This window comes from Grampus griseus (genome assembly GCF_964374135.1).
Source record: "Grampus griseus genome assembly, chromosome: 4".
Taxonomy (NCBI): domain Eukaryota; kingdom Metazoa; phylum Chordata; class Mammalia; order Artiodactyla; family Delphinidae; genus Grampus; species Grampus griseus.
Genome location: NC_138997.1, coordinates 12,460,431 through 12,532,519, shown reverse-complemented (window position 1 = coordinate 12,532,519; position 72,089 = coordinate 12,460,431).

Here is a 72,089-nt window from a genome sequence, read left to right as displayed (position 1 = left end):
TGAGTCTCCTGGAGGCAGCATATAGTTGGGTCTTCTTTTTTGTGTTTTTTGATTGGTGGATTCTGTGTTTTTTGATTGGTGGATTCAATTCATTTACACTTAGGGTGATTATTAATAAATGAGGACTTAGTACTGTCTTTTATCTTTTGTTTTCTGGTCACTCTATATCTCCATTTTTTTCCCTTCTACTTCTGTCTGCTATTTTAGTTTGGTGGTTTTCCATGATATTTTTCTCAGTTTCCTCTTGTTTTATATTTCATGTCTCTGCTCTAATTTACATTTTGTGGTTACCATGAGGTTTTTATAAAAGGTCTCAGATAAAATAGTCCTTTTTCCTCTGATAGAATCGTATCTCCATTTGCCTATATGGGTTTCGTACTTTTCCTTTTCCCCTTTTATGTTTTTGTTATCTCAAGTTATCACTTTTTTATATTGTAAGTTTATTACCCAATTGAGGTAGCTATTGTTATTTTTCTTCTTTCCCTTTAACCTTTATGCTGTAATTAAGTGTTTAACAACCTATTCTAATACAGAGTTGCAGTTTTCTGATTCTGTCTGTCTATCACCTTACTCAAAGTTTTGTGTATTTTTGCCTTTTCATTTTAAGTAGAAGATCTCCTTTCAAGATTTCTTGTAAAGTGGGTCTAGTGGTGATGAACTCCCTCAGTTTTTGTCTCTCTGGTAAGGCCTTTATTTCTCCTTCATAACTTTGCCAGATAGAGTGTTCTTGGCCGACAATTTCTAAATTTTCAATATATCGAGTTTGTCATTCCACTCTCTCCTGGCCTGTTCAGTTTCTGCTGAGAAATCTGCTTATAGCCTAATGCAGGTTACTTTGTAGGCTGCTGACTTTTTCCTTGGCTGCCTTTAAGATTCTTTATCACTGACTTTTGACAGGTTTAACATAATGTGTCTTAGAGGAAGTCTTTTCGTGTTGAGGTAATTAGGCCTTCTTTTAGCTTTGTGAACATATGTATCCAGTTTCTCCTCCAGGTTTGGAAAGTTTTCCACTATTATTTCTTTACATAAACTTTCTGCTCCCTTATCCCTCTCTTCTCCTTCTGGGATAAATATTATCCTTGTGCTGCCTTTCTGAATTCAGTCAGATAGTTCTAGAAATTTTTCATTTTTAAAATACTTAGTTTTCTTTTCTCTTCTACCTGAATCATTTCTAGATTTCTGTCTTTGAGCCTGCTCTATTTTCAGTGCTTTCTAACACATTCTTCATATCATTTGTTGACTTCTTCTGTTTCAGAATTTCTGTTTGGTTCTTTTTTAGCTTCAATATCTTTGGTAAAGTATTTACTCTCTTCATTAATTTTATTCCTGAGCTCCTTGAACTGCTTTTCTGAGTTTTCTCGTAGCTCATTGAGTTTCTCCATGACAGCTATTTTGAATTCTTTATCAGAACACAATATTCTGTGACTTTAAGTTTGGTTTCTGGAAAATTGTCGTTTTATTTTTGTGATATCATGTTACCATGGTTTTTCATGATACTTGATGAGCTGTTCTTCTGCTGGCACATTTGAAGTAGTGAACACTTTTCTTATTTAGGTAGAGCTTTTTTAACTTTGATTCGGACAATTAACAAGTCAGTAGAGGCCTTTCTTTTTCCCAGTAGGTGGCGCTATATCACAGTTTCCCCCCCAACACACACCCTTCCTGAGCTGCCTCTGGCTATATTTGAGAATTGGCACTTCCTACCCACCACTGCCTCTGCTAGAGGTGTTGCAGGTGCCCTTGTTGGTGTGTGCCTCCAGGGTAGCATGTGCCTCCAGGGTAGCATGTGCCTTGCTGCTGCTGATGTTGCCACCTGGGGCACTAGGATGGCAGGTGCCTCTGTGACATCTGGGGTGGCCTGGGTCCTGGGCACTGCCATTGTGGTGGAGGGTGGTGGAGGGTAGGGTGGGAGCCAGGCTTGGGGCACCTCTGCCATGTCTGGGGTTTGTCACGTTTGTGGGCTGCAAGTGGGGGGAAGGGGCTGGAGTTGTGGATGCTACTGTGTCTGGAGGGATGAACCCTGCTACCACTGCTGCCTGGTTCCCTGTAGCCATGGGTGCTGCTTTGGCTGGGGTCACATGCACCACCTTTCCTGCTGCTGCTGTGTTCTTTCGGTCTGAGGGCTCAGCTACCACAGCCAGGGGATGGGATCACAGGCACCACCTCCCCTGTTCCCCCGTTTCCACCTCCTCTGTGTGTTCCAGCACCCATCCCCCTTCAGATATACAGATGTGTGGATCTCTCTGGTGTCCTGGTGTTTTAGACAGAGGAAACTTTGTTGAATTATGTATGTTTTACTAGTTGTAGATTGAAGGGGAGAGACAAGGGAGCATCTCATTCCATTATGATGCTGACGTCATCCCCTGAAATTTCCTAAATTTATGAATGGAAATCATGGTCAGGTATATGTAATGCCAGGCTGCATGATTGTGCATTTAAAAAAATGTGTAAATGTTGTGTGACTTCAGGTAAAGGACCAAGGAATTGTGAAGGCACATAACATAGAATTGTAAGTTGAGCTTTGTACTAGGACAGTGCTTTTCAGTGTGGTCTCCAGATCAGCATTATAAGAAACTTATTAGAAATTCAAATATTCCAGATATACTAAATAAGAAACTGTGGGCATGGGGTCTCCATATCTGTGTTTTAACAAGTCCTCTATGTAATTCTGGTGCTTGTTAAAGATGAGAACCCCTGGACTGAGGATGGTTAACTCGAATCATGTGAGAGATTCGATTTTACAAAATCTTGGGATTCGATTTTCTCATTTAAGATTAAGAAATACTCTCTACTTAATCTAGGGAGAAGAGCACCCTTTTGTCTTATTCTGCTTAGAACAAAGTACAGAATATGCCCCAGCTAGTTTCACGTGGTTTGTTGGTTATACCATTTGCCTAAGGAGATCTTATCATTTGCTTAAGAAGAATGGGAGCATGTCCGAGTGTTTATATATATTGCATATTCCCTAAGAGGCAATATGCAAGATGGATAAGCATGCAGGCTCTCTGGAAAGACAGCTGGTATCAAATCACCAGCTTCACCTTTTACTGTGTGCCCTTCATCAAGTTTTCAACTTCTCAGTGCCTCAGTTTCCTCATCTGTAAATTAAGATCATACTGTAATCCTCCCCACCTCATAGAGGTAGAATGAGATGACATTCAAGACTAACACTGGTTAGACACTTACAGCAGGGCCTAGCACTGGTTAGTGCCTAATAAATGTTAACAAGTTCTGGGTGGAGTGCAGGCTGTGCTCTGTTCTAAGGTCTAGAGCCAAAACGAACATCATCTCTGCACTGAAGGAGTTTATTACCTCAGTAGGAAGAACCAGACATGTAAATTTATAATCCCCAAAGGTATTAGAGACTCTATAATAGCACCTGGGAAAAATAAGGACACAATGATGGGACAAGGGGTCTTGAAAGAACAGTTCAAGTGGTGTGAGTAGATCCATTACCATGACATGTACGGTCAACAGAATGCTCTTCATATAATTGTAGTGAAAACACCAATAACTAATACTGTTTACACTTACTATTTATCAGGCCCTGTTAATTATCTCAGTTACTCTTTTCTGAAACTTAGGAGGCAAGTACTTAATGAAACAAAGTAACTTACTTAGGGAAACTTAACTACAAAGCTGGGAGTTCTGGCTCAGAGATCTATATTCCTTAGGATTTGCTTATCATTTAAATGAAACTCATGTAAATATTGATAGTTTTAATCTCTTTCAACAATTTAATTCTTTATGTTTGGCAAGTTTTAAATAAGAGTAAACAAATCTAAAGAAATGTAATGACTTGCCCTAGGAGAAAATGCCCCACGCATTTTTTTTTTTTTTTGCGGTAGGAGGGCCTCTCACTGTTGTGGCCTCTCCCGTTGCGGAGCACAGGCTCCGGACGCGCAGGCTCAGCAGCCATGGCTCACGGGCCCAGCCGCTCCGCGGCATGTGGGATCTTCCCGGACCGGGGCACGAACCCGTGTCCCCTGCATCGGCAGGCAGACTCTCAACCATCGGGCCACCAGGAAAGCCCTGCCCCACGTATTTTTAATAGAGAGGACTGCAATTTAAGACCCTAACTTTTCTTCCCTTTCATATCTGCTTCATTGAATTAAACAAACTGCCATCTTCTCACTCATTAAAAAAAAAAAAACAGAAGATGATACAGAAAAGAAGCCTGCTGTTTTGAACAAAGAGCTTTATAAAGTGACAAATATTTCAAAACTGATATAGAACTGGTACAGAGGGGTACCTAATATTGTGTGGCAGTACTGAGCCCCCAATCCAAGCAAGCCAGAGAACTCCCCTCCTCTGTCAGTATTCTTTGTCCCACTTCTGACAACTTCAACTCTCAGTTATTTAAAACGTCTCCCTGTTAATTCCACCTGAGTTTGAAGAGCTTATCAATCTCATCCAAAGAATCTCAATTTATTGAGAAAAGGACAAAAAATCAATTATTCGTCACTGTATAATAAATATTTTACAAATAATTTCAACTAAATAATTCCATTTGTACAGGAAATACACTTAAGAAGATGAAATAAAAAGAAAAACAAAAAAAGTATCTTCAGCAAGCAAAAAAAAGGCTTTATTTAGCTAATGTGTTTTTAGAGGGAATAAATCTTTCACCAGCCTTTCATAAAAGTCTGTAGTGGAGAGCATACAAGGCAAAAGAATCAGTCAAGATTTATAGCTCTTAAGGATGTACTGAAATGTATTAGAAAGTAGATGCCACCTTTAAAAGTGAAGACTAATGCCAATGGGCTTCCCTGTTGTGCCTTCAAATGAGAAATATGTAAACACTTTGTATATTTTCCCTTGGTTTTGAGACTGACACAATACATAGGTCAGTAAAGTCAACACATCTAAATTGTTAAAAGATTTTTTTCTGTGTCTTCTGGGAACGGTAAAACAGGATACAGTCTTTTATTCTCATTTCCCTTCATGAAATGTACTCTTTTCTTTTTGGAACACATGATAGTTTCTGTGCATACAGATAGGTCCTAACAATGCTTCTCTGACATTTAAGCATTTCACCTTCTATGCAGTACAGCCTGTTTGTCCTTTTAAACTTGGCTGCTGGGCCAAATGCAGAGGAACCACTGTGTGACTTTTTGCTTATCTTCTGTACCCAAGCCTACACAGTTAGTGCTTGAGTGTGTCAGGTATCACCTAGGGACTTAAGAACGAGGTTTTTTACAGTTAACCCAATCCCATGGCCTGTACTACACTGCCTTTGATTTGAAGGCAGTTTAGTTAACTACCAAGACTGCCTACTACATTAATCGGAATCAAGTTCACCTGAGATGTGGGCACACAATAATTCCTAGTTTTCTGCATAATGGCTTTAGGCATACTCCATTACATGCTGGAGTAAATTTGCCAGTGGGAAACAGAAATGTTTTTCTTCTTGTGTATGCTGCTTCTGCAGAGCTGGTTTTTTATTTTTAACTTTTTATTTGGAAGTAATTTCAACCTTTCAAAAAAGTTGCAAGAATAAGTATAGTTCAAGAGGGGTGGGAGGGAGACGCAAGAGGGAGGAGATATGGGGATATATGTATATGTACAGCTGATTCACTTTGTTATACAGCAGAAACTAGCACACCATTGTAAAGCAATTATACTCCAATAAAGATGTTAAAAAAAAGAATAAGTATAGTTCAAATAAAATCCTGATACTTGTTACAAAGATTCACTTCTTATTGTCATTTTACCTCATTTGATTAATCATTGGCTCAAGTTCTCTCTCACCCTCTTTCTGCATCTGCCTTAATACTTCTGTGGATATTTCTTAAGAATAGGGACATTCTCTTACATAACCACAGTTCAGTTAACAACTTCAGTAAATTTAAGAGCGATAGAATGCCTTTATCACACTTACCATCTTATAATCCACTCTAGGGTATGGTATTGCGTCTAGTTGTCATGTCTTTGTACTCTTTAAAAATCCAGAACATGTCTGTAATCTTGCTTTTTTAAAAATTTTCATCTTATATTGGAGCATAGTTGATTAACAATGTTGTATTAGTTTCAGGTGTACAGCAAAGTAATTCAGTTATACATATACATGTATCTGTTATTTTTCAAATTCTTTTCCCCTTTGGGTTATTACAGAATATTGAGCTGTGTGCCCTGTGCTATACAGTAGATCCTTGTTGGTTATCTGTTTTAAATAGAGCGGTGTGTACATGTCAATCCCAAACTCCCATCTATCCCTCTCCCTCACCCTTACCCGCTGGTAACCATAAGTTCCTTCTCTGAGTCCATGAGTCTGTTTCTGTTTTGTAAATAAGTTCATTTGTATCATTTTTTTTTTAGATTCCACATATAATGATAACATATAATATTTGTCTTTCTCTAACTTACTTCACTTAGTATGATAATCTCCAGGTCCATCCATTTTGCTGCAAATGGGCTCATTTCATTCTTTTTATTATTTATTTATTTATTTGGCCACACCACACAGCATGTGGGATCTTAGTTCCCCAACCAGGTATCGAACCTGTGCCCCCTGCATTGGAAGCGTGGAGTCTTAACCACTGGACCGCTGGGGAAGACCCTCATTCTTTTTAATGGCTGAGTAATATTCTATTGTATATATCTACACATCTTCTTTACCCATTCATCTGTTGATGGACATTTAGGTTGCTTCTATGTCTTGGCTATTGTAAACAGCACTGCAATGAACATTGAGATGCATGTATCCTTTCAAACAATGTTTTTCTCCAGATATATGCCCAGGAGTGGGATTGCTGGATCACATGGTAGCTCTGTTTTTATTTTTTAATGGAATCTCTATACTGTTCTCCATAGTGGCTGTACCAATTTACATTCCCACCAACAGTGTAGGAGGGTTCCCTTTTCTTCACACTCTCTGCAGCATTTATTGTTTGTAGATTTTTTGATCATGGCCATTTTGACTGATGTGAAGTGATATATCTCGTAGTTTTGATTGGCAGTCTTTTAAAATCCAGAACATTTCCATAACCTTGCTTTGTTTTTTTTTTACTGTTTACATTTTTGAAGACTACTATCTCCCATCTTTTATTTCTTAAAGAATGTTCCTCATTTGGCATTTATCTAATATTAACTTATGCTTATATTCTCTAAGCCTCTTTGCTCAGAATGCTACATAGATGACATATGGCCTTCTCAGAGTATCTTATCTGAAGGCATATGATGCCTATATACTCCTCATTGGTGATGTTAATTTTGATCACCCAGTAATGTATTGTCTAGCTTCTCCACTGTATAATTATCATTTTTCCCTTGGAACTATGGTGAGACCGTTTAAGACTATGCAAGTAATGTGCTCTTCATCAAAATTTCTCTCCCAGTATATTCTCCATTGATCATTCTTGTCTGATCCAGTCTTTACTGTGATGATTACACAATACTGATTTTCCATATCTTGCACTCCCTCCTCATTTACCAGTTGGCATTTAACATTTTAATGTAATCTAGAGTACTCCCTGCTCCCCTATTTATTTATTATTGATATGAACCATGATTTCCAATTTTTTGGAATTGCTTATAATTCATTAGTGTACTTAATTATTTTGTGTTCAAGTTGCTCTTGATTTGATGAGTGGAATACCTTCAAGCTTCTCCCTAGTCTTTGTAACATATTCCATTATTTATTTATTTTTAGCACTTCCTTACTTCTGGCCTAACAAGATGTTCTAGGCTGATCTTGTGTATTTCCTATGCCAGCTCTGGACTCAGCCATTTCTTCAAGGAGCCCTGGTTCCTTTTATTGCAAAGTGGTATTAGAGACCAAGATCTAGTGTGTGTGTATATATGTATATACTTTTTCATAGTCTTTTCCATTATGGTTTACTACAGAATAGAGGGCTATTTTTAACAGACTCATAAGATGGAAGATATCCTGAGATTTTACTTAACTGAGCTGTGAGATCACTAAATCATTTCAACTCGATTATTCTGAATGTTCAGGAAAGACATAAAGCTTAGATTTAAAAATATTGAAACAGGGACTTCCCTGGTGGTCCAGTGGCTAAGACTCTGCACTCCCAATGCAGGGGGCCTGGGTTTGATCCCTGGTCAGGAAATTAGATCCCACATGCCACAACTAAGAGTTCAAGTGCTGCAACTAAAGATCCTGCATGCTGCAACTGAAGATCCTGCATGCCACAACTAAGACCTGCTGCAGCCAAATAAATACATGAATACATAAATAAATAAATATTTAAAAAATATTGAAACAAAAAAAGTATAGCTAATTTATAATGCTTTTTTCTTTTTGATTATTTTGCTTAAAACTTTGTAAAGCAATATAAGAGGAAGAATTCAGCTCTCGCACCCTAGACTTATTTTATTGCTATGCTATAAGCACTACCACGAAGCTTGGTTTTCAAGTAGTATTGTGAAATTATTGACTTGGTTTATGGTAATACCCATTAATGGCAGCACACAGAAACATGACCACACTTAGAAGTAAAGACATCCTCATCACCCTCATCATATGCCTTGCATGGGTCATAGGAGTGGCATATCAGCAAGGCAGGACTCCTGGAGCCCATCCTATAATGTTGCAAATGCACAGAGGGTGAACAGGGTTCTTTCAGCATTATTTCACCCACTCCTTGGGTCCAAATACACACTGCCTTTTTTTCTGGCCAAATTTCTTAATTTGGTTCTCAAAAATGTCTGCTTCAGTAGTTGATTTTCTTCTCTGTAGAGACATTTCAGTAGTTTCCTCAGGGAACTTGGCTTCTTTTCAATTTGAATGTTTTATTAAGGAAAATTATAAGTAAAGAGGCTTTCAACCTTGAGTAATAAACCAGAGTTTCTATACCTGAATTATGGCAGTGCTTTGCATTGTATTAATGCTGTTGACCATTTAAGTAAACTCATACTAATTCATATTACAAGAAAATTATAAATGCCACCTTGAATTACTAAAACCACATAGAGATTGATTTTAACATAAAGTGTTATTTTATAGACACTATAACATGAATAGGGTAAAAAGAGCAATGAAAAACTTGCTGTACAATCATAATGCAAAGTTGATGACTTAAACTAAAACACCACAGATATACATTCACAAAACCATAATTGAATATTCATACCCATAATTTCCCCCCCAAATACAATTATTTAGCCTTCTACTATGTGGCCAGTTTTCTTATTTCCATAATAAATGGTTGAATTCCCCAAAGGACTATAAGCAGCTGGAAAAAAATATCAGGGCACATAATATACTATACTATGAAAGGGGTCTAGAAAATGAGGTGACATGTGCTTGGCCTACTTGTTCCTGTTGGGATTGATTTGGGGAACCTTCTCAAATTAGCCCGAGGATCAAGGATAATCTTAACTAAACACTATACAGAAGGGGTTTCCCTGGTAGCGCAGTGGTTGAGAGTCCACCTGCCGATGCAGGGGACACGGGTTCGTGCCCCGGTCCGGGAGGATCCCACATGCCACGGAGCGGCTGGGCCCGTGAGCCATGGCCGCTGAGCCTGCGCGTCCGGAGCCTGTGCTCCGCAACGGGAGAGGCCACAACAGTGAAAGGCCCGCGTACCGCAAAAAAAAAACCAAAAAACTGTACAGTTGCGTTAAACGTTAATGAGAAATACATGTCTAAGAAATAACTCGAAATTGTGTAAGTTTTAGAAGGAACAAAATTGAGACATCAAATGTTTTTAATTTGAAAAAGTAAATCCCCTTTAATAACTTTGAGATATGTTTTTTAAAATATTGATATTAGAAGTTGTTAGAATTCTTGCTTGCTCAATGTTTTTCATCACCACCCATTTAGTATATGAAAATAAAATCTTTGAGATAGGAGTAGGTTATTTTTGCTCAGTAACAATTTAAATCTGACTTCAATGCTGATATGTCCCCTAAACACGTTATGGCTGATTAGACATATTAGACATCTATCATAAATAATGGCAGAAAGTATTTTTCTACAATGACCACCAAAATATGGTCATTCCACTGCCCTCTGTACTACCTGCCACTCCACCATCAAGAGGTGGTGTCTATTTCTCTATCTCCTTAAATCTGGACAGTCTTCATGACTGTTTTGACCATTAGAAAATGATGCAGGGCCAGTTCCTGGTGTAGCCCTTAACTGGCCTGGCAGTTCTGCTTTCTACCTCTTAGAAACCATCCGCCGCGTGAGCAGTGTGACTATCGTGAGACCACCATGCTGTGGAAGCCCATATCTCATGGAGAGGCCCTGAAGGATAAGAACTTATGTGAAGAGAGAGGGAGGAAGGGAGGGAGAGAGAAAGAGAGAGAGAGGAGAACTAGTTGCTGCAAGTTACCTAAAATGTGAATGAAGAAGGCATCCCGAAAGAGAATAATCCAGCCTCAGCCACCATAGCTTTAGCTGAAGCTATGTGGATCAGAGATGAGCCACCCCACTGAGCCCTTTCCAAATTTCTGACCTATAAAATTGTGAGCATTGCTTTAAGCAACTAATTTTTTAGGTTAGTTTTTAAAGCAGCAATTGGTAAGGAAATTATAAATATTGAGCAAATTCAAATTTAATAGGGAGCCTCCAAACTGTATAGTATGTTTTGCCTCTTCCCTTATGTCATGGTGCAAGGCAATGTGCTGGGTGCTGGTGATAAAAATTGAAAAGATAATTGTTATCTGGTCCTTGCTATCCAGTAAGAAAGACATATAAACAACTATCTACAATAAATGTGACAAATGCAATAATAATGTAATGTGAGAACATAGAAAGAATAGTTAATTATTCTTCCATTAGAAATTAAACATTACAGTGTTTGCTTCGGCAGCACATAAGCAAAAAGATTTCGGATGCTGAAAAAAAAAAGGAAATTAGGCATTACAAGGGCAGGAGTTTTATCTGCTTGGCTCAGACCAAGTATAAAGAAGAGTGCCTGGAGCATAATAGATGCTCAAATAATATTTGTTGAATAAGCAAAAGGCTGAAGGGAGGGAGGTGATGGGCATGTGAATGGTAAGGTTTGGAAATGACTCCTGAAATAATTGAGAAAAGAAATTATATTTTATCCAGATCTTGAAGGATTCCTAGAATTTTGTTAGGAAGGGTAACAGGAGAAGAGAGTGGATAGAACATGGATGGTAAGTAGAATCTATCATATACCATCATATGCAGCTGTGTGGCTGGCACCTTAGGCTGTGGAAGGAGTAAGGGTAGTTGGGTATTTATTAGTTAGTCAGCACCTAATTTGAAAAATCCTGGCATCTCACCCAAAATTTTAAGAGATTAGTCTAATCTTGAGGAATATTGGGGGTTTAGGTGGGATTAATTCCCAGACTGAGGTCATCCTCTAACACATCCAGGATCCCAGATATCTCTCAGATACAAGCATAGTAAACCTAGAATTGGTTCTTTGAAGTCATTGGCCACATTTCACTTGTTTTAGGTCCTTGGACTTGTTTTTATCATGAACATCGTCTCTAGATTGGGGATAAATGGGAACCTCACCCTGCTTGTAAATTTCCATTGAGATATAAAGTAATATAATACTTACATTTTGTTTTGTATTTGAGAAGGCCGCAAAGACCATTGGTAACTAGAAATTCTTAGTTTGCATTAATTGGCTGTGATTTGTAGAAAGACCCTGGAACTCTTTTATCTGTCTTCATACATTAATTTATTGATTAACTTATTCATATTTGCTGGGCAATATGGGAGAATATACCAGAGTAGTATCAATTCTTTAGTAAAATGTTTTGATCCCTATTAAAATTTTTAAAAATAATAATAAAGTGTGAGAATTTGAACCACTCAGGCCGTTAAAGACATCTTGATCTTTTAATGGATCCTAGACAAACCTATCCTATCCTTTGTTATGTTCTTGAGTACATACTATATGCCATATTTAAGTGCTTTTGAAGAGCACTGTACCAAGTATGGAGGAAATAGGATAAAAAAGGTAGGAAATATAAATTCTGCCTACAGGGAATTTGAAGGAAAATAGCAGACTCAGAGTAAGGCCAAATAAATACATGTAATCACAAATAAAAGAAATGAATATATATTTAATGAACTATGAATGTACCTACCAAGATGGTGTTAACTTCAAATATTTCTGTGCCACTCATAGAATTTTCTTAGGGAGGGAAGAAGAGTGTTTCCTAAGATATGGCAGTCAACCAGAAAATAGTGAAAGGATGGTCTACTTTTGCCACTTTATAGGAAGTGGTTAAGGACAAAAAGGGGCATACCAGTTCAGCAGAAGCAATATTCCCAAATAAAACGCAAGCATAAATTTGGTCAATTAATAACAAATGTTGAAAGAAAATTAATAAAACCTTAATAATACATTTATTGTAATTTTTAATGTCAAGCCTCACTGTTAAAAGAGTATGATCTATTTTTAGAAAATTTCTGTTAAGCCAACTGCTATGAATTGTCTGTTTCTGACAATAGTCATATTCTCCTCTCTACCTTAATTAAAAATATTGATGAGCTAGATGCCATTGAATTGCAGTTTTTTTTTTTACAGGCCATGATTTAGTAAAAATAGATGGTGCTTCACTTCTATTACTGAAACAACCCTGAGTATCATTTCTAAAATGTTCTTTAAGCAAGTCTTGGAAAGCAATATACACATGATGTTATATCATAAGAGATAATCACTAACATTAAATTTTATATCACTCCTCTGAATGGCTGTTATAGTCAGCAGGTGACTTGGTTCAATTCTTAAACAGATCTAGACTATAGAACCAACTGCCTTATGACTGTGATAGCTATTTAGGGTGGTTACTCATTCATTGATACTTGGTATGAGTCCCACTACTGTTAGGCAGCAGGTGTTGGTCCTATAATCTCTGCACAAGAGTCAACATTCTTACATTCTTATTTTGTTTTATCACAGCCAGTAGGTTCCATAGTTGGGTAAACTTTGTAATACTCATGACGCTAATTGGAAGGTGTCAGAGCATTTCTGAACATATTTTTTCAATAAGAATAGCTAACATCTCATGAGGACATACTATATGCCATAGAGCTAGGCATTTTATAAGCAAAATCTGATTTTATCCTTATAGCAACCTATAAATATTACTGTTATCTCTGTTTATAGAAGAGAAATTGAGACACAATCACGTGACTATTAAGTAGTTGAGCAGAATTTCAAAGTCACGTTTGACTCCAGGGTATATATTCTTTTAACCACTGTGCTGACATCAGGCAGTGAACAAATATCAGTGTGGTTGTTTTTATAACATTGGAACTGCGTATGACATGAAGCTTCTTGTTGGACATTGGATCTTAGTGAGAGAATTGGTTGAATGGATGGGGGAAAAATGTGAATTCCTAGTTATTATTTCAGTGGACCAGGTCTGATGATTATAAACAAGCTAACAAGCTAAACCTGCCAACACATGTTGGGAACACATATCCTAATCACATCAATATGAAATATGAAAATTCTATCACACTCACACCAATTGTTTCAAATAATGGAACTCCAAAAACCTCACCAAGGGTATGTAATAACCGATGAAATTAATTTCTACTGCCTGGGCACAAGTATAACAAATATGGTTCAGAGTTTTGCCTTTAAATTCACAATATTAGTATGAAGAAGTTGGATGGACTTCTAAAAAAGAACATGCTTCAAAAAAGAAAAAGGGCAAAACAACTCAGATAGCTGAAAAGATTATCTGGTAATGGGCAATTTCAAATGAAATGGTTTTGACACAAAGGTCAATTGAAAAGAAATTTAGGAAGCTGGTTATAAAATTAAAAACATTATAAACATGAATTAAATATTTTCCAACACCAGACGTATAAGTATAAATCCATACATTATCTGATTTATTACAAAATCTTACAGTATGATGCCAATAAAACCGTGCTATATCAAAAGGGACAAACCCTAGTACTTTCCCATATGCCATGTGTTACAGGCAGTTTCGTGCACCTGCTGTGGGTGTGTTTTCAGTACTAAAATATTCATGTACTGAAAAGCCATTACAGATACAAATTATCCAGAATTTAAAGCCTTTTGCATATATATCTCTGGTATGAATCAAGATAACTTAAGCCAAAACAAAAATGCTAAACAAAAGGCAAAAATCTTTTGAAAGAATTGGAGAAGCAGTTCTATTAGCATCATATAGAAATTTATGACTTTATGTGTGCAAATGTCAGACATTAATAGATGAGGCGAAGTTTTGATGATACTCGGTTATTCCCTTTATCCTCATGGGAAACACAAATGCGTGGATTTAAAGTTTATAACAACAAAACCCATGCTCTACATATAGAAAAGTAACATCTCTTTATACATAGAAAAATAATACCTTATATCAATACTTTATTAAATGAAACACACTATTATATACATTAAAAATAGAAATGCATGTGGAAATAGTAAAATGCTGAGAAAATGCCTGAGAACTGCCAGCAATGAATAGTACTACTCCACAATAAATTCTGTTACCATTTTTGACATGACCTGGATAAGAAACTCAACCTGTCAAATGTTCATTTCAGTCATAAGAAGGCAGAATAAAATTGCTTACTTCTTTACTGGAGATGTTAAAGAGGATGTCTTACTAGTTTTCAAATATGTTATGATGAATATTGCTATTTTTAATGGAATTTGGAATCAATTTTATAAATATAAATAGTAGAAACTTACTATTATTTTATTTACTATTATTCCTCTAGATTCATATTTAAAGAATCTTATTGAAATTGAGAAGGAAAAGATCCAATACAGCCTTTTCAGCTTGGAAAAATTATTTGAAATGTTAAACCCCCAAAGAATAAAATTATTGTCATTTTTTCTCCCAGTCTCTTGCTCTTTGGGGACTGTTTCTCTTTTAATTTATTGCTCTGTGTTCTAAAAAGTGGAGAAAGATTACAAAACACATTTTAAAAGTGTATTAAATATAACTTATGGTAAATTAGTAATACCTCTTGAAAAACCGTGCTATGAGCTCTCCCATGGTGCTTCCTTTGGGGGAAGATAACCCAATTGTGTTGATTTAAAGGTTCTGTCTGGTTCTTTTAAACATTCCTTTGATGTTGTATTGCTCTGCTTGTAATAGACTGTTATTGCCCTATATTGAGTTTGCAGAGTGAAAGTAAATCTTTCGTGATGTGATTGTGCCGCCACAAACTCAATATTGTTCATAGGGCCTTTATAACTCTCAGCCACATTGCAGCGGAATAGCACACATTTTCATTTTTACCTTTTTAGATTTTTATTCTTTGTTCTGAGACTGAAAGTATGTATGCTTACCTACACTCTACACTGCTTGTTCTGTGAAGCGGTAACTGTAAGCCAAGAGAACATTGTCAGGTGGTTTTTTTCTTTTTCTGAAATTGTTGATTTTATTGTTGATCTTTTTCATTATGTTCCATTAGCTACTCTGCTATCTTATTGAAAAAGCACCACTATTGGGAAAAGCCCAATTCAAATATCTATCCAAGTTTCTAGTCTGAAATGTTTTCTGAGTACATAACGACACTATTAAAAGAGATTCTCCTGAGGAGTTCTCTCCTCCTTGAAATTCAGATAAATGTGATTTCCCCTGGTGGCAGATCACACACAGAAGACTTATGTGATCAGAAGTATTAACATAGTTAATTCAATATTAACATTGGCCTGTTTGATTGAAAGTAGAAACTTTATGTAATGGCTTACGATATTATTTGCGTCTTTTGTTAAATTTCTTACAAAACGTAGATCGATTTTTCACTGGTACAGCATTCAACTCAGTTTGAAACTGCTTGTAAAGCAAGACAGCACTAAGGCTACTTTTTAGGCATTTTTTTTTTACTTCTTGACCTATGCCCTGTTATTACTATCCTTTTTTTTGTTATGTATGATGGTATGATCACACAGTTTGGGGGAAATAATTAGTTAATAAGCAATGTTTGAAAATAAAGAATGTCCACACATGGAAGGAAACATTACAGTAGACTGGATTTTAAATATCTATATTCATTGGGTATATTAGCAGGGTATACCTCTGCTAATGTAATTAATTATTATTATTCCAGAAAGTCAACATTTCCTCTACTACAAACAATTTTCATTATTCTCTCCCTGGTTAGTGAAAATAAATAAAATCATCAGTCTTCAATTCTCAGAGACTGATAAATATTAGCTACACTGGTAAATGTCTGTAGAATCTGCATTTCTAATTATCTTCTTTCTGTTTTCCCTTTCTTGTCACTTCTCCACATCACTCTAGGCCCCTTGCAAATGAAAGTCTAAAGAGCTCTACAATGATTTATGAAGAAACTCAAAGACACACAATTTATAGGAAGAAAATTTCTGAGGTAAGGCTTAATATGCATAATTTTAAAAGATGAACATATATTATTCAATGAAGTTCATAATTGAAACCAGAATTCCTTGGATGGGGTTGTAGAGGGCATCTGACCCAGAAGTTGCAAATCGATGGCCCTGGGGCCATATATGGGCTATAGATGCGTTTTATTTGATTTGAACAGGCTTTAGTTGTTTTAGTTTTTGTTTTAATTAGGTGTTAACAATTTAAAATTGGAGTTTTACTTTAGAATATGAGTTTTCACTTCGGTTGAACAATGGAAGCTCTGATAACACGGGGCCAACGTTTTCACCAGGGACATTCCTTAGGTGGCTTGTGCATTCACTTTCTGGCCACAGTCTCCACATAGGCTGCTTCATTTCCATCACTGCTGGCCCCTGTGGGCATCTGTTGTAGTATCTGTTGCTACTTTAATGCTAGCAAGTTCTTCAGCCTCTTCACTTTGCTCACTCTGGCTTCTTGTTCTGGCATGCCCCTCACTCCAATTCCATCTGTCAGAATCCTTACACCTCAAAAAGCATTGCCTCCCCATGGCTTTCTCCAGTTCCTCATTATTACTTCATAGGAATCTCTCCTGCTCTACTTCTTCTTTTGCCTCTTGTTAGTTGCACACAATCTGCCTTGAGTTATATTGATTGTATTTTCATTTCGCTTCCCAATAATTGTGAACACTTGAAAGGCAGGGGCTATCTTTGCATCCGACAGAGCGACTTCCAGTACATGCCTTGCACCTAGTATATTCTCTCCATAGATATATAGTAATGTAGATACAGGTATATGGTAAGTTAATTTATGGTTTTTATCTGTTAGATCATTGAAATTAGTATTTAGGAAGTATTTAGGGGATTTAAATTCCCTATCCAAGTGGTCAAGGAAATAAAAATGGGAGGATCAAAGAGGAAAATTCCCTAAATGGATAACTGAGAGTGGATTATAACTATTATTCATCTCAGTAGTTATACAATGAGTTGTTAAATCACAGCTTAAACGTCTTTGGACATTACCACTGGGACAGATTTCACCTCAATCCTACCTGCTACCTACATATTATCTGTTAGCAATTTAGCATCATTTCCCCTCTGCTGTGTTCTCCTTTGTATGGAGATAGCAGGACACTTAAGAACTACATTCCCAGCCATGTTCTGAGTTAGAGTCTGCTAGGAGATGCATTTGTATCAGACCTGCAGGGTGAAGAGAAGTTGGTGCCATGTTTTCCTTCCTCTGGCAGCAGCAGGAAGGCGTGTGGACTTCTGAGATATGAGATTTTGCAGTAGTCTCTGAGCCATTTTTCTAAGAATTACCTGGTTCCTGATAGAAATATCTAGAGCAGTTTCTGCTTTCCTAGCTCTTTTCTTGATGGGACTCTTGCTGACACACTTTGATAAGGAAATAGGCAGCAAGGTACCATTTAGTAAATTTATTTCTCACTTTGACATGGTCAAATATTTAAAATCAGAGTTTTACCAACTAGAAAATGGTGTGAATGAATATCTCCAGAATAGAAGGAGTATATCTTCCCCATAAAAGGAAAAATAAATTGACATTTTTCCCCCTCGGAGAAAGGCAAAGATATCACAGATTTTCTTTGGATCACTTATAAGAAGAGTATATATTTTTTATCCGAGACTATTTGCAAGAGAAGTAATGTTTTGAAAAAACAACCGAGGCTATATTTAACTGACAAAAATACTCATGATAAAAATGTTTTAAAGGTACAATGGAAAAGAATAAATATTCCCACCCTTCACCTAAATGCAGTGGTTGACAGAGTGTTCTGTATATCATGGATATTTACTGATTTACAGATCGGGAGAAAAGGAAAAGTGCCTTGCTTCTTTTCGGTGAAATCTGGTGTGTGTGAACAATATTACTCATGTGAAATAATTTAAAAGATGTTTATTATTTGGCTTTTGGAAGCATAATCAATGTAATGAGCACTCTTGACAAATCTAGAATTGGCATTGGTTCCGACTCAGTAGATAAGGAAAATAGCATATTACGATTTACTTTTGCTTTAGGTTAGCTAGAATTTCAGTAAAATTGCTACCACAAACTTATTTTAATTAGCCTGAAACAGGATAAGTGAATTTGCCATGGCTGAGTCAGAGCCATGTAGTGTGGAAGGCTAGTCTATTGAGGTTTGCTATTGTGAGTTAGAGGATTAGTAATATTCCCGTGAGCCCACCCCTCAAAATCATCCCCAGTCTACAAGACAGAGCTGTCTTGATTGGAATTCAAAGAAATTTTTCTTTGAAAAGATGGTTAGTTACAGCTGATTGCATGCTCTTTCTCTGCTGTGTTTCTAATTGTGCTGGGTTCTTGTTGCCTGTTAGATTTCTTGCATCAGACACTTGGACTCTCTTCTCACAAGTGAAAGGATGCAGGTTGATGTTTTGCAGGTTAAAGGTTTTCTGTGAGATGTTGCTTTGTCCTAGTGAACACGATCTGCCGGCCATTTCACCTTGCTTTTTACACAACAATTTTTTCAAGGTAAACTAAAAAAGTTGAGAAAACAGTCTCTTGTATAGGGTAGTAAAGATGAGAGTTGTATTATTACTGATAATATGTAATAACTGTATTTGGATTTTTGGTGAAAGTCATTGGTAATTTGAGGTACTTTATGTATTTTTGTGACAATTGGTCTCATTTTTGGAACAAATTGGCACTAGACATAAAGTCTCTTTCTTCTTGATCTCTATGACAACATGTTAGAAAATAAGCACATAGAACTAAAAGCAGGAGAACAAAATCTTGAATTACCTCAATGCAACTAATAAGAAAGCTGGAAAATGCAATTAACTAAAAAACCTCATAAAACTTAAATGATTGCAACTGGTTTCTTCAATTTTCAGAGAACCACAAAGTATTATTTCATAATAGGATTTTACATTAAGAGAAATATGCAGGCTGTCTCTAGCAATCATTCTTGATTCACTGTCTTGTAGCTTTTGCACCTGTGCAGCTGTGATTATTTAAAACTCCAGAGAACGGAAGTCCTAAAATTCTGATTCTAATTTGTTAAAAAAAACCCTCTTCTTACCAAAACAAGAATATTTATTGATATATATTTTAATATATGAAAAGTATGTATAATCCAAGTTACAGACATGTATATACTAAAACAAATACTTTGTCAAAATGAAAGGAGAAACTTTGTTTTTGACAATCTAATATATTTTAAAGACATAGAAAATAGTATTTATTAGTGGCAAATCCCAAACAATATAAAAGTGTATAAAACACAATCCTTTCTTTTAACCCCTTACTAGGACTATAAATAATGTCAATAATTTGACATATATTCTCCCAGTTTCCTCCCATATATTTGCAAACATACATGTAATATATGTAGATTTCTAAAAATCCTGAATGGAATAATACTAATCACACTATTCTAAAACCTGCTTTTTTTTTGCTCAACAATATATTGTGGACATCTTTCTATGTAAATATATAGGGGCTATAAATAATTTTATAAATAAAATAATCAAGAAATAATATAGTTATGGAAAGTAATTACATGAAAAGATATTTTATATGTCAAACCTTGATTAACTTTAGATTATTTCAATTTGTTGGTAACTTAAATGCTTTATTAGTAAATTATTGAAAAAGTTTCCTTGAAAGTGTATCTATGATAATGCAAGTTGTCTTAAAACTTTTCTTATTTTTGCTTACTTTAAAAGATGTATCAGTTCAGTACTTTATTTATAGAGATATTCTGCACTTCAACAAATGTGTTTAATATAATCTCAAATTCTATTTAATCATAATTTTATGATTATCTATAAAAAAATCTTTCATAAGTTCGAATAACCTGAAAGTCATAAATCAAAAGTCCATTCATCTTCATGCCTTAATGAAAAACAGGGAATGCACTATTAGTTATATGTAGGAGAAAAGGAAACAAGATTATAGGAATAAACTCACTAGGAGAGTTGCATTAAGAATAGGAAGAACATTTTAAGAAGTGTAGGACCACCTGGATGTTTGGTAATTATATGGTTTATGACTTTTTTATTTTCTGACTTAGTGTTTTTATGTGAAATAAGATAGAAGTAAGGGCAGACCACCTTTAAGATTATTATGGCATATGGATTATGTTAGAATAGAAACACTCCCATATTTTTGAGATGCCTAACTAAATATTTAATTTCTCAGGTGAGAGAAGCGGTGAGGAATCAGCAGTGTGACCCAGGATCACATTGCTAAGTTCAATGATCACTGCTTACTCCTGATTTTGCTTGACCTTTCAGCATGACTAGAAAGAGCTGTTTTCTTTTAATCTATACATTACTCACTTAAAAAATTTTTAAAAATTTTTTTCCAGCTTTATTAAGATACAGTGGACATTTAACATTGGGTAAGTTTAAGGTGTACAGCATGTTGATTTGATACACTTATATATTGCAAAATGATTATCACCATAACGTTAGCTAACACCTGCATCACGTCACATAATTACCATTTCTTTTTTGTGGTGAGAATGTTTAAGATCTACTCTCCTAGCAACTTTCAAGTATATAATTCAGTATTGTTAACTCTGATCACTGTGCTGTACATTAGATCCTCAGAACTTATTCATCTTATAACTGGAAGCTTGTACTCCTTGGTCAATATCTCCAGTCGCTCCCACCCTCTCGCCCCTGGCTGGTAACCACCAGGCTAGTTTCTTTTTTTTTTTTCTTTTTTTTTTTTTGCGGTACGTGGGCCTCTCACCATTGTGGCCTCTCCCGTTGCGGAGCACAGGCTCCGGACGCGCAGGCTCAGCGGCCATGGCTCACGGGCCCAGCCGCTCCGCGGCATGTGGGATCCTCCCGGACCGGGGCACGAACCCGTGTCCCCTGCATCGGCAGGTGGACTCTCAACCTCTGCGCCACCAGGGAAGCCCCAGGCTAGATTCTTGAAACAGGTCTTTTCTATTAAGAGATTTGCAAATACGAAAAACAATGCTACTCTTCTCAGTATTTTTTTCTGTTTTGGAAAATATAACTCATTTTATTAAACTATTTATGTTAGCATATCGGAGTTTATTGTTACTTTAAATGATTGAAAAAATAAATATTTTAAATATTTCTGTTTTAATTTCTAATATTATAAATATGGATAGATATAACCCACACAAACAAAAGCTCTTTGGAATCATCAATACTTTTTAAGAATATAAAGAGGTCCTGAGAACAAAAACATTGACAAATGCTGGACTAAATTAGAGGAGAAAATAGATGAAAATAAGATAGTAGGATAAAACAATAATTTTAGCATTAAACCTGACGGGAAACCCAAGAATAATAAAGATCAGAACACTTTCATTTCCAAGGCAAAATTTCTAAGATGCCAGTCATATTTGTAATTACATGTTTTGATTTAATATATAAAACTGTTAAAAAAGCAAACTTCAAAAAAATGTAAATTAAATATGGAAAACTGATCAAAATATTATACTTTCCTTTAAATAGTGCTGCACTCCACCCATGTTTAAAAAAACTTCCTGAGGGCTTCCCTGGTGGCGCAGTGGTTGAGAGTCCGCCTGCCGATGCAGAGGACACGGGTTCGTGCCCCGGTCCGGGAATATCCCACATGCCGCGGAGCGGCTGGGCCCGTGAGCCATGGCCGCTGAACCTGCGCGTCCGGAGCCTGTGCTCCGCAACGGGAGAGGCCACAACAGTGAGAGGCCCGTATACAGCAAAAAAAACACAAACAAACAAACAAACAAACAAAAACTTCCTGAGGCAGTCGTAGAAAATCTACACTTAGGTCCTTAAACTTAATTGTAATTAAATCCTGAAAAAATAAACACACAAAATAAATCAAAGCATAATAACTCAGAAAAATAAAAACCAAGCCAAAAAAAAATAAAAGATCAGAAATGGATGCATTCTTTATAAAGATCTTATGATGAAAATAAATCCCCAAGTATAAGTCAAGTTAACTATGTCTCTCTGTGAAAACAAATGAAGAGAAATCAGACAAATGGTTAATTCCATTAGGCAAAACAAAACACCAGATCTTAGAGAAGCTGAATTAATGCATTGCAAATTAATGCCGTATATAGTAAATTCTATTATGTGTAAGACCCTGGGCTATGAACTTCTAGGAAGCCTTAGGTGACTTGTAAAGAACATTGTGGTCAAGACGTTTGTAGTTTAAGATAAAAAACAAATCCAAAGTCATTTAGATGATAAAGTGAAGCATAATTTTTTGAAAAAATATGTAATAGGCTATAAAATAATGAAGAAAGTTTTTTTAATTCTTCAGAAATTTTAAATTACATTAATAGCTATATATATTTCAAATTTAGCCGGACATAACCCTTGGCAACAACATTCATTCACATAACTCAATTCGCATCTACTCATTCATTCATTTAGTCTATTAGTCATTTAGTTATACAAAAAATATCTATTAACTATCTACAATGTGCCAGGTACCTTGTAGATGCTAAGAATAAAGAAAAGAGCAGAACAGACTTAATTGGCCCTCATGGAACTAAAGGTAAAGAGAAGATAATAGTCAAATAACATGGTTAAACATATATGTTCAAAACTCACTGAGCTCTGAATGAGCAGCAGAGATGCTGTGAAGTACAGGACAGGAGGATGCGATCAAGTTGGGTTTCTGAGAAGGCTTCCCTAAGAATGTGCTATTTGAGCAGGCCTTTGAGGGTGTGTGGAAGAATGGGTAAAGGAGAAGGTCATGATGATGAAGAAGATGAGAAACTGAGAGGCCTAGGTATTGAATTTACCTGCTGTTTTGGAAAGAATTAGAGTGGGGAAGACCACTGTCCAATATCAAAGTTCAGTGAACGAGGAGTGCTCAGCGGATGGGCCCGCTAAGAGGCGTGGGTCTGAAAGCTGCTGTTCTGGTTTGTTTGCTTGCTTTGATAAGTTCATGGTTTTATTTTGTTCTTAAAAAGAAAGTAGAGGAGGAATGGTCCAAAAGTTTTATCAGAGGAGTAAGGGATACCAGTCCTAATTCTGAGGCATGAGGGGTGTGAAAGATTAAGAAGCCACAGCTAGCCTTGTGGTGGCCATGAGAATGTGCCTTGCAGACCTCCAACTACAGGGAGATTAACTAACCAAGGGCCCCAGCAGCCGGTTCTGGCACCAGGACCATGCTGCCCACAGGCTGCCCCAAGCACTGACCAAGTACGGCAGGGGTGATGCTAAGGCAAAAGGCAGCTCTAGGGAGACATAGGACTGCTCATGGGCCCTCGATGGCCTTGCAGACCCGTCCTTAGACTGCAGGACTGTCTAGTCTGCTTCCCTCTCTCTCTCCTTCGTGCCCTGTCATACCTGCACCACAGTCTCAGCTCTCCCAGCCTGTGCTGGCTACTTCTCCATTTTCTCTCAACCGGGCATTACCCTTGAGAAAATCTTTGTGCCTTTAATCCCATTTTAGAGCTGCTTTTCGGAAGACAGATTAACGCAGGAATAGACTCCTGGAGGAAATGCTTCAGTTCAAGTAAAGAACCACAGAAACTGCACAGAGGTTAAGGCTAAAGGGGTTTGCTGATTATGGCTTAACAGTTCTCAATGGCAGAGAGGGAAGGGTTGAGGAAAACATACTTTCCAAAAATTGCACCCTTTGAATCATTTTTGAAAGGGCATTTGTTTACATACTGACAATCTTTAAGCTATAAAGAAAAGAAGTTATTAAAAAAGATATCGTGAAACATGCATGAAAGGTATAAAAACTTTGTGGCTTTTTATATTCTTCATTGCTGACAAGCAGGAAAGGTCCTTCCATTCTCCACCAGGCATCGCTCCTAAATTCATTCTTTAGGTGTAGCAAGATAAATCCCACCCCTGACGCCCACCCATGCTGTTGTTTGGGGGTTTGCTATCAAATCTCAAATGCATTAACGTGTGGGCTCAGGACCAGGATGAGGCAACCCTGGAGGGCAAGGCTTAGAGGGGCAGGTCGCACAGTGACAACCCTGAGCCTGCAGGGCCCTAGAGTGAGTGCCTCCTCGTTTGCCTCAAGTCCTGGCCCTGTGCAGGCTGTCCAAGGACTCGGAGAGGGGCACAAACTTTATTTGTAAGAACTTTCAGCCCAAAGAATTAAGCCAATCCAAAGCTTTCCCTCGTCTCTTCAGGCCCCGGAAGATGGACACTCAGGGTCTTTCACTGATGGGTGGAGTGAGGCAGACAGTGCTCAGAGCTATTTATTTGCTATTCTCTTTGGCCGTCAGTAATTTCACATAAATAAATTTCAGTGAACTGCAAAAAGAAGGCTCAGGGGTATTTTTCCCAGCAGAGTAGCGAACTTGGAAATAATTCCTTATGTAGGAGCCTCAGTACTTTTTTTTTCCCCTAATAATTAGGAAAGCCACTTTCTTATCTCATACCACCTGCTTGCCTGAGTTGTTAACTTCTGCTAGTGCTTTCAGTTCTTCAGTGCTAGAGGTTTGGAGAGAATTGTTCCGTTTTTAAGGATTGGTCTGTTGAATAAAATAAATATAAGCAGTGTGTAATGATTTGGAATCATTTGGAAAATTCCAGTGTCAATATTTGATAGAAAAGACAACTGAGAGGTCATGTTGAAGAGTAAGGAGACAGTTAACAAAGCTAGTGAGGACAATGAGGAAAATCCGACTAGGTATGAGTAATTTTTAACAAGATTAAAATTTCCAATTCACCTTCCATTGGTAGGGATTGATATCTTCAAGTTGTCTGCATTTGGAATTGATAGCAACAGTTGTGATAAATCAGAAATAGAACAGTTCAGCTACATTTGATTGGCTCTTCAGTAGAGTCAGCTTTGGCATCTTAGGGCTTATAAGAACCTTCCTAGGTGTGTACATTTCACAGATCAGTAAACAATTTTAAATTTAAAAAAAAGGAGTGAGAGAGAATACTGACATGGGTTTGTCAATTACTTTCTGTTAAGTAAGGACATTAAAAAATCAGCCTCCATTTATCACCATAATCGTTTAACTCCCCAAGAAAAGACTGGCAAAATCCTAGAGGATGGCTTCCCTGGTGGCGCAGTGGTTGAGAGTCCGCCTGCCGATGCAGGGGACACGGGTTCGTTCCCTGCTCCGGGAAAATCCCACATGCCGCAGAGCGGCTGGGCCCGTGAACCATGGCCGCTGAGCCTGCGCGTCCGGAGCCTGTGCTCCGGCAACGGGAGAGGCCGCAACAGTGAGAGGCCCGCGTACCGCAAAAAAAAAAAAAAAAAAATCCTAGAGGAAAGTTGGGTCTTCCCTCAGGAAAGAAAGCTCGGCATTTTAGAAATCTTAATCTCTCTCCTTTTCCCTTACTATTATTTTCTCTTTTCAATATAGACTGGTTAAATCTTTGCCACAGACTGGCCCTAGTCCACAAACAAATATTTGAGAACCACAGATTTGCCAACCCACTTTATAAAGAGCAAGAACTTAAGATATTCTAGAAAGATGTAAGTCTATTTCACTCCTTAAAATCTTTACAATGGGTATTTTTTAAAATGTAATACTATTCTGATTGAGGAGATTTAAAAAAAAAAAAACGCATTCCAAATACCGCCTGCTTTAATACATATTAATTTATTTTACTTTTATAATCTCATAGTAGAAGACTGAAACTTTTTTAAGCTTTTATTGCCAGAGGCCTAATCATTTATATTCCTATGTTCCTTGAATAACTATTTTATTGCTGAAATTTGCAAATTTTTATTTTGAGAGGAATGGAGGCAGAACACTTGGTGATCTTGTCCTAGGAAGATCAACGCCATACTAGTGGAACACGAGGCACAGAGGTTTCCATGACCATTTCTGTAGAGTTCAGATGTCAATAACATGACCCATTAGGTGAACTGAAAGAATAAAACATAGACAAACATCAACAGCCATTGTTCAACCTGAGGCTTTTACAGTTCCCTTCTACAACACACCTGTTACTCCAGATGAAATTCTGCTGCCGTGTGAAGTGCCCTATTTTGCATGGACTTTTGGTGACCTATCTGTAAGCACACAGCAAACACACACCTGCCTGAAAGGTTGGGTCCTCTATTTGTATGTCATTGCTTACTGCAGGGAAGTATAACAAAGCAAGACAACATAGATAAAAATCACAGACATTAAAGAGGAAATAGAATAGCAAATGATCAGATTAAGTAATAGGAGTGTCAAAGTGAAAGGATAAGACAGAACCAAAAGTCAAATGAATTGATTTATATCTAGGAAACTCCTTGTGAGCCCTGACAATTTATTTTCATGGAGTTAAAACACAAGGTAAAATTCTTTCATTTATAGGTCTTGCAAAATAATGAACTAGGTTTGGTGGAGAAAACATGAGGCCAAGGGAGCTTGAGCCTTTGAATGCACAGTTGGCCAGTGGGCTTATGACAGATCCAAGGTTCACAGAGAGATGAGTACAGGCAGTTCTAAGAGCTTCTGACAATCCACAGGGACATTGTTTCTACTCTGCATGGTATCTTCACATCTTGGCTGAGAAACATTAAGGTGACAGGTACATCTTCTCAGTGCACTTTTGTACAGGTAATTTTAGGAAGGAATTTATTATTTCCTTGAAATAAAATTGGTCTGACTATATAATAAGAATATAAATGAGAACTATATACCATGGGAAGATGGGAAAACCAGATAAGGAGCCAGGAAACCTGGGTTCTGATCTTAAGCCCTAAAACCCAGCACTGTATTGCAATAGGAAAACTACAACTATGTCTATATTTTGTCCTCACTTGCAAAATAAAAGGTTTAGACTTGATCTTTAAAGTCCCTTTCAGCTATAAAGTGTTAGATGCATGGTGTATTTTCTATCTCCCGAGGGATCATTTCATCTAAACAGTGGCTTCCTTGCAGTATTGTTCCCTCTTAGAGAAGATTTGCAGACTAAAATCAATATGCAATGCTACCCAGTGTTAAAACATTCTAAGGAGTAGATGAAAGTGATTTTGAAGAAAATATGTCATGCTACCTCATACAGCTATAACAAAATAAAGACACGAACTCATATAGTTATACCAAAATAAAAATAAGAATTAGTATGGTTAACCTGAATAAAACAGATTACACCTGTCCTTTTTATGGACAAAGTTGTCCATAAAGAAAATCTCATGCATCTTTTTTCTTTTCTTTTTTACACGTTCTTTTAAACATATTTTTCCTGAAAAAGGATTGCATTCAACCTGTGATCCATCACAGCTAAGAGATCATTACTGAGGCTATAGTCAGGAATATAGTCTCAGTCACAGAAAATTGACTCCTCATGCGTTAAGGACTGTGATTCAGGCTCTCTTGGCTTTTGATAAAAAGTGATTTCTCTTTCAATATCTCCATTGGTCTTGCATCTGCAAACCGCACTGTCAATTTCCTTCCTCTCTCTGCTCTGGTCTGTGCCCTGGGCTGGTGAAAGGGGAGGTTCTGATCCTTGAAGACAGCAGCACTAAGTTCATTTGGGTTTCTGGAGGGGTTTGGCTTCTGGAGGCACAGCAGGAGATAAGTGGACAGGAGGAGAAAGAGATCAGGGTATTTCTTCCCTCTCTCTGGCTTTGGCTCTATGGCCGTGTCCCTCTCATGTGGCTGAGCTCTCACTTGGTCTGGAAACACTGCTTCTTCCACTTGCCCAGTAGCTTTCCAGTGGTGATGGGTTCCTGCTGTTGCTGGTCCCTGGCTGACTCACCATCTCTTACCATCCTTTACTCCTACCCACAGCTGTGACAACTGTACCTTCCTTCATTCAATTTTCTTCACTATCCCTATGAGGGTGTCTCCTGCTGAGCAGTACACTATCTTTCAAGGGTTTTAAAAGTCTTCCTGTTATAGATTTAGCAAAAGTACATTTGTCCCCCAAAAGGTGTACTTTGATTTTAAAGTGAGGTTTAATTTTTAAGAGTTCCTGTGAATTTTTAAAGATAAAAATATTACAGAAAACAGATTTCTTTGTCATGGCAGTAAGCTTTTTATTTAGTTTTGTCATTAATCGGGACAGCGTGCTTACAGCCAATTCTAAAAAAGTTGATGATGAAACAGTCTCCATTATGCCTTTTTCTTTCTCTTAGACATTCCTTCTCACCCTACTAAAAAATAAGTCAATCCCTCTGCACAACCCCCGTCCCCCCAACAAAAAGGAAAAAGAAACCTACCCAAATCTTTTTGGATACATTAATTCTTATCAGTGCCACTTTATACCTGAGAGAGCAACAATTTCTATTTTGTGATTTTTTTTCAGACTCCTTAACATTTATGTGGCAATCACTGGTATAAGATTGACTTTCCAGTGTTACCACACAACACATCATAAGGCATCCACAAAAGACTAAAGATACTAGAATAAGCCAACTGATAACTGAGCTTTGATATACTGAGCTGCCATCATCTCTCTTTTCACTTAACGAATTCTTTGAAAGGAAGTTGGAAATAAAAGGCAAGGAGCAAAACGCCCAGTTGCCCAACAGAGATTTCTTTAGACTAAAGATCACCTAACACATTTGTTTCTCCTTCCTTTTTTCTTGTTAACTATGTCTGATCCTGCTGTACAGGTGCTGGTTGATACATTTTACCTCTGCTGCTCCTCCTTTTTCTTCCACCATTAACTCTTCCTGGATTCAGAATATTTTTGAAAAGATTTTATCAAAGAGCTACACCCTTAGATTGAGTCTCAGAATCTCCAAACATAGAACGAAACTTAAAGGCAATTATATTTTATAAACTTTTTATTAAAGTTATAGCATTGTTGCATCTGGCATGGACTATTAAATGTAGCATGAAAACTGGTTTACTTCTGATGGACAAACTTTGGTCATGTGTACATAATCCAACCTGTGGAACTTGCTACAGGGATAACAGCACATCTCAAAAATCAATGCAATCAATGCCCGTAGTATACTATCTGAGTTTTTTCCCTCCCCATATCCTACTCCTTTTTCTTTCTCCTTTTTTAAGGGTTAAACTGGGTGGTTTTCAGAGTTTTACAAGAGAACTATTAGTGAAAAACAATCTGATACATTCAACTTACTAAGGCCCTACTCTTTCCCTCTAATCTTTCAGCAGGACCCAAGGGAGGCTAAAGTTTAGATCAGTCTATTCTCCACAAGAACTTTGATTCACTATTAAATTCCGTCTAATGAAGATGACTTTGCCATCCCACGGCCATCAGCAGGCTATGTGTGGGACAATGCAAAACCCACCTTGTATAGAGGAACATTGTTCTTTCTTCTTAGTTACACCAGTTGAATAGAATCTCATGGAAATTCACATGCACAAGAGACCTGTGAAATCAGTAACAGTATTAATCTCTAGGGTGCCTTGCTGAGTCAAGTTAAGGAAATAACTATTTTGCTTAAGTACACACTTGTTCATGTCTTACAGCTTGTCATGTTTATGATAAGAGCAAATAGCTGAGACAGAGAAAGAGAGGGAGGGAGGGAGGGAGAGAGAGAGAGAGAGAGAGGAGAGAGAGAGAAAGGGATTTTTTCTCAATGATAAAAGTTAAGGGTATAACAAAATATAATGCAAGTATTTGCAGAGTATGCACTAATCGCATTGAATCTAATTTTCCTATACTTCTTGCCTTGTAGATAAATTTAAAAAGAGAATGTACAAGTTTGAGAATTCTGGAACTTGCTTTAGTGCTTAAAGAATTTCTGATATATCAATCATATAAACTAGAAAAATGAAAAATATGAAATAAACTCTGATTCTGAAATTAAACTATTCCATTTAATAAAATCATATATTTACAATATTTATTTACTATTTACTTCCTATTTACTTCACACAACACACTAGAAATTAGGGAAAATTAGACAAATGCAGCCTTATAAATAACTAATTTTTTGTGGTTAATAATGATCCAAGCTAGTGTCAAAGACAACAATTTGTGTTTTTAGGAGGCAGTACTGCATAATGGCTATACGCATGGGCTCTTACAATTCACCATATACTACCTGTGTAACAGGTACTTGCCACTTAATCTCCTGGGCCTCAGTTTCCTCATTTCTAAAGTGAATTCTCTTCTGTAAAACTACTGCCTAACTTGTATGTTGATGTGAAGATTTACTGAAATAATACATATAAGGCATTTAGAAGAGTAATTGTAACATTCGGTAATAAATATGTTATTATTATTAATATTTTATTCATCAGATACCGTGCATGCTTTCTGATGGGGAAAAACAACTTCAAAGTGATGAAGTAGAAATATTTAACATATTAGAGTTAAGTAATGGTTTAAAAATATAGCATAATCCATACATGTTATTTAACATGAAGCAAAATGTTAATTCTTAATTTTTTTCTATTAAACTTGTTAGAAAAACAGGTGAGTCTGCTCTAGATGTGATGGCATAATTCTTATAAGATCAAAAGCAGGCAAAATCTGGAGGGGACATGATTTTGGGAAGAAGGGAATAGCCCTTATGAGTTTCTTTTTGTGTGTGTGGCTTTTTGACTGAGTGCAGGCCCACTCAGTGACATAAGGAGCACCTAAAACTTGGATAGAAATCTGTAGTCTTAATGGCTTGAAGACTTAGGGGATAGAGTTTGAGACCGCCACAGCAATTGGGAAGTAAGGGAATGTACTGGGTTGGATAGTGTTTCCCTCAAAATTCATTTCCACACAGAATCTGTGAGTATGACCTTACTTGGAAATAGACACTTTGCAGATATAATTAAGGTAAGATCATATTGAATTACAATGGATCCTAATCCAATGACAGTGTCTTTATAAGAAGAGGGAAATTTTGACACAGACATACACAGAGGGAAAACTGACCTTGTAAAGATGGAGGCAGAGATTGGAATATGCAGCAACAAACCAAGCAATGCCAACTGTTGTTGGCAACCACTAGATCCTATGAGAGAGGCATAGACCAGATCCTTCCTCAGAGCCTCCAGAAGAAGCCAACCTTGCCAATACCTTGATTTTGGACTTGTAGCCTCCAGAACTGTAAGAGAATAAATTCTTGTTTTAAGCCACCGGTTTGTAACACTTTGTTATGGCAGCTCTAGGAAATTAATACAGGGATAAAACATAGGAAAAGAGAAAATCAACACAGGATACCCCCAAATTCTGAGTATAAAATCTGCCACTATCTCTGGCTGACCCCTGAATTGCACATGTATGGAGTAACTAAGGCTAAAATAATTGAATAGGCTTTCAGTTGCTTCACTCTACAGGGATACAGAGTTTGGATTTCGAGTTCAGTCAAATAAACTGTCTGCTGAGACAACAACAGCAACAACAACAAAACCCACAATGCTTTTGGAAGAATATAAGAAAATCCAGAATCTTTACAATATATCACTCACAAGATAAAATATATATTTACAAAATATCATTCACACAATACAATTCCAAATAACCAGACAAATGAAGAAACAGAAAATTGCAATCCTTACTCAAGAGGACAGGTCATCAATAAAGACTCTTAGATGATGCAGATGCTAGAATTATCAGACAAGGATTTTAAAGTAGCTATTATAACTACGTTTAAGGACGTAAAGGAAAATGTGACCTTAAAGAGCTAACAAGGGGCTTCCCTGGTGGCGCAGTGGTTGAGAGTCTGCCTTGCCGATGCAGGGGACATGGGTTCATGCCCCGGTCCAGGAAGATCCCACATGCCGCGGAGCGGCTGGGCCTGAGAGCCATGGCCGCTGGGCCTGCGCGTCCAGAGCCTGTGCTCCGCAGCGGGAGGGGCCACAACAGTGAGAGGCCCGCGTACCGCAAAAAAAAAAAAAAAAAAAAAAAGAGCTAACAAGTAGGACATCTCAGCCAAGAAATAGAAACTATGAAAAAGAACTATTAGAAAATTATAGAACTGAAATGTGAAATGTCTGAAAAAATTTTTTAACATCTTTATTGGAGTATAATTGCTTTACAATGGTGTGTTAGTTTCTGCTTTGTAACAGAGTGAGTCAGCTATACATATACATATGTCCCCATATCTCCTCACCCTTGGGTCTCCCTCCTAGCCCTCTAGGTGGTCAAAAAGCACTGAGCTGATCTCCCTGTGCTATGTGGCTGCTTCCCACTAGCTATCTGTTTTACATTTGGTAGTGTATATATGTCCATACCATTCTGTCACTTTGTCCCAGCTTACCCTTCCCCCTCCCCGTGTCCTCAGGTCCATTCTCTACATCTGAGTCTTTATCCCTGTCCTGCCCCTAGGTTCTTCAAAACCTTTTTTTTTCTTTTTCTTTTTTTTTTTAGATGCCATATATATGTGTTAGCATACGGTATTTGTTTTTCTCTTTCTGACTTACTTCACTCTGTATGACAGACTCTAGGTCCATCCACCTCACTACAAATAACTCAACTTCGTTTTTTTTATGGCTGAGTAATATTCCATTGTATATATGTGCCACATCTACTTTATCCATTCATCTGTTGGTGGACACTTAGGTTGCTTCCATGTCCTGGCTATTGTAAATAGAGCTGCAGTGAACATTGTGGTACATGACTCTTTTTGAATTATAGTTTTCTCAGGGTATATGCCCAGTAGTGGGATTGCTGGGTCATATGGTAATTCTATTTTTAGCTTTTTAAGGAACCTCCATATTGTTCTCCATAGTGGCTGTATCAATTTACATTCCCACCAACAGTGCAAGAGGGTTCCCTTTTCTCCACACCCTCTCCAGCATTTATTGTTTATAGATTTTTTGATGGTGGCCATTCTGGAAATGTCTGAAATTTAAAAATACTGGAAGCTTAACAGAAGACTGAAGATGACAAAGAAATCATCAGTAAGCTTGAAGATAGATCAACAGAAATTATTCAATCTGAAGAACAGAAGAAATAAAGATTTTTAAGAAAATGAATTGAGCCTCAATTTCTGTGGGGAAATAGCAAAAACTTTAACATATGGTTAGAGTGGAAAATATTTGACAAATAATAGCTCAAAAGATCTTAATTTTTGATTTAAGAATCTTACTGCAGAAAGACACAGAAAACCAACCTAGGCACATGTTAATGAAAAATAAAGGTAAAGAGAAAATATTACCAGAGAAAAAAAAAACACATTACATACAGGAGAATAAGAATACAAATGATTTAATATCAAAAACAATAATGTCCAGAAAACAGTGGAACAATATCTTTAGGACACTGAAAGAAACCTGTCTGACCAGACTTCTATATGTAGTGAAAATATCAGATATTTAGAGAATCCCTCAACATTTGGAAGTAAATAACCTACTTCTATTTTTTTTTTAACACAACAGAGAGAAACATCAAGATCAACAATTTATCTAAAGGTTGAGATTATTTTTATAGCTAGTTTGTCATTACTTTTGCTTATGGACACCAGGCATTATTTGAGGTCCTAATCGGCACTTAGGAATAAAGTAATCATGCATCTTATTTTTACTCAAATGACAAATTTCTAAAAGAGACCAAGAGGTTTTCCTTAAGTCAACCATCTCTGGGAAATTCCATTCTACTTTGTTACACTCTTAAAAATCTCTCAGGTATTTTCTGGACAGTCTCAAAGGACTTACTAAATTCTCACCTTTCTTAAATTGGTACTACCCACTTTGACACTGGGTAAGCCTTACATTTGTTCAGAAATTTGCACAACGCCATTGATGCTCATCAAGGAGACAGCTATCTTAACAGCATGACTAGGATTGCACAGCCACATATGACTCACAGGGATTACTTAGCGGTGTCTACTGGTGGGAGTCGTGAACACCCTGGATTTCAAAAGGAAATTACTTTGGTTATGGCAAACCATATATTTTCACTAGGAAAAGTCTGGCATCACAGAAAGATTTTTATTACCTTTTGTTGTTGTTGTTGAATGAGAAGGAAAATTTTTTGAATGGTCCAAGTTTAAATGGATGGTTCTTAAGTAATCATTTGAAAGATCAATATATCAATTTACACTGTGAACTATGTGCCCACATGTGTGAACTGGGAACCACAAAAGGAATGGCAAGACAATGACTTATCCTTTTTATGCTATTCTTTGTCTTTGACATATATACACTATTGATACTATGTATAAAATAGATAACTAATGAGAACCTACTGTAGAGCACAGGGGACTCTACTCCATGCTCTGTAGTGACCTAAATGGGAAGGAAATCCAAAAAAGAGGAGGTATATGCATATGTATTGCTGATTCACTTTGCTGTACAGTAGAAACTAACACAGTATTGTAAAGCACCTATACTCCAGTAAAAAAAAAATTAAAATAACAGAGGAAAAAATAAAAGAAATACTGAATATAATTTTTTTCCTGTTGGAAAACAGTTAAGCTGTATTTGCATCTACTAGTCAAGAAGAGCAAAACATCTGTCTTCTAAAGCAGAATTAAAAAATAAACACTTTTTTACCTTACCAAAAGCAATATCTTTTTTTTTTTTTTTGCCATATGCGGGCCTCTCACTGTTGTGGCCTCTCCTGTTGCGGAGCACAGGCTCCGGACGCGCAGGCTCAGCGGCCATGGCTCACGGGCCCAGCCGCTCGGCGGCATGTGGGATCTTCCCGGACCGGGGCACGAACCCGTGTCCCCTGCATCTGCAGGCAGACTCTCAACCACTGCGCCACCAGGGAAGCCCCCAAAAGCAATATCTTTTAAGCTTTTATTTTTATTTTATCAAGAATGCCTATATATGTTTCATAAGCTCCTTTTATCCATTACATCAATTCCAAGTTTCCATTATTGGAAAGACAAGCTTTTAGCAACTTTTCATAGCATGAAAGAAGTGTATTTTTCTTGCTTGCTTTATTATTTTTTATTTGATGACAAAATTTTTAATATCCTTTATTTTTATAATGTTGATTAAATGAAAAAAACCCAGTTGACTAATTTTCCACACCCCCAACCCCCTGGCCTGCCTCTAGCAACCACCAATCTGTTCTCTGTATCTAGATAGATAGATAGATAGATAGATAGATAGATAGATAGATAGATAGATAGATCTATATGGCAGGATTTCCTTTATTTTAATGGCTGAATAATATCCTATTGTATACATATGACACAATTTTTGAATTCATTCATCCATTGATGGGCATTTAGATTCCTTCCATGTCTTGACGATTACAAATAATGCTGCAGTGAAGATGGGGGTGCATATATCTTTTTAAGTTAGTATTTTCTTTTTCCTTGGATAAGAACCCAGAAGTAGAATTGCTGGATCATATGGTAGTTCAATTTTAATCTTTTTGAGGAACCTCCATACTGTTTTCCATAGTGGCTTCATGAATTTACATTCCCACCAACAAGTGCACATGTGTTCCCTTTTCTCCACATACTCACCAACACTTGTTATTTCTAGTTTTTCTGATAGATAGCTATGGGTAAAAGAAGAATTCACTAGTCAGTTTTAAACTAATAATGAAAGCACAAAATTATAAAAATTGTACAGTGCAGCTAAAGCAGTGCTTAGAGAGAAATTTATAGCTTTTAAATGTTTTAATGAGAAAAGAAGAAAGGTATAACATCCGTGGAAAGTAGGGAGACAATTGAAAAATTTAACAAAGTTAAGTTAGTTGTTTTGAAATATCAGCACAATTGATAAGCTCCTAGCGAGAGGGATCAAGAAATAGAGAGAGGGGACATAAATTATATGTGTATCAGGAATAAAGAGGGACTTTCACTATAGATCTTAATAGACATTAAAAGGATAATAAGAGAATATATGAACGACTTTATGCCACTATTTCTACAACTTAGATGAAATTGATAAATTCTTTGAAAAATACAACCTACCAAAAGTGACACAAGATAAAACAGAAACTCTGAAGAGCCCTATATTGTTGTAAATTTATCAACTGATTAGAAAGAGAATGTTTTTTCTTCTTTTTGTTTCATACCTGATTGTTCTACAAAGTGTCTTAATGTATTTTGTGTGTGCCATGGATCTCTTTTATTTTAGTCTTTCTGGGCTGCTGTAACAAAATACTGTTCTCTGTCAGCTGTTTTACACCTTCATCATGTGATCAAAGTTAATATCACCTATGATGGGACAAATTGATACCATGTGCCTCCTGATATGATGCACTGAGAAGGACACAACATCACTACTGTGGTATTCTTACCAACAATGAATAATCTGAATTTAATCATGAGGAAACATCAGATGAATTCCAATTGAGCAACATTCTAAGAAATAACTGGCTAGCATTCTTAAAAGTGTCAAGTTCACGAAAGACAAAGAAAGGCTGAGTAACTGCTTCAGATTACAGGAGAGTAAAGTGACATGACAACTAAGTGCATCATGTCATGATAGATTAAATCCTGAACCAGAAAAAGGACATAGTGGGTAAATTGGCTAAATTTGAATAAGGTCTATAAATTAGATAATAGTATTACCTAATGTTAAGGTTGATTCTAATGTTAATTTCTTGATTTTGATGATAGTGCTGTGGTTATATAAGATAATATTTATGGGATATGGGTGGAAGGTATATGGGAATTCTCTGTAATATTTTTGCAACATTTTGCAAGTATAATATATCAAAATGAAATTTTAAAAAATTCTAGGCTTAAAAATTAAAAGAAATTTAACAAAAAAAGTAGCTTTTGCACTTGGCTTGCTCTCTTCAACCAGTCCACAATTATTTATGGAAGGTTTACTGCCTGCTAGTGATTATGCTAAGTTAGATGTAGACAGTCTCTGTGCTCTTGGAGCTTGCATTCTGGTAGAGGAAGACATTTATTAAAAAAATACTTACAAGAATGCAAGTAGATTTTTTTTTTTTTCCACTAGAGACTTTACCATGAACTAGGCTTCTGGGGCAGAATTTAAAAGCACCAAAACTTTGATTCTAATGTTATAAATTTAAGTCCTAATACTCTAACTTTAAATCCTAAATCTATCTACCAATTCACTCTATACTCTGCACTTCCCTATTCATCCTTCCTTATTCACCTCCTTATTTCTGTGTTACAAGGGCAACTCCCCAGATAGACAGTAAAAGATGAGATTAGCTTTCTTTTTTGTCTTTGCATCTTCCCCAAGTCTTTGTGCCTAGTACACAATAAATGTTAAATAAATACTTGTTTATTATAGGCTTTATTTAAACTCTTTAAAATTTGTCTGTGTATTTTGAAATTCACAAAATAATAATACAGAGTCCTAAAGTCTCTATAAAGTGAATATAAATCTTTCACTTTATGTATATTGCTGTGGACATCAGACAATATGAGATGTCGATTGCATATATACTCATGTTACATTTATTTCAATTATTAGTAAATTTTTAAAATTGAATATCCAGTGACCAGCCTGTGTCTATTGCTCTTTACAGAAATTACTCTGTCCTTATCTCTGAAGAGGATATATTGACCAAACAATCACAACCTGAGCCACATCCCCTAATAAAATAAAACTAAATACAAATGGGTAATATGTATTGTACTTATTTATATTTAATCATTATGATGGCGTCAGTAAACAGTTTTGAAGATGAAGTTTTTAGTCTTGCTGGCTGGCCCAGTCTTTCTTGTGACTAGTGAAAATTTTGGTGCTGTCTGTGACCATAAAACTTAATGTACACAGGAATTAATTCTATGGCCTTAACCTTATGAGAAGACTCTATGACCTACTGAGTTCAGCAAAATCAACACAGTGTTTTAGAGCACAGAGATGTGGAAAGCCAGTGAACCAAGAACAAAAATGCTGGGCTGACAATTCTGTGTCCTACTAGGGCACCTCTGCCTTTATTGTTTTGGAGAAAGTGCTCTGACATTCAAAGTTCAAAGGACATAATGAAGTATTTGCACTCATATTTAATTTTCTGACCCAGGTAATAAATGACACCATAAATTTAGGATTTCTTCAACCTTGATGAAATTTTTTTTCTCTTCATGGGCCTGTAAGTACAAACCCTTAAGGATGAACATTTTAGTCTCCCAATGACGATCTAAATCTTCACATTTTAAACTTTGGATCAATTGTTCACTGTGCAAAAAAGTTTAAAGACTGCAGTCCTATCATGTTTTCTTCTACCTTTCATTAAGCTTTCAAAATCCTTGTTATGGATAGTCTTTTTCTCTCTCTCGGGGCCTTTTAATTTTTAATCACTGTTGTCTCAAGTGCTGATCATATTTCTGAGAAATTACTTTATGTAAAAGATGGAGCAAGATAGAGTTGCCACATATCTTTTTATCTTTTCTGTGAAATTATTTGGACCTAAAGTTGTGGTGACAAGGTTGCTTCTAATAGATTCTGTTGCCATGGAAGCAGGCTGTTGAAAAGAGCAAGACTCAGGGCCTCCAAGTCTTTGCATGTTTATATCCACACTCACAAATATACAAATTTTAGATTGAATGGCAAACTGTATACAATGAAACTTGTTGATCATGCAATATTTTTCGAAAACAAAAGTTATAGATACTAATATAGCAGAGTTGAGCTAATCATATATAATCAGGATTCTTTTATACAATAAATTGGTGAGCTGAAATAAATTTTTTTTATGTTGGGGGTAGGAGTTTATTATTTATTTATTTATTTTGGCTGTGTTGCGTCTTTGTTTCTGTGCGAGGGCTTTCTCTAGTTGTGGCAAGCGGGGGCCACTCTTCATCGCGGTACGCGGGCCTCTCACTATCGTGGCCTCTCTTGTTGCGGAGCACAGGCTCCAGACGCGCAGGCTCAGTAGTTGTGGCTCACGGGCCTAGTTGCTCCGTGGCATGTGAGATCCTCCCAGACCAGGGCTCAAACCCGTGTCCCCTGCATTAGCAGGCAGACCCTCAACCACTGCACCACCAGGGAAGCCCCTGAAATAAATTTTAAAAAATACTTCTAGGAGCCAGAGAGAAGTTATCATTCAAGATCTGAAATGAAAGAAAAAAAAGGAAGGAAGAGGAAGGAAAGAAGGGAGGAAGGAAGAAAAAATAGCCAACTATTTAGTCACTAAGTACACACACCAAGTATGTGTATGTGTTCCATAAGGATAAGATCAATGTCCAATGTGTTTCTTTCCCTATTCTCAGTGCTTAGCCCAGTGCATTACACATAATAGATGCTCCGTAAATACTTAATGAGCGAATGAAGACGTAGGGGTAGCAAATAGCAATGTTGGTGACAAAAAGATTTGACTCACAATGGTGTGGAGAATCTAAGGGAGAAGGTAGTAGCCCTTAGAGTATCATATATATGAAACCAGCCGGCCTCAGCTAGATCCTCCTATTAGGGTAAGAGCAGTGCTCGGGCAACTGACCCACTGCAAGACTTACAGTAGAACACAGAATACATAGTGTTCAAGAGCCAGTGACTATCTCTGGACCTGGTCCAGACAAAATTAATAATAAAAGACTAAAATGGACTAATATAACCATTCAACATGTGGTAAGGCTATAGGGCTACTTGGAAATCCAGGCGGACAGTCAGGCCATGGGTAATCTAACAACTGTTAGCAAAGTGTGTATATATAGCCATGGGAGTGTATATGCAGTCACAGAAGGTTTTCTACACAAATGTACAGGTTTCTTTTTCTAAATATTGCAGTGCTGTTTAGAGCTTAGTATTTGACATATTCACTCTTTTTGAGACCATAGATATATATTTTTAACAGATGCATCAAAAGAAAAATATAAAATCTTTTTTAAATTGATAAAACATTTACTTTGAAATAATTTTAGACCAAGTCACAAAAATAGAACAGAGTTCCTATATAACTTTTGCCCAGCTTCCCCTAACGGTAACATCTTACGTAACCACAGTACAATGATCCAAACCAGGAAAGTAACATCAGTACAACAATGTTAACTAAACTAAAAGTCTTATTCAAATTTCCTCATTTTTTTCATCAGTATCCTTTCTCTGTTCCAATATCTATTCAGGGATCTCACATTCTGTTTATTTCTCATGTCTCCTTAACTTCCTCCAATCTGAAGTCAAAACCTCTTAAAAAAGAGGAAATTTTTACTTTTCATCAGAATAATATGTTAAAAGTTAAATTTTCAACTAGCAGTATTGGTGTTTCTCAGGTCCTCCCCCATTTTCAGAGCACAGCCAAGAAAAGGAAGTAAGAGTCTGTATTTAATGGGTGGGGGGAAGACTTACAGCTCTCTTTCCTACAACCTGGGCTTCTCTAATAATTGCTTTGTGTTGTTTGGCTTTAGTTTCTGCAGGATTTCGGGGGGAACATTCAAAATCCCTGGACCACTCTTTAGTTAACAAGTTGCAACAATTGTGAACAAGAGTAGAAGAGAGTAGAGGAGTAGAGTGGAGAAGAAATCAGGTGGGCTTCATTCAGCAGGACATTCTGCTGATGAGAACTAGAAATATACTAAGGAATTGAGGTTACAACTACCATCCAAAAGACAGAGTCTAGGACAGAGCTCGTGAACTCCAGTGCCAGATAAGTTGTTGTGAATAAATAGGGTGGGTACAAAATCCAGGACTTGTGTCACGATAAAAATCACAGTGTGTGAAGAAAATGGCAAGTATCACTCTGGCTCAGTCAGTAATGATATGGGGGTGTGGTGAACTAGAGGGTACATACCACATCTAAAGCAGGCAGTTGGTATTCAGCTCCACCTGAAATTTACAATCAGAATTTGAGCCCAGGGTTGCAAGATCCTCAGATGGTTTTTGTTTTTGTTTTTTCTGGAGAACTTTCTTTTTTCCCCAAGAGAATTTTATGTGAAAATTCTTATTTTTATCTATTTTTAAAAATTTTAGGAGATTTTATACTCACAAAACAGCTATAACATTAAATTTTCTCCATAAAATATGTATGAGTCTCAGTTAAATACATCTAGATGCTGGATGGCCTGCTAAGTGTGCTCAACACCTAAGTGACTAATTTCTACTCGCTGCTCTTGCAATGGGACAAGTCAAATGCCGTAGCAAAAGTACAAATTATTTCATGTCATAGACTTTTAAATTACTATTAGTAAGTTCAAACAAATCAGAAAAAACCAAGAGTCTATTACACTAAAAATTTCTAGAAAGGTGATCCGTAGACAACAGTGCTGGTAGAAAATTTTTATATTTAAATGTTAGTAACTAACATTGGCCTGTGAATTTCTCTTGAAAATCCCTCAACTCGAATTATCTAAGAATTCCAAGGCCTTTCTCAATCAGAGTCGGTCTGCTTCCAAACACTGTGAAAAGAAGAAAAGAGGACAGATCAGTTTTCTCTCGCTTTTACTTCTCCTGGCCATGGAGTGGTCATTGTTAAAGATGGGTTGGAACAGATGTTGGTCCACTGCTGTTGGATGGTCCTTGCAGATCCAGATCTTATTCAGGCCACAGTTGTCACATTGAGCTCCAGCATTACAGCTCTTTCACATTCTCACAGTCAGCCGTTGCTCCCCAGTGCCCAGAAACATGCTAGACTGACTATGCCCAGCGGAGCTTCCAGTATCATCCAGAAGGTGTTTTCCTTGACAGTTTTCCTTGAAAAAAATCTTTGGACATTTTGTGGATCTCTAGTCTTTGGCCCAGAATCCTGCTTTTCTCAGGGAAATTTTATTTTACTTGATTATTTCGTCTGTCCTACACCTGGGCCTTATTCTGTGCCACCCTGGTCTACTCTATACCAAAAAGACTCGTCAAATCTGAACTTTGAGAAGTAGGAACAGTGGAGGTTGGAACTTCCTTTTTTTTTTTTCCTTTCCCAGGAGGTTGAAGCCTCTTCACACAAATTCATCTACCTCTCCCTAGTAATCAGCTCTACTGAGGTGGCTTTTGCTAAACCACTAAGTAAACAAACATAATAGTCTAGTTACAACTTCCTGGAGGACAAAGGATACAGGTAACATTACATTTACATAACTCAATGAGGCCATTCAAGTGACTCAACCCAAAACAAAGAAGGTCTGGTCCAAAGCAGTCTCATCTTTAGGCATAGGAAAGCCTTCCCTAAATTTAAGAAATTTCCCTCAACTAGCATTTGATTTAAATCTTTACCTTAATACGTAACCTGTTATCCAGATTTAAAGAGTTTGATAAACTTGAAGCCATTCCTTATAGGGAGTCAATATAGGAAGTAAAAGCAAAGAAATACAAGATTATTACTGATATGTAATTATTTGACATAAAAATCTTACTTCCCCATTATGAAATTGCAATTGGAATTGGAACTGAAAATGAGCACATTTATCACAAATCTTTAGTAGGTAGAAAGTGCAATTCCTATACCTGTTATAACATATATATTCAAACATCTGCAAGAAAACTTCAGCAAGCACTTACATATTCTGTGCCTAGATAACAACTTTGTTGCTGGTTAGATCTTTCTTTTAACCTTCTGCACAAAGTGAAGAGCCAAAAAATGCTTCCGTCCTCAGTGAATCTGTAACAATTTTCCCTCTGTGGGTTGTTAGCAATAATTAGCCTGGATGCCACTTATGGCAAGGGTACAAACATTTCGATTTGTGAGAGTACGTTTCAAAGGCTCTTCAGTGCTGAATGTCTTCCTTGATTGGGAATGTGAAACTGAATAAAGGAAACCTCATTTAAAAGGGAGTTGGGGGGCGACTTCCCTGGTGGCGCAGCGGTTAAGAATCCGCCTGCCAATGCAGGGGATACGGGTTCGAGCCCTGGTCGGGGAAGATTCCACATGCTGTGGAGCAACTAAGCCCCCTGTGCCACAACTAGTGGTGCACGGGCACCCAGAGCCCGTGCTCCGCAACAAGAGAAGCCACTCCAATAAGAAACCCGCGCACCACAACGAAGAGTAGCCCCTGCTCTCTGCAACTAGAGAAAGCCCACGTGCAGCAACGAAGACCCAACGCAGCCAAAAATAAATTTAAAAAATAAATAAATTTATATAAAAAAGAAATAATTAAAAAAAATAAAATAAAATGGAGTTGGGAATCCAGAAGGGGAAACTCTCACGCACTACCACTCATTGCCATCTGCAGGCCCCAAGAAGGAAGAGACATACCTTGCATCTCCACCAGGAAAAAGATTACTACTTGACTACCCCAGCAGAGGAAGGAAGATTTTCTGCTTGCCCAGCAACAAGTGCAACCAGTGGGAACATTGCAACTCAGCCACTGGGAAACCATCATTAGCCTGAACTCTCACTTTCCTCTGATGGACTTTCATTCAAAACACCTCCTCCCAACCTTTCCCTCTCCTCTATAAAGTAACATTACTCTCCTTTGTTTGCTGGACTTGGCTATGGTTTTTGCTACAGAGAATTGCAATTCTCCTCTATCCCTGAATAAACTTATTTTGCTTGTAAAATAACTTGCTGTTTTTAACAGAAATAATACTTTATTTTACTTCTCTTCTCTTCTACTTTTTCCCAAGAAACCTAAGAATTGTTTCAAACTTGTACTATGTGTGAACTTTCTAAATAGATTGTAGTGGGTTTGTGAGCTTTAGGAGAGACAACGCTTGGGGAAAAGATCCCAGACTGGTGAGACTTAGGGACTTGGATTTCATCAGCTGAGCACCGAGAGACTTCGTTTGCTCACTGGTAAATGGAGAAAATAATATTGGCTCTGTCTGCCTTACAAGGCCGTGTGAGAAATAAATGAGATAAAAAATAATTATTTGAAAATTCCCAAAGCACAAATACAAAATATTAGTCCAGGGTAGCAAACTTTGTAAGTTTCAAGGTGAAAAATTTAGTGCTAATCTAATTTAAAAGTCACTATGTGATAACTTTTTATTACTGTGCTTATAATTTTATGAATAACAGGAAAAAAACCATATATGATATGGTTAAATGGTTCATACGGATGACCTAGCCATTTCATACATACTGCAAGAAGATCATAAATACTACTCTTTACATGGTAAACATGGGTCAAAATGTTAATACGAAACAAATTTTTTATTTCTTTCCTCAGAATAAGAACTTCTTGGAAAAATAATTGCAGCATCAAAGAATGCTCTGGATGAAACAGGTCCTGGACACAAATTCCAGTTTGCAGCCTACATTCCCTCAGTCTTACATCTCATTTTGGGTATGCAATTCTGTAGTTGTCTTTTTTCTTTGAGGTTACAAACTTGCATGTGTATGCAGGTGTTTTGAGAACTTGTTTTTGAAAAGTTGATTGGTGGAATGGATTTGAAAAGACCACGAAGAATCAGTGATCCGTTAAGTAAAAACAAATTTAACCACTTACATGATGTTGTCCCAACCTTGTTAATGAAAAAGAAATAAATGTTTGAAGCAAATTAACTCGGAGACTCTCCAGGATTTCCTAATGCAGCTAAACTCCTTTAAGAAATGCTTGGAATTTTTGTTTTAATTGATATTTCACATTAACAAGCTGGCATCCCTTAATGGCCTGAAATAAGAGCCATTTAACTGAGCTCAGTCACCCGTGAAAATTAATTTTCAAGATTTAATAAAGGATATTATGAAGGGTGGGCCAAGATGATTCCCATGATGAAAATCAGTGTAATGATACTAAGGGCAAACTGTGCAAGCCCACCATGAGTTCAGGTATTTCAGTGGGCTTCCCAGTCAATGTTACCCCTTCCTAAAAGAGGTTATTGCCAAAGTTTTACTGACGATGAAAAATTAATTCTAGTGGCTTTTGGAACATGTAGTTTGTTGATTGAAATATTGGATAAAAATATAGAGTATACAAAATGGCTCATTTTTAAATGGATTCACACCTTTCACAGGTCAAACCAACTAAGCCTCTCCTTCAAACATAAAGATGTACATAACTCTAAAGTGAGATTTAATTGTGTCCCAAAAGCAATGTTATATAAAAGGTCATATCCCACACATAGCATGGCCTTATGTATCCACAGAAAGACACACAAACACAAGCACTTTTATTTGCCATGTGATGTAGCTCCTAGAATGTTATGTCCATACTGCCTTTGTAAGACTTTTAAAAAGGCATAATTGAGGAAGCACCCAAAGTGAAAAGTATACACCCAGAGGCAAATATATTTGAAAATATTTTTCTTCTTTTAATAGGTTAATTTAGACATTTGTTGATATGACAGGTACTTTTGGTGTCATACTTCTATAATATTACATTATGCTTTAAAATATTTTTGTGAGTTTAAAGTTTTTTGGTTTGTTTTTATTATTTTGACTGAGTGTTTTGAAGGTTTGCATTTGTGTTCTATTTATTACATTTATAACTATTACTTTACATAATACTCTTAATCCTCTACTATTTTAAATAGTATCTGTTAATTTCCTTCGATAAGTAATAAAAAAAATTAGGTATTTCTTTTTCCTTCCCATTCTTTTACCCATTCTCTTTCCCATTCATTGTGATTGGTTATAATATCTTTCTTAGTGTTTAATTTTACTGTTACATGTTCTTATGACTCTATTATATTATTTTCTACCTTTAAGTGATATATCTTAAATCCCAGCTACATAAGATGAGGTTATCAGTGTGCGTTATATTTTCCCCAGATTCTCACCTGCTTCACTGTATAATTTTTGTGAGAGATCTCATTTCTACAGTGTCAAAGTTTATACTATTTTCGCTTGATTCTGTAATCATAACCCTATATCCATGTTACTCTTGGTCCTATGGTTATATAGGATTAATATTCATCATCACCTTTTCCTCATTCATCTTGTACTTGGATGAAGTTCTTAATCAAATTGTTGTTTCTTTTTCAAAATGGTTTACTCTTATACTTAGATGATAAAATAGCCAGGTATAATTTTTTTATTAGGTGACAGTGTCTTTTTTCGGTAATTTGTAGGCAATGCTCAGTGAATTTTTCATGTTCAGTGTTGACTTGAAGGCCTGTCTGATTTTGTTTTTCTCCTTTACTGGCTTTTGTGGGATAGTCCCAATTTATGCCTATTGTCCAGTCATACTTTTTTTTTTTTTTTTTTTTTTACTGTGCGCAGGCCTCTCACTGTTGTGGCCTCTCCTGTTGCGGAGCACAGGCTCCGGACGCGCAGGCTCAGCGGCCATGGCTCACGGGCCTAGGCGCTCTGCGGCATGTGGGATCTTCCCAGACCGGGGCACGAACCCGTGTCCCCTGCATCGGCAGGCGGACTCTCAACCACTGCGCCACCAGGGAAGCCCTATTTTTAAGGTTTTTGATAAGCGTCACCAAGTTGCTTTTCAGGAAGATTATACCAGAAAATCTTCCACCATGAACATATGAATGTGCTCATTTCAGCTCATGTTTGCTAACAGTGAATACTATTATTTTGAGATATTTGTTTATTGCATTCCTGAAAAGTAGTATCTCATTGTATCAGAGGCAGCCAGTTGCCACCAAAATCCCTTCTTGCATTCTGCAGCATGGATCTGTAGTTCCCCTCTTTTCCATGTGTCTGCTCAGCTACAGGCCTCATCCCCCAGCCCCCCTTGCAGCTAGGTTTCACTTTGTGGCTAGATTATCAGCAGTGTAAACAGAAGGATGTGCCACTTATGGATCTTGACCTTAAAACACTGACTGACTACTTCCCTGAGGTTTTTTTTCCACTGTCTTTCCCCTAGAACATGGGTGAGCCTATGACAATGTGTTTGGGAATTGCAGAACTACAAGATGGGAGAAAACGGTGTTCCTGAATGATAGTGTGAAACAAAACCACTCAGCTGACTTGGACTTTGTCACCCATGACTGTTATAAGAGAGAGAACTTAATTACTATGTTCTTTAAGCCACTGTATTTTGGGCCTGTTTATTACATCAGCCTAGCTTTTACCCTGATTTATGTACTCATTTTATTTTATTTTGAATTATTTGCTGACTTTATATTACAAATTTCTTTCTGGGGCTAAATGGGTTTGAAATAATGCTTTGTACATTAAAGTTAATAGCCCTTTGTTGTTTATAATTTCATTTTCCTTCAAATTCTTTTTAGGCAGTTACACTTCTCAATTATCTTGGTATCATGTCCAGTGCATTTCTTCAGTTTACTTAGGGAAATATTCTATGCTAATATACATAATGCTATTAATGAGAGTCCTGAAACTAATATTCTCTTTCTGCTTCTGCCATTAACTCATCTGTAAAATTAATTTCCAAGACCTCTTCTAGCTGTATAATTCTGTGATTCAGAATAGCTTTCATACTTGAGAACTAATAAGGACAAAAACATCTAAGAGCTACAACTTTAAACCACAAGAAGAACGAGATAAGTATTATAGATCATCTAACTATTTTTTGCCATTTCCTTCTTTCTGCTGTATTTCTTAAAGAATTGGAGATGGGACAATAACATAAGGGAGATTTCAATAAATTTTTTGAAGCTGGACATTAGATAGAGGAATGAGAACTGAATTAGTTGGGTTACCATCTCAGTGATTATAGTGGGGCCTACTGATGTAATTAATCACCATGCAGAACCTATAAGAGATTCATCAATTGAAGGTGTCAAGTACTGTGAAGGATAAATATAGACCCTTTCTCATATCTCAGGAGAGGAGAGTTTTAATCAGGACCAGGGGGTACCTGGCATTTAAGAGTACAGGGGTGAGAGGTAGGGATGAAAACATGGTATGTAGTGAAAATCTTCATACTGAACTGTGGAATCCTCAGTCACTTCCTTTATTCCTAGCATTTCTGAAGTAATGTGTATAGAAAACTCTGAATGACCCTTGAGAAAATATCTTAAAGTGCTGAAATTTGAATTTCTTCCCATGAAAAGTGCTTAATATAATGAAAATCCATATAATTGCATATCATCATAAACTTTCAGAATAGGAATAAAAAAAAAAAAATCCTAAAGTCTTCCTGAAGGTAAAACAGGTCATGAATAAAAGATCAGAAATAAGAATGATATTAGATACCTCAAGAACAAAACTGAAGTATGAAGAAAATAGAGCCATACCCTTACAATTGAAAGAAAAAATAATTCTCACTCAATTAAGTGTGAGGATAAAGATATTTTCAAATTCTCAGTGTTTCAAAAAGTGACCTCCCATTCACCTTGTTTCTCCTAGGAATTGACTGGAGGATATGTTCAGCTAAAATGAGGGAGTAGATCAAGAAAAAGGAAGAGAAAAAAAAAATTTTAAAAAAAAAAAAGGGGCTTACCTGGTGGCGCAGTTGTTGAGAGTCCGCCTGCCGATGCAGGGGACACTGGTTCGTGCCCCGGTCCGGGAAGATCCCACATGCCGCGGAGCGGCTGGGCCCATGAGCCATGGCCACCGAGCCTGCATGTCCGGAGCCTGTGCTCTGCAACGGGAGAGGCCACAACAGTGAGAGGCCCGCATACCGCAAAAAAAAGGAAAAAGGAAGAGGTGGAGCCCTGAAAAGAGGGGAAGACATTGTGAAGGGAATTATTAGGATGATGGCTGTGTATAGATGGAGAGAGAAGACAGTCTACAGTGGAGCAGGAGAATGGAGGAGCTGAACTGACATCTCCTGGATAGACAATTTGAAGTAGTAGAAAACTTGGAAAAAATTTTGCTAGGTCTGTTTGAATCTTTGGGGAAAATTAGAGATAGGCACATAACAGGCCAATCAAAAAGAAGTTAGGTATTAACTAGGGAAAATAATCTTATGAAACACCAACATAATTGTAGTATACTTGGCAGTATACAGTCTTTACATAATCACAATGCTGTAAACTCTGACTACTGATCTCACCAAACAATTACAAGTATATTAGAAAGGAGGGTGGAGGTGAGATACGTGTTTATGAGATTACTAAATCTTCACCTGTCTCCGGTGCTATTTTATCTTTAAACTATGAACGTGAATTTCTATAGTAAAATAAAAAGATATTATAGACAAGAATATATCCATACTTTGCATTAGATTTCCAGAAATTTTCTTGGAATAATCTTTTAAAACTGCTGTCTGTGCTTTTAGAACTGATCCTTGCAATGCTCCAACTGTAAAAGCAAGAGGGATGCAGTTGTATTTTTAAGATATTGTAGACACACTTTTAAAAGTGTTCTTCTTAGATCAAACTTCTCTCTTGTTTTTTTAAAAACTTTATCAGTGTTTCAATATTCTTTAGCCACTGGTTTTCAGTGAAGGTTGAAACCCTGAAGTTCCACAGAATCCTTGATAACAGGTCTCCTTATCCTACATGAAATGAAAAAATACATGATTTGATGATTAAGGGTTCATTCTAAACAGAATCAAAGGGAATTATATATCACATTTTTATATTTGGGCACAAATTTTATATCTTTTAACAATCATATTAAGTTACTTGCTCTTGCTTCTAACCCTTTGTTCTCCAGAGGTCTTGCCATGCTGTCTGAATAGAATATCCTTTCCACTATTTGTCTCTTGATCCATATTTGTGCCTTTATCAAACATCAATTTAAAATAAATTTTCTTCATCAAGACCACTTGAATGGTTCTACTCTACACTGATCATTCCATTATTCCATTTCTCTTAGCGTTGATTTTTTGTTACATTAATTTGTACCTGTTTCCATGTCATCTTTGCATGTGTTGTTATATCTTTTCATCTGCATTTTGTTCCCCTATTATATTGCAAATTCTCTGAGAATGAGGACAATGTCCTTAACTTCATTTGCATATCTCCATGACATCCAGTAGAGAATGCCATTTGAAGGCAGCACTCAATTAAATCACATTTTCACTGACAGAATCATGTCTAGCTTTGGAAAATATGGTTTATGAGGCACTAAGTATATATACTTTTGTTATATATACTTTTTTCTTAAGAATTCTTTAGGAAACATACATATACAGTATTATGTAGAAGATACATGCTGAGTGGCTTCAAAAAAACTTACCACCCAATGTACTGACTTATAATTTTTAAAAGTTCAGATGGCAGATAACAAAATATCATATATATATGCAGGTTGGACAAATAATATTAATCCATTCCAATAATATCCAAAATAAACAAACAACAAAATTTTATCATATGTTCTTTCTCTCCATAGTTTAAAAAGTAGTCAGCCTGGGGCTTCCCTGGTGGCGCAGTGGTGGAGAGTCCGCCTGCCGATGCAGGGGACACAGGTTCGTGCCCCGGTCTGGGAGGATCCCACATGCCGTGGAGCGGCTGGGCCCGTGAGCCATGGCCGCTGAGCCTGCGCGTCCAGAGCCTGTGCTCTGCAACGGGAGAGGCCACAACAGTGAGAGGCCCGTGTACAACAACAACAACAACAAAAAGTAGTCAGCCTGAATTTATATATTTACGTTAAAAATGTATGTTGAGAATGGTAAAATTTCTAACAGACTTTGGCTTTCTATAGTATCCAGAATGTATATGACCTCTTTAGCTTGGTTTTTTACACACTTGCCTCAAACTCCTTTTTCAATCTCATCAAAATTGTATCAAACGCGCAGTTCCAGAATTCTGCTTTTGGCTCCGTAAACACAGAATCTTAAAATGTTAAAGCTGGAAGAGTTCATTAAGTTCCAAAAATTCCCAAATATTCCAGAGCAATAGAATCAGGAAAGAATTCATAAAACTGAAGATCCCAGGCCCTATTCCCAGCAGTTGTCACTTATGAGGTAGGGCCTAGAAATCTATCATTTTAACAGGCACCCTACTTATTCCTAATGTATTGACAAATCAATGATTTAGTCTAGTTTCTTCATTATAGATATAAATAAATGAAGACATTATACATATATAAGTATGTGTGTATGCATATGGATGTATTGTAAATGTCATGCTGCTCCTCAGATGTAAGTAAATTCTAATTTTTCTTTTATTTTTTATTGAAGTATAGTTGAATTACAATGTCGTGTTAATTACTTCTGTACAGCAAAGTGACTCAGTTATACATATATATACATTCTTTTTCATATTCTTTTCCATTATGTTTTATCACAGGATATTGACTATATTTCGCTGTGCTATATATAGTAGGACCTTGTTGTTTACCCATTCTATATATACCAGTTTACATCAGCTAATCGCAAACTCCTAATCCAGCCCTCTCCCACCCTCCTACCCCTAGGCAACCAGCAGTCTATTCTCTATGTCCCTGGTGAATTCTAATTCTTAATCCCTCCCTGCTTCCATCCCCTGTCCCATGGCACACTTCCACCTATATCCCTTGGGCAGTTCCATCTTCAAGGCTTTGCCCACACTCTTTCCCATCTGCTGTGGCCTCTCTTTTCCTTTCGGCCAAATCAGTCTTTATGGTACATATCTATCAAGATGCCTTCAGCATCTCACATTCATACAGTTATCTTTCTTCACTAAATTCTTGTTGAACCATTTATCTGACACTGAATCAGATACTGCTGGCATGAAGATTATTTATGGATAATAGTGAATTCTACTCTGGCTTGTGTTCCCATCAAGCCTATTAGAAATTCTATCTTGGGAAAAATTTTACCACCGTGGGGCGGGGGGGGGAACCTTATTAATGGCAACAAATCCATATGCATTTTGGGAAAGTGTTTTAACTATCAGCAAACCACATCAATGATCTGACATAGTCTGAAAGTATCATGATATCTCAGTTTCTCAGAAAAGAGATTCTCAAATTTTAATGCACAGATGAATCACTTGCAGTTGGAATCTCTTAGTATGGTCCAGTGGTATTTTAATCTACACATATTATTCTATTACTTAGCTTTTGATTTGATTTTATCTCTCATTCAATTGGAAATCTCACAAAGTATTCTGTCTTCGCCGTATCCTCCATAGCATCTGTGTATCATATACATAACAAATGATTCATAAATAATTGAATTGAATAATTGAATTTGTTAAGACTGCTACCTAACTTTCTGATTTTAAAATCTCTTGTTAAGACACTTAAAGCAGAAGTTTAACTGGAAGAAATCTGAGCTGCACCGTAGAAAATCCTTTCTCCTTTGTTTAAGCCAAAAGTAAAAGGTAAGAAAAAGGTAAAAGATGTCATTCTCAAAAAGAAAACCCCAGAATATGTAAAGAGTGGGTCTTCTTTTGCCAGCATCAACTTTAGTTCACATAATTATTTATAATTAGTTCACATAATTATTTATATGAAACTTGCAAATTAAATTATTTATTTATTTACAAAATCAGCTGTGCTAGATTTTAGAATTTAGAAATAATTCTCACCCATGAAGGATTAATAACTGTTGGACTAAATGTTCTTGTCCCAACTGGCTTTATTATTTATTTATTTGGCTGAACTGGGTCTTAGCTGCGGCATGCAGGATCCAGTTCCCTGACCAGGGATCAAACCCGGGACCCCTGCATTGGGAGCATGGAGTCTTAACCACTGGACCACCAGGGAAGTCCCACCAACTGGCTTTAGAATTTAACTAAAAAATCAGACAGGCCTGTCTCTCAAGGAAGAGCTGCTATAAAATCAGTTGCAAAGGACACTTTCCCTATTGTCATGTTGCTAATCAGTTTGTTTTATACAAGCATCTGAATGCCATGTGTGACTCTCTAAGGTTTAATGGATCACCAAAGTAGTAAATTGTGTGTTCTATCTGACAAGGATGCAGGGTTTTAAACCTATTGTAGTAGATAGTAGAGGACACTTAGTGGACTTCAGACCCTCATTCCTATGCCTCTCTTTGCAGTAAATATTTCTGGAGATGCACAGACTTTTTCAGGTCTCTAGGACTCATTTAGGCCAGTAACTGTCATAAGTTTTACCAGGAATTCCTTCTTTTGGATTAAGGCTCAAAGATTCATTTGCTATAATCACAAAACCTTAATCTTCCCAGTTCATGCATATATGGCTGTATTAGTGTAACTTTAGTCCATTTATGAATATTCTTCATATCATTTGAAATATGCATATAGAGAAAAAGCAGCCAGTAAAGTGACAGCTGTATATTAAAAAGAATTTTTTTTTGCTGTGGCTCCTCCTTAAATGGGAAGGAGGAATAAAATGTTTTTTTATTATCAGGAGACATCTATTTTTCAATTTAGGACTTCTTTCCCTTGCTTATAGTCATTTTATTAATTACTATGACAATATCTCTGAGATATAGGTTGGTATTGTTATCTTAATTTTATGGTTACTGCATTTAATCTATTTTATGCTTATCTCTGGTCTCTAGTTTATGGCAATGTGCATCCTGGCAAAAGAGTCTGAAACTTTCCCACATTTCTGTGATATAACCCACGCACTTTGTCCCATATTTGAGAATAGCTCCATCCTATGAACCACACCCATCTTTGTAGGTATGCTGATTTCTTCACTTCTAGGTGTGAAGTTATATCACATATTTATTACCTCTAGTAAACATTAGCATGAGGCTGTGATTGAAAGTGTCCCAAGTGGGATTTCATTTTCAGTATTCAACAATGAGGAGAGTCCTTGCATGCATGCCTTGTTCTATTAGACTTTCAGTCTTGTGCCCTCCCCCCTCCCCTATTTTCTTTCATTCTCTGACAAAGAAATTCTCACTTGTTCATAAATGAATCTGATGTTCTTAGATGCAGGGAGGAGCAGAAGAGGAAGGGTAGAAAACCTGAGAGGCCACATGGAAGAGGTTCAGGGCACCGACTCTGAAGTCAGCTGGCCTGAATAGTATGGGGCTCTGCCCTTAATAGCTGGGTATTTTGAGAAAGTTACTTTACCTTGGTGTGCCTCAGTTTCTCTATCTTTAAAATGGGAATAAAGCCAGAATTTGCCTTACAGAGTTTTTCTAAGGATTAAGTAGATAAGTATTTGTAAAGCACTTAGAAGGATGCCTAGCACAGAGAGTGATATATAAATAGATAAACAACAGGTGTTCTGGGTGATTGAAATTGACAATAACTGATTACAGTTTTAGGACTTTGCACTACCTTAAGAATTTGAATCATTTCAATATACAAATTTGTATAGAAAAATCAAAGTTTCTATATTATATATATATTTCTTTCCTTTGTTGCTACAGGCCATTAATTAGACAATGGAAAAGAGATCATAACAGTAGATGGTTACATTGGAATGGTTACTACAAGAGACAAATACTCTTCTTGGCCTGAGTTCACTAAGTTCATCTTGTAAGTAGACATGGAAATAATACTTATTACTTCCTGTAGGAATCTCCTGGGCAATTCTACAAGATCCTTTGCCTGGAAATTTCTGTGAATAAATTGCTAACAATTTGCTAATGAGTGAGTCATAATATATATTAGTCGTTTTTACCTACACAAGGAGAATACCCTTTTCCAAAAACTCCCTCTTCCTTAAGGTGTGGCAAGGCCTGAAACATTCACACAAACATTTGAATAGCACTCTCTATCTTCCAGACATTTTACAACCATTTGAAGTAAGTTTGCAAACCAGCAAATCTCTAGGAATTTATTTTATGAATAAAAATACCATGCCTGACATTATATCAGAGAGTGTGCACTACTTATTTCATCTTCTGATTATAGCACTGTGTATTCTTTGCCCTAAAATGTCATTTGTGTGGGGAAAAAACCTATGGTTAAATTTAAATCTCCAATGAAAAAGGCATGGCAATGAAGCAAACAAAGTTAGAAATAAAATTTTTTAATAGTCAAAGGCAAAAATATTGTATTCTGATTCATAAAAAATGTATTTTAGAAGTGTAAATTTCAGTTCCTCTCTTGGCAAAGTCTGTTTTATCCCTACTGCTTCATTTTCTATAAGCATGGTCCTCAAAATACTACAAATGGTAAAGGCATCTGACTGGGTACTGTTTTTGGACTTTTAAAACAGGCATTTAAATATTTTTCTGTAATGTGACTTCGTGGAACTGTCGTAATAAAATCCTTTTCAATTATAGGCTTACACATTTATGCTCAATGAAGAGAAAGACAACTAATATCATCAAATTTATGTTTTACATTTCTTTGTAGTGCTTTGAAAGACAGAATATATGTCTTGTATAAATGTATGATATATGAATATCTTCACTAATTTAGTATAGATCTCATAAGCTGGGGCATAATATCACTTAGCCAGTCCATTAAAGATATCAGTTACACTATAACAGTAAATAATCTTGATTCTACCTGCCTCAGTTTAGCCCTCAGAGATCAAAAGCTTAGTGATCCATCTGTTAAAAACATACACATTAAAGGAGATTACATGAAGGATTGGACTACTGTCACGAAGCAGGTCAGAGAAATTCCATAATGGCAGAGCATTAGACTGAACTACCAGGGTTATCAACCCCCTGCTGCTTTTCGACCCTAGTTCATGGGCAACTAAACCAAAGTTAGGTATCTCAAGACCATCAGGTAAAGACCTAGGAACTTACTGGGAACAAGTCCAATTTCGGATAGCTGGAAAATCAACACACTCTCAGAGAAGCCCAACAGGACCTACGATTTTTGTGAAAGAATCTAGAAGTCTAATTTCCTAGTGGCAATTTAAAAAAATGCCTACATGTATCCCAAGTTTATATTTGAGGCTCAAACCTGCATTCAAACACTCAAAGTGCATAGAGGCTGCAGTGAAACCTCGTAAATTATAAGCAGATGGTATTTTATGAAAACACAACTTTTTATTTGGGTGATAGAAAATATAGGTAATACAAAATATAAATAAAGGTCCTCATAAGCCTCAGGAGGTTAGTTGCCTGCTGGAATACACTATGCAAAGGTAACTTATACATAACAGTAAGAGTGTTCAGTGTAGATTTTTGTTAAATTTTATGACATATGAGACAATTTTGATAATTTTTCTATGACAACCACAAAATTTACTGGAAAAAAAGATGGCCTGTGGATATCTAAAGTGCTCATCTTTTCATCCAAATAAGCAATTTAAATCTAAATCCATGAAAATGTGTGATATTATTTTAATAAATATATTGTGAAATATCAGTATATTTCTTTAATCAAAATGGTGAGAGTGGTTTTCCCCAAATTGAAGATACATTAATTACAACTGTAAAGTTAACTTGCTGTTCTATTTAACTATCCATGTCACAAAACTAAATATTATTAGAGTATGAAAACTTTTTCAGAAGAAAATCATCTTTGTTGATGTGAGATTTAACTGCTGAAATTTAAGAACTCAAATCACTAGGTGTGTTTTATACCACCAAGCTACAGTTGCTGTGCGTGTCATCCCCTGCAGCAATGTTCTAGGCAGTCCAGATGGCTAGCACAACTATTAACAAGTACATGCAAAAAATTGTGAGATGAAGTAAAACTGAATAATTGGGACAATTGATTTATGTGTGAAAAGTCACACAAGGAATTTTATTACATTATTTCAATTAAATAATTGTGTGGTGAATTTTATTTCCAGCTGTAAAAGTCATTGAATGATTGTAATTGTGAAGTTAGATTAAGGAACATAAAAACTCACAGTCTTCCAGAGATAATTTTTTTTTTTAGATCTTAGGCTGATAAATAAGCTCTAATTTTCATAGTTATACAGGTATATATTCATTGATATAAATAGAAAATGAGATTAAGCATACAGTTCTATGTAATGAGGAGTTACATATATTCAGATAGTTTGTGCCAGTTTTATTGAATACCACCTGTTAAATAAGAAATCTGAATAGATTGATATACATATAATCAGAAGTCCTAGGACATTAGGAGAAGAGAACAGAACTTAGAAAGCAGAGGGATTGAGGGCTTGGATCTGCTCACTTACTTGGAATTAAAGCTTGAGCCAATTATTTAGCCTCTTAAGCCTGAGTTTCTTTATCATGGAAATCTGGGGAGTGGGCTTCCTGACCTTTAAATTCCATCCAGCTCTACAGTTTTATCATTCTACTCACCTCCTATTTTATATTTGTATCTGTCTACATGATCTTTAAAATTACCTCCAGCTTTATAATTCTGTTTACTTTCTGTTTCATATTTGTATCTCATTAAGAGGAGAGGATAGGGATAGGAGAAATAATGTTAGGTGAAGAGGCCGCCATAAAGAAAGATAACGCTCGGAATGCACCTAACTATGCTGGCCTGGACAGATTTCTTCCTAGATTGAAGAACTATTATGAATGATCTTTGAGTAAGAGAAGAAAACATACATGAGGCCAGGCAAGTAGTCTTTTTCTTTTTTCTCAGGGGAAAGAAGGTGGATGTCAGATACAGATGGAGACACTTGTTCAAGATCTGGGAGACCAGGATGCCTGCCTTTCCTGCCCTCAGGGCCATAAGCCAAGTGGAATCCTTTCTATAAATTCTTTCCCATCTTTAATCTGGGGCTCAGGAGGGTTTTTGTTACTTGTAGCTAAAAACATTTGGCCAAAGAATTCTAGCAGCAAAGTGGATGAACAACAAGAATAGCTCTTTTACAACTAATAGACACAGGGAAATAAATTCTACCTCACCAAAGAGTAAAAACGTGCAATGGAAACAATGAGAATTCCGTCTTTTGTTCACCAGACTGGCAAAAATTTAAATGTTATATCCAGATTTTGCAGGAGAGAGGGAAATAGGTCTGTGGTTGGGTTTTTTACCACGAGCAATATGCATGGAAATTAGGCAACATTTATCAAAACATAAATCGTCCGTTCATATGAATGTAACCAAATAATATACAGTGTTCTATGACTGACTTTTTCACTTAGCATAATATTTTCAAGGTTCATTTATGATCTGGTGTGTATCAGTACTTCAGTCCTTCTGGTGGCCAAATAATATTTCATTGTATGGACATACCACATTTGTTCATCCTTTCATCAGTTGACAGACATTTGGGTCATTTCCATCTTTTGACTATTCTGAAAAATGCTGCTATAAACACTCATATACAAGTTTCTGTGTGAACATATATTTTCATTTTCTTGGGTATATACTTAGAAGTAAAATTGCTGGTCATATGGCAGCTCTATGTTTAATCATTTGAGGAACTGCCAGACTGTATTTTGAAGCAGCTGTACCATTTTACATTCCCGCAAGTAGGGTATGAGGGTTCTGACTTTTCCATTCCTCATCAAAACTTATTATTATTGGACATTTTGATTCTAGCCATCCTAGTATGTGGGAAGTAGTATCTCATTGTGGTATTGATTTGCATTTCCCTGATGACTAATGATGCCCAGCATCTTTTTGTGTGCTTATCAGATATTTGTATATATTCCTTGAAGAAATGTCTATTCAAATCCTTTGTCCATTTTTAAATGTCTTTTTATCATTGAATTTTAAGAGTTCTTTATATATTTTGAGTACAAGTCCCTTATCAGTTATCTGATTTACAAATATTTTCTACCATTCTGTTGGCTGTCTTTTCACTTTCTTGGTGATGTCCCTTGAAACACAAAAGTTGCATTTTGCTGATGTCCAATTTATCTATCTTTAACTTAGTTGCTTATACTTTTAGTGTCATATCTAAGAATTCTTTGCCAAATCCAAGGTCATGAAGTTTTACCCCTATGTTTTCTTCTAAGAGTTTTAGCTCTTACATTTAGGTCTTTGACCCACTTTAGTTAATTTTTGTATATGACGTGAGGTAAGGATACAATTTTATCCTTTTGCATGTGGCTACCTAATTGTTTCAGCACCACTTGCCAAAAAGACCTTGCTGAACTCATCTAATGGTACTAAGAGGGTTTTTTTGTTTATTTTTAATGGCTTTCTTAGAATTTTATATATACAGGATGATGTCATTTGCAAGCTGATATAGTTTTACTTCTTCCTTTTCAATCTGGATGACTTTTATTTGTTTTTCTTGCCTAATTACAAGAAAAACAATTGGATAGAATTGCAATTCAATCCAATTGTCCAATTGGATAGAACCGCCAGTAAAATGTTGAATAGAAGTGATGAAAGTGAACATCCTTGTCTTTTTCCTGATCTTAGGGGAAAGCATTCTAGTCTTTCACCAGTAAATGTGATGTTAGCTAGAGGTATTTCATAGATGCCCTTTATTAGGTTGAGGAAGTTTCTTTCTATTCTTAGTTTTCTGAGAGTTTTTATCATGAATGGGTCTTGGATTTTGTCAAATGTATTTGCGCCACCAATAAAGGTGATCACGTGGTTCTTGTCCTTTATTCTAGTATTACAGTATGCTACCTTGATTGACTTTTGTATGTTAAGCTAACTTTGCATTGCTAAGATAAATCCACTTGGTCACGGTGTGTAATACTTCTTATATGTTGCTGGATTCAGTTTTCAAGCTTTTTTTTTATTAAGGATTTTTGCATCTATATTCATAACAGGTATTGGTCTGTAGTTTTCTTTTCTTGTGATGCCTTGGCCTGGTTTTGGTATCTGGGTAATACTGGCAACATAGAATGAGTTCAGAAGTATTCCCTCCTCTTCTATATTTCGGAAGACTTGTGAAGTATTTGTGTTAATTCTTCCTTAAGTGTTGGTAGAATTCACCAGTGAAGCTATCTGAGTCAGGCTTTTCTTTATAGGAAGTTTTTAAATTACTTATTTAATCTCTGAATATAGATATATTCAGATATCATACTTCTTTCTGAGTCAATTATTTTTTAACATCTTTATAGGAGTATAATTGCTTTACAATGGTGTGTTAGTTTCTGCTTTGTAACAAAGTAAATCAGCAATACATATACATATGTTCCCATATCTCTTCCCTCTTGTGTCCCCTCCCTCCCACCCTCCCTATCCCACCCCTCTAGGTGGTCACAAAGCACCGAGCTGATCTTCCTGTGCTATGCGTCTGCTTCCCACTAGCTATCTGTTTTACATTTGGTAGTGTTTATATGTCCATACCACTCTCTCACTTTGTCCCAGCTTACCCTTCCCCCTCCTACTGTCCTCAAGTCCATTCTCTAGTAGGTCTGTGTCTTTATTCCCATCCTGCCCCTAGGTTCTTCATGACATTATTTTTTTTTTAAGATTCCATATATATGTGTTAGCATACGGTATTTGTTTTTCTCTTCTGACTTACTTCACTCTGTATGACAGTCTCTAGATTCATTCACATCTCTACAAATGACCCAATTTTCTTCCTTTTTATGACTGAGTAATATTCCATTGTATATATGCACCACATCTTTATCCATTCGTCTGTCGATGCACATTTAGGTTACTTCCATGACCTGGCTATCATAAATAGTGTTGCAGTGAACATTGCAGTGCATGTGTCGTTTTGAATTATGGGTTTCTCTGGGTATATGCCCAGCATTGGGATTGCTGGGTCATATGGTAATTCTATTTTTAGTTTTTTAAGGAACCTCCATACTGTTCTCCATAGTGGCTGTATCAACTTACATTCCCACCAACAGTGTAAGAGGGTTCCCTTTTCTCCACACCCTCTCCAGCATTTGTTGTTTGTAGATTTTCTGATGATGCCCATTCTAACTGGTAGTGAGGTGATACCTCATTGCAGTTTTGATTTGCATTTCTCTAATAATTAGTGATGTTGAGCAGCTATTCATGTGCTTCTTGGCCATCTGTATGTCTTCTTTGGAGAAATGTCTATTTAGGTCTTCTGCCCATTTTTGGATTGGGTTGTTTGTTTTTTTAATATTGAGCTGCATGAATTGTTTATATATTTTGGAAATTAATCCTTTGTCTCTTGATTTGTTTGCAAATATTTTCTCCCATTCTGAGGGCTGTCTTTTCATCTTGTTTGTAGTTTCCTTTGCTTTGCAAAAGCTTTTAAGTTTCATTAGGTCCCATTTGTTTATTTTTGTTTTTATTTCCATTACTCTAGAAGGTGGATCAAAAAAGATCTTACCGTGATTTATGTCAAAGAATGTTCTTCCTATGTTTTCCTCTAAGAGTTTTACAGTGTCTGGTCTTACATTTAGGTCTCGAATCCATTTTGAGTTTATTTTTGTGTGTGGTGGTAGGGAGTGTTCTAATGTCATTCTTTTACATGTAGCTGTCCAGTTTTCCCAGCACCACTTACTGAAGAGATTGTCATTTCTCCATTGTATATCCTTGCCTCCATTGTCATAGATTAGTTGACCATAGGTGCGTGAGTTTATCTCTGGGCTTTCTATCCTGTCCCATTGATCTATATTTCTGTTTTTGTGCCAGTACCATATTCTCTTGATTACTGTAGCTTTGTAGTATAGTCTGAAGTCAGGGAGTCTGGTTCCTCCAGCTCCATTTTTTTGCTCAAGACTGCTTTGGCTATTCAGGGTCTTTTGTGTCTCCATACAAATTTTGAGATTTTTTGTTCTAGTTCTGTAAAAAATGCCATTGGTAATTTGATATGTATTGCATTGAATCTGTAGATAGCTTTGGGTAGTATAGTCATTTTCACAATATTGATTCTTCCAATCCAAGAACATGGTATATCTCTCCATTTGCTGGTATCATCTTTAATTTCTTTCATCAGTGTCTTATAGTTTTCTGCATACAGGTCTTTTGTCTCCCTAGGTAGGTTTTTTCCTAGTTATTCCTAGTTATCTTTTTGTTGCAGTGGTAAATGGGAGTGTTTCCTTAATTTCTCTTTCAGATTTTTCATCATTATTGTATAGGAATGCAAGTGATTTCTGTGCATTAATTTTATATCCTGCAACTTTACCAGATTCATTGATTAGCTCTAGTAGTTTTCTGGTGGCATCTTTAGGATTCTCTATGTATAGTGTCATGTCATCTGCAAACAGTGACGGTTTTACTTCTTCTTTTTGAATTTGTATTCCTTTTATTTCTTTTTCTTCTCTGAATGCTGTGGCTAGGACTTCCAAAACTATGTTGAATAATAGTGGTGAGAGTGGACATCCTTGTCTCGTTCCTGATCTTAGAGGAAATGCTTTCAGTTTTTCACCATTGATAATGATGTTTGCTGTGGGTTTGTCGTATATGCCCTTTATTATGTTGAGATAGGTTGCCTCTATGCCCACTTTCTGGAGAGTTTTTATCATAAATCGGTGCTGAATTTTGTCAAAAGCTTTTTCTGCATCTATTGAGATGATCATATGGTTTTTATTCTTCAATTTGTTAATATGGTGTATCACATTGATTGATGTACGTATATTGAAGAATCCTTGCATCCCTGGGATAAATCCCACTTCCTCATAGTGTATGATCCTTTTAATGTGTTTTTGGATTCTGTTTGCTAGTATTTTGTTGAGGAATTTTGCATCTGCATTCATCAGTGGTATTGGTATATAGTTTTCTCTTTTTATGACATCTCTGTCTGGTTTTGGTAACAGGGTGATGGTGGCCTCATAGAATGCATTTGGGAATGTTCCTTCCTCTGCAATTTTTTGGAAGAGTTTGAGAAAGATAGGTGTTAGCTCTTCTCTAAATGTTTGATAGAGTTCACCTGTGAAGCCATCTGGTCCTGGACTTCTGTTTGTTGGAAGATTTTTAATCACCATTTCAATTTCATTACTTGTGATTGGTCTGTTCATATTTTCTATTTCTTCCTGGTTCAGGCTTGGAAGTTTATACCTTCCTAAGAATTTGTCCATTTCTTCCAGATTGTCCATTTTATTGGCATAGAGTTGCTTGTAGTAGTCTCTTAGGGTACTTTGTATTTCTGAGGTGTCTGTTGTAACCTCTCCTTTTTCATTTCTAATTTTATTGGTTTGAGTTCTCTCCCTGTTTTTCTTGATGAGTCTGGCTAATGGTTTATCAATTTTGTTTATCTTCTCAAAGAACCAGCTTTTAGTTTTATTGACCTTTGCTATTGTTTTCTTTGTTTCTATTTCATTTATTTCTGACCTGATCTTTATGATTTCTTTCCTTCTGCTAACTTTGGGTTTTGTTTGTTCTTCTTTCTCTAGTTCCTTTAGGTGTAAGGTTAGGTTGTTTATTTGAGATTTTTCTTGTTTCTTGAGGTAGGCTTGTATTGCTATAAACTTCCCTCTTAGAACTGCTTTTGCTGCATCCCATAGGTTTTGGATCGTCATGTTTTCATTGTCATTTGTCTCTAGGTATTTTTTGATTTCCTCTTTGATTTCTTCAGTGATCTCTTGGTTATTTAGTAACGTATTGTTTAGCCTCCATGTGTTTGTTTTTTACGTTTTTTTCCCTGTAATTGATTTCTAATCTCATAGCATTGTGGTCAGAAAAGATGCTTGATATGATGTCAATTTTCTTAAATTTACTGAGGCTTGATTTGTGACGCAAGATGTAATCTATCCTGGAGAATGTTCCGTGGGCACTTGAGAAGGAAGTGTAATCTGCTGTTTTTGGATGGAATTTCCTGTAAATATCAATTAAATCTGTCTGGTCTATTGTGTCATTTAAAGCTTGTGTTTCCTTATTAATTTTCTGTTTGGATGATCTGTCCATTGGTTTAAGTGAGGGGTTAAAGTCGCCCACTATTTACTGTGTTACTGTCAATTTCCTCTTTTATAGCTGTTAGCAGTTGCCTTATGTATTGAGGTGCTCCTATGTTGGGTGCATATATATTTATAATTGTTATATCTTCTTCTTGGATTGATCCCTTGATCATTATGTAGTGTCCTTCCTTGTCTCTTGTAACATTCTTTATTTTAAAGTCTATTTTATCTGATATGAGTATTGCTACTCCAGCTTACTTTTGATTTCCATTTGCATGGAATATTTTTTTCCATCCCCTCACTTTCAGTCTGTATGTGACCCTAGGTCTTAAGTGGGTCTCTTGTAGACAGCATATATATGGGTCTTGTTTGTGTATTCATTCAGCGAGCCTGTCTTTTGGTTGGAGCATTTAATCCATTCATGTTTAAGGTAATTATTGATATGTATGTTCCATTTACTTAATTGTTTTGGGTTTTTTTTTTTTTTTTGCGGTTCGCGGGCCTCTCACTGTTGTGGCCTCTCCCATTGTGGAGCACAGGCTCCAGACGCGCAGGCTCAGCGGCCATGGCTCACGGGCCCAGCCGCTCCGCGGCATGTGGGATCTTCCCGGACTGGGGCACGAACCCACGTCCCCTGGATCAGCAGGCGGACTCTCAACCACTGCACCACCAGGGAAGCCTTGGGGTTTTATCTTGTTCCTTCATCTGGTACATAGCCCTCTGCTTTTTCATCTTGTCTGTCTTTCTATGAATGTGGTTTTTGTTCCACAGGCTGCAGGATTGTAGTTCTTCTTGCTTCTGCTGTCTGCCTTCTGCTGGATGAGGCTATCTAAGAGTCTTGTGCAAGTTTCCTGATGGGAGGGACTGGTGGTGGGTAGAGCTGGCTGTTGCTCTTGTGGGCAGAGCTCAGTAAAACTTTAATCTGCTTGTCTGCTGATGGGTGGGGCTGGGTTCTCTCCCTGTTGTTTGTTTGTCCTGAGGCACCCAACACTGGAGCCTACCTGGGCTCTTTGATGGGGCTAATGGTGCACTCCGGAAGGGCTCATGTCAAGGAGTACTTCCCAGAACTTCTGGTGCCAGTGTCCTTGTCCCCATGGTGAGCCACAGCCACCCCCCACCTCTGCAGGAGACCCTCCAATACTAGCTGGTAGGTCTGGTTCAGTCTTCTCTGGGGTCACTGCTCCTTCCCCTGGGTCCCAGTGTGCACACTACTTTGTGTGTGCCCTCCAAGAGTGGAGTCTCTGTTTCTCCCAGTCCTGTTGAAGTCCCCCAGTCAAATCCCACTAGCCTTCGAAGTCTGATTCTCTGGGAATTCCTCCTCCTGTTGCTGGACCCCCGGGTTGGGAAGCCTGATGTGGGGCTCAGAACCTTCACTCCAGTGGATGGACTACTGTGGTATAAGTGTTCTCCAGTTTGTGAGTCACCCACCCATTGTTTATGGGATTTGATTTTATTGTGATGGTGCCCCTCCTACCCTCTCATTGTGGCTTCTCCTTTGTCTTTGGATGTGGGGTATCTTTTTTGGGGAGTTCTTCCTGTTAATGATTGTTCAGCATTTAGTTGTGATCCTGGTGCTTTTGCAAGAGGGAGTGAGAGCACGTCCTTCTACTCCGCCATCTCAAACCAATCTCTACTGCACTGATTTTGAGAAGTCCCTACACTTAACTATTCCTTGGATCTCCTTTTCCTTAGTCCCCCAATGTCATCCTTTCCAAGTCCCTGATCATCTGATGAAACCATCCACCACTGTCCATGAACTAATGTGGATGTATAACTCTAGCCAACTCTCCTAGGTAGGGTGGACAGCCAAATGTAACCCTGAAAATTTCTTCTCATCAGAAATATTTCTTTCCCTATGTACTTCAGGGCCTCCTGCTTCTAGTATGTATCTTCAAATCATATAAAACCGTTCATAACCCATAGTTTAACCTATTTCTTCCTTATCCGCTGGTCATGATGAAGTCTCATAAGACCATAGGTGTGGATTAAAGGAGAAATAACAGTGCACCAGGAATGGAAGTTCTGGTAGTGTGAGCATCTGCTTATGAAGCCTAATTGTGTCTCCAGGATCTGTGCAAGTCCCTTCTTTCATGTATCACTATCACTCAAGACGATATATTACTGTGCATGCCTACCTTTATGGCTTCGTGGATTAGCTATCCCCACATTTATGATGGGTGTATCTGATTGCAAGGTCACTTTGCTGTCTCATGGCAGTTCACCAGATATAAGATATTTCTATGAATTTCTATTTTGGTACAAATATGTAGATACAGAGGTTTCCAATTGGACTTTCTATTATAACACTTCACATTCCGTAGGTCTGGTAGCCAGCGTAGATTCTGTGAATTGCCCAGTAACTTAGAAAGTGTTCCCTAGACTACAGAGCCTGAAGGAAGCAGGAGAAAGGGAAAAGGGAGTGAGTCAGGAAGGAAGGGAGAGCAAATACAGAGGGGAGTGTTACCCCAGCCACAGATTCTGCTGCTTCTGCTATTCTGCCTCTTCTTAATTTGGAACCAATTTCAAAGTAACAGAAAATTTGCAAGACTGGAATAAGGGCCTCCCCCGCCATTAGTTGAGAGTAAATTGCCAACATAATGCCCATTACCCTTAGGTGCTTTAGTGTGTATTTCCAACAGTCTCCTTCATAACCATGACGTAAACGTCGAAACCAAGAAAATCATTCCAGATGCATTGCTGTCATCTAATCCCAAGACTCCATTCAGTTATGCCAGTTGTGCCAGTTGGTATATCTTTTATAGCAAAAGGATCCAGTCTATCATCTCATGTTGCTGTTAGTTGCCATGTCTCTTTATCCTCTTTCAGTTTGGAGTCGAATTCCCCAGTCTTTCCTTGATTTTCAAGACCATAACATTTTTGAAGATTACAGGCCAGTCATCTTGTAGAAGTTCCCTTAATCTGTGTCTGATGTTTCCTCATGATTACCTTCAGGTTCTACGTCTTTGGTAGGAATGTCACAGAATTGATTCTGTGTTCTTCTCATTGCATCCTATCAAGTGGTGACAATTCTGATTTTTTGCATTATTGGTGAGGTTAACTTTGATCATGTGATCAGGTGGTTACTCTCAGGCTTCTCCACTATTTACTCTGTAATTAATAAGTATTTTGTTGTGAGTTACTTTGAGATAATGTTCCTCATCAAATTGAAAATGTTTCATTGATATATCATTATGGACTCATGAATGTGTTTTATTCAATGGGTTATAATTCATTACTGTTATTTATTTTGTTGCTAAAATCATGCTAGATTTGGCCTGTGTTATGTATATGCCTTCAAGCTGGCTTCTGTGTCTTGGTGAAACGTCATCATTTTTAAGAACTTTCTCACCTTTTGGCAGAATAAGATGTTCTAGGTTCATCTCGTTTTTTCTCAGCCCCAGCCTTGAAACCAGCCATTCTTCCGAAGAGGGCTGATTCCTTATAGTGAAGAGTGATATTTAAAAAGTGTGTGGGCCCTAATTGTCTGTATTGCTATTTGAGGGTTTCAACTCCTAGACTCTCTCAGTGGCCAGAGCTAGAGAACACACACACACACACACACACACATACATATACATATACATGTTCACATCTATATTTATTTCTGTATCTATCTATATAGCTTCAAAGTCATGATTTCACCCCTAGATTTCTAATTTCAGTTGAACACCATGGGGCTTCATCTAGTTTTCTGCCTTTCTGTATTTGTGACTCCCCTCTCTGACAGTGAGGAATGTGGCTCCCATCATCTTTATTTGAGCAGCCTACTCATATGGAGACAATCTTACTTGCTGCTGCTTTCCCCCACCTCCTCATGGGTGGTCTCCTCACTTTGCTTGGCTCCAGGGCTCCACTTCCAGGTGCCACACTCCACTCTGGGCCATCGTGGATTTTCTTCTCTCTCCTCAATCTATCCCCACACCTCCTAGGGTGGACACATATCTTGCTCAGCCCCAAATAATGAGTTTTGGATTGAACTGTTTAGGAAGGGAAGAAAAAGAGGGGAAAGGGGAGGGGATGGGAGAGGAAGAAATGAGAAAGAAAGGGAGAAGGTTGAGAGGTGGGGAAGGACAAATAAAAAAGGGAAGGAGAAAACAGAAGAGGAAGCTGAATGCTACAGCTTCTTTACAGCCCAATAATTGCTTGTCCCACTGGACACTGTCAGAGAGGCCATGCAAAACTAATGCTAGACTGAGCACTGTTCTGGAAGAGGAAGAACTCCTTTCTATCCCCTGTCTCCCACTGGGAAAAGTGTCCCCCATGGGGCATTAACTACCATGTGCTTCTGGTTGCATCACCTGACTTTTGCAGGCATTTGCGAGGGGACCCAGAGGCCCCACGGTCTGGGCAGGCCTGTGCACAGCCATGGTGTTCTCTCTCCATTAGGTGGCCCTGCATCTCAGTCTGAAGCAGTGACAATAGCAATGGCAGCAGATGGGCTCAATGACACACAAGCAGCTGCTTCAGCCATTCTGACTGGAAAAGACGTATGTGTGAATCTAGAGTAGTCATTAAAAGGAACTGGTACAGTCCATCCCTTTCCTGAGAGGAAAAGCATACAAATCCAATTCTTCAAGCTAGTGGCCAGATGCAATTTCCCAGAATATTAACAAAGCAAGCTACAGTTCACCTCTTGCAGTTTGTCCCAGAGTTGTAATTATAACCAAATATCTTCTTCCTGCACCACCTATTCTAGATTTCTCTCTTTTCCGATAGCACCTTAGCAGCCTGGATTGCTTGCAGTGGAGTGACCTCCAACTTCAAGTGTTTTGAGCCCTTGGTTAGTTTTTCTTAAGGACCAGAGTTTTTGCTGTTGTCCGCTCACAGCTATCTGGTCATGGAAGGATGAAGAGGGCCCACAGCGCCTTCTGTAATTTCCTCATGAATCAACGTTGGTTATGCTATTCTCTGCTTGTTGGCATTCTGGCACAAGGAGTCTGCTATTGCCCACTTGAAGCAGCCACTGAATATGGAAGTGTCAGGAGAAACCCTGGTAAATCGTAATCCTACATCTTGGTTTTCCAGATTTGTATATTGCAGCTCTTGGGGACACAGCATCGTTTATCAGCCATTGGTTCAATGCATATGTGCACCCTGGAGGGCAGAGTCCAAATCCTTCAACATATGTCCCTTAAGCTGGCACCTTATCTGAGCCTTCAACTGCCACCCCTTCATTTTATACAGCTGGCCCATAAAAACCAACCCGTGTGACTTTCCGTGTTCTTTCCTCTTCCGCCTGTTTGCTGTAAAACAACAGAGTGCCTTTAGAAGGCATATGTTAAATGTGGCAAAGCCACACGATGGAAGGAACTGAAAACGTCACATGAAGGAGATCAGTTACCAATTAGGAATATCTATTTTGGGTTTTATATGAGCAATAAATAAACTTGTGTTTTAGTCCTTGTACATTTGGGGCATTATTTATTAAATTTGCTAGTGTTACTAGTAATGCAATGCTCCACTGAGGCCAAAGCTCTGAGCTAAACTCACACCTTTTTAAAACTCCAAATAACAAGTACATGAAAATTAAGCCACAGTGCACCTTAGCTGGTATTTACCTGCTCTCAGACTATACACAACTGATTTCAAAGTTGTAACGTCAAATATAAAATGGTAGGCCCAGTAATGGGCATAATGTTATTGACGGTTGTAATCACGTAGACTATTCTATGCGGAATTTGCTAAAATTATCGTAACCATCGTAATCCACAGCAGCAGTCGTAGTCACGTGCCCCATCTCAGACTGCTTTGCTGGGACCTGTGCAAAGTGCCTCCTGTCTTTGGGGGTGGGTGTTACTCAGGCGGTCAACACTGACATAGAGAGAAAAGTTGAGTTTCATGTATGATGATGATGTAATACATGCAAAATAAAATAACCTAAATAATGTACATACTGAATTACTCTCCTAAATAGTTTTCGATAGCAACTTTGATTTTGAAGGAACCTGGGGGGAAGTGATTATTCTTCAATACTATTGATTTCTTCATGACTTCGATCAGTGGTCCTCAACTGGTGCAATTTTGCCCCCAGGGGACTTTTTGCAATTCAGTCCAAAATGTCAATAGTGTTGAAGAACTCTAATTTAGGTTATGGCGTTTCAAGCTTCCTTCTTTCATGGGGCTTAATCTGAGGTTAAAATCCAAACCAAAACAAGCCAAAGTAAGATAACTGAAACCACTACAAAGTGGGAGAAATAGAATAAAACTAATAGTCAGTTTGCAGTTATACTGTTCCTGATATCAAAGTGCCACTAAAAAGATGTATCACTCTCCTATGTCTATTACATTATCTGTTAAAGCAGTAAAGCCAACCTCATTTTTATAGTTGTCCTGCGCTCCTATATATTCCTAGTCTTGGTTTGCAGAATGGAACATCAAATACCAGATGTCTCCCAGGTTTGCACATCTTCATTAGCTCCATCATAAAAGTGAGGTGAATGCAGAAATCTGCTCCTAGCAAAGGAACATCTCCAAACATACACATGAATAGAGGCAGTGATCTAAAGGGCAGCGATCGGGGTGATCCACACATGACTCCAGGGGCTGGTAGGAAGAAAGCAGAAACCTCTTGGTGTCCCCCGCAGTCTTGCCAAGCGTTCCCAGCTGTTTTAGAGGGTGTTAGATAACACCTAGAGGCCCCACGTGTCTACGGTTTTGCTTAGAGCTACTCTGGGATTAGAGAAGAGAATTGTGTGAGTGTAAACTCACAGTGGAAGGAGGCACAACGTGTACCTTCTTGCTGCCTTGACATAGACTCTGTTGACTTAAGAGAACCTCACCCTATCCACGCAAACCTGGCAAACATAGGAAACAAAACAGCCTGGCTCACCTGGTGTTTTCCCTTTTTTTTTTTTTTTTTCCTTCTCCAAGTATATTCAAGTTTGGGGAAGTGGCTTAGACTTGTCCGTCAGGAAAGAAGTTGGCTTTAGCCCTCCTGTTCAGGGCAGTGTAACTGACACAAACAGTTCACACACATGTGGGCAATACAAGTAAGATGGCGCCTCCGAAGGATGTCACTATTTCTCACCATGTAGGCTAGAGGAGAAACATAAAATAAAGTTATTCCTACTTGGAATAATTCTTTAAATACCAAGGGGTTCTGTTTAAAAGCTTGACGTTTATAAATGCGGGTAAACATCACTGACATGGACTAATTACAGGCAAGGCCCATAATAAATTAAAGAAATACTTAGAAGAAAAGTGGTATTCTAACTTTCAAGGACTTACAATAGTTTGTGATAATGCTAATAAAATCCTTCTAAAGAAAGATCCTTCCAGAAAATTGTTTCGGTGTTCTAAGGCATTATTGGCAGCACGCATCTTAATTTAACAAGTTGTGTGTTAAAGTCATACAAATAGTTTGTGGTAATTAAGTAGGTTTAAAAAGTCCTCAGATGTGGTATTTTTACTGCTAATTTGCTAACCAGACCCTGTCTTTGCAGATTGGATGAAGGAAATTTTTAGCTCGGATTAAGACAATTGATAAAAATTAGAAATTAGAAGAGTTGTAAATTAACAAGATATATTACATTATGCAAAAGAGAGGTTTCTCTGAAAATAGGATGTTGAACTTGGCAAGTCAGAAGTCCCGGATGACTTTAGGAGAAAGGGAAATGAGCCTACAGTGGACCGAATGGGACTTAAGGGGGAGGACACCCGGGAAGTAAGAGTGAAGTTTTGACATGGAGGAGGCTGAAAATGGAGGCCAGTGTTGGCCGTTGTTTTCTCTGGAGAGGTGAAGCTACACAGACAATTTAAAGTTGATGGAAATTGTAAATTTGGAACAGTCATTCATTGTGGAGAACACAGAATAATGCTGACCAGAGAAATTTAAGTACTGCCAGTTTAGGTCGAAAACCATAAAACCACAACAATAAGAAAGGACCAATGATAGGACATCAAAAACAGAAAATAAAATCACGTTAGCACAGCTGGGACCATTTTGGCAAACGTCTGACTCAAATCTTGTTCTGGTCTGTCCCATTTTAGCGATCTTCCACGTGCGCCTGTGGCTTCCCTCCACTTCAGCACGTTAGGTGAGGTGGGCAGCAGACCCGGGTCTTGTCTTTTAAGAACTAGGTTGTTATGTGCACATTAAACTTGGTAGCCACAGCACTTTTTCGACAAGGCAATTCATTGTGCAAACGCTAAACTTTAAATTAGTTGGTAATATTAATGTTTCACTTGTAGACCATCATAAGGTTTGGGGGAGAAAGGATGGAATAAAATTAGGGAATGATGGACATAGAATTAACCAGGCCACGTGTTTTGTGTTGAACTAAACAATTACTCATCTTAATTCAATCTTGGTCAAAGAGCCACTGTTTTCTTTCCATAATTTAACCACCCATTTAAAATAAGACCTTGTTGGGGCTTCCCCAGTGGTCCAGCCGTTAAGACTCCGTGCTCCCAGTGCAGGGGCCCGGATTTGATCCCTGGTCAGGGAACTAGATCCCACATGCATGCTGCAACTAAGACCCAGCGCAGCCATATAGATAAATATTTTAAATAAGACCTTGTTGGAGACTTCCCTGGTGGTGCAGTGGTTAAGAATCCACCTGCCAATGCAGGGGACACGGGTTCGAGCCCTGGTCCGGAAGATCACACATGTCACAGAGCAACTAAGCCCGTGCACCACAACTACTGAGTTCATGCGCTTAGAGCCTGTGCTCCACAACAAGAGAAGTCACCGCAGTGAGAAACCTGCGCACCGCAATGAAGAGAAGCCTTCGCTCACCACAACTAGAGAAAACTGGCGTGCAGCAACAAAGACCCAATGCAGCCAAAAATAAATAAATAAGTAAATAAAAAGACCTTGTTGATTCAAAATCTACTAATTAAGAAAGGTTATGTTAGGTGGTAACAGTATAAATAATGTTAAAGAATGAATATTAAGCTACTTGTGAAAATAAAATATTTTAACACCTCTTCAAGAAGTTAATAGGTCTTTATAGCATGCAAAACTAATGCTAATGGAAAATAATCAAAAG